The 72,089-nt window shown below is 36.8% G+C and overlaps 1 pseudogene across 1 annotated transcript; it reads left to right on the forward strand.

The window, feature by feature from the left end:
• The first annotated feature begins 7,304 nt into the window (after positions 1–7,304).
• Positions 7,305–34,115, forward strand: LOC149580487 (26S proteasome non-ATPase regulatory subunit 11 homolog; annotated as a pseudogene). The gene is made up of 3 exons (XR_016353780.1): positions 7,305–7,655; positions 32,418–33,245; positions 33,491–34,115. The product of XR_016353780.1 is annotated as a 26S proteasome non-ATPase regulatory subunit 11 homolog (transcript).
• The last annotated feature ends 37,974 nt before the right edge of the window (positions 34,116–72,089 follow it).

Consider the following 72,089-nt stretch of genomic DNA (forward strand, 5'->3'; position numbering starts at 1 on the left):
ATTTGACAATTCAATCATATCTTTACTGTTATATGATATTAGAGATTTTCCTTTATCTCTGCTTTGAGATTCTTTTTCTTTTACTACTAGTAGTATTTTTGTAGCTTTCTTCTAATGTTTGTATTTGATTTCTAATATTGGAGTTATGACTGTTGTTTTTCCTTTCCTTATTTCTTTGTCTTCCAAACCTAAAACTTCTTTCCCTGCTGTAACATGGTTGTTCTTCCCCTAGAATTCCTTTTTGTTCCTAATATTCATCATAGGGAAGGTATCTTTAAGATTCGAGGTTGGTTGACAAGTTTCAAATGTAATTTTCCTTTCATTATTTAGTCTGATTATTTTAGTAGTTTTACCTTCAAATCTATAAAAATTTAGGTTATAAATAGATTTGTTCATTATTACCTTAATAGGTTGGAGTTCAAGAGTTTTATTCTCTAAGTTGATCAAAAATTTAATATTATTACAATATTTATAAAAAGCATCTATTCCTATCAGATTACCAATTGATGAACATATATTCATGAGAATCTATAAATGCATAAGTTCTAAAGGGAGAGATTGAATTGAGACCCAAGTTAGGATGACGAAATTTAACAATTCTTCCATACAATCTGGGATCCATTTCAAGAATTTAATAGCATGACCTTTAAAATAACAAACATAGATAAAGAGGAAATCTTTTTTGATATATTCATCACTACAATGATTGTAAACTAATCTATTCAAATGGTGAGATATACTTACCTAATTTTGATAGAAATCCTTTGACCAATTGATGAGATTGAACATTTCTTGTTTTGGCCCATTCCAAAATGCAAATACACTGACATTCTAGCAATCTTGCCATCAATCTTCAGTGTCTTGATTGCTGATAATTAAAGTTTGTTCCTTAGTCTTAACATTGGGGTGAGGAGTCAATAAGGATAGAACGGGGGACTAAGAAGGAGCCTTGGGAAAAATAATCCTACAGTGAGGGGGGATGTATGTTTTAGGCAAGTTATATGTAGGTTTGAAATTTGACTTATCTAACTTATTGCAATGTTCTATGAGGGAATTTGCATAGGGATCAACTAGAAAACTTGTATCTTGGATATATAGGGGAAATCTCTTACAGGTAGCATATTTGGTGTGATTAAAAAAGAAAAATTGTTTATCAAGACTTTCAATCGAAAAAATGATATTAGGTTTCAATCCTTTCTGTGCAGAATATTTCTTTGAAAAATCTTGATTAGTAATGCTAGATATTTTATTGATGATCTTATGATTGGGATTCTTCTTCTAAACATTTGTGTTTTCCTGAACATTTGTCTCAGTTAGAGCCAAAAAAGAATTTTTAGTCTTCACAACATACCTTAGATTTGCAGACGGAGAGAAAATGATAGTAGGGTTGTTGATGCACAATCTCCTGGACTTATTTGTTACCTCTTTAGTGCTTCGAGGCAATGTCAAAGGAAGATGCCCCAACTGCTTACATATTGGTTTCAATTTAGGGTTTTGAGAATTCACCAAATACCTTGGTTTCACATTGTTGCAGTCTTCTGTACTTTCCATATTTGAACCTATCTCTCTACTATCGGCTTCGATCAAAGCTAAAATATCTGCCCAAAATATTTGATTGCCAACAGGGAAACATGATGTCGAACTATGCTTTCCTTGCCCTGCCATGGCTTAACAATGTACTGATGTTCGCTCAACTTTTGCCTTTTAACAACTTTACATTTTCAATTCATGGTTTTCTACCGTAAATTTTGAGCCAAAAGTCAAAAATTTGTGAGCAATGGGATAATCAGAGTTCAGAAATGGTTGTTGAATGGTGATGCAATTGCACATCCTAACTCAAAGGCAAAGAGGTGCAGAGAAGTCAACTCGCAGGCTGCTTCGTCTGTCAAAAGACATAAAACATGAGAAATATAAAATATTTAATTCTATATTTGAACTCGGCAATAAAAATAGATTGTGATAATTAATATTGATAAGACATTCATTTTTTAGGTGGAAAATAAAAATGATCATTTTTTTGAAAATCTAATCAACTTGTCACAAAAAGATAAAGTTGTAATTAATGCATGATAGAGTTGTTAGAAAATATTTGTATTTTTGTTGACGAAAATTGAATTTTTTTCCTTCCAAAAATAGTATGGTCCAATAGAATGAATGAAAAATGTGATTTATAAAATAATGACAAATTAGAAAAAGATATAAACATTTGAAGTTTCTTTTAATCTTTTCAATTCTGTGAGTTGATTGGTTAATTGAATTGAATGAAAGCAATAGTATCCTACAACTAATAAACTACAATACAACTAATAAACTACAAGCAATAATGTCACATTTAACATACATACTTTAATAGTTTACATAATTTGAATGCAAGTACTGATATTTGGAAACAAAATTGTTTTCTGATTTTCAGTTACAATATTTGACAGATTATTGGAATAAAAATGCTACTATCATTTTCACATACTTGATTTAATAGGTGAAAAGACTACAAATTAAACATACATAATTTGGCAGTTTATATAACTTGATGTGAGTACTGATTTATGAAAACAAATTTATTTTCTCATGTGCAAATTCTACCTCAAAAAATTTAAGCTCCAATATATCTGTGGAATAGCTTCAGGTAACCAAAACTCTGGCATTATGTTCTTATTCTGTTTTGCGCCAGAAATAAACAAATAGTACATAAACAAAATCCAATATCAATGCATACAAGTGAAGATGTATACAATGATAAAAGTAAAATGTACATATAGGAGTTCCAACTACAAGAAGTCAGGCTCACAAAAAATGTATAAGTCAATCTATGCATACAACGTAAGGTAGGATATAACTACTTGTAGTTTTGCGGACCATTGACTAATACCTCCAATGGTATTATGACATGAATTTGACTAATACCTCCAATTGTAGTCTGACATGAAAAAAACCACTGCACTGAAAATTGTTCATTGATGGATAAGATTATCTTGATGTTCAGCTGGAGATATGAGCGATGCTCTGTTTGTTTTCCCTATATGCAAGACTCTTTCTTAGTAACTTTTTCTTCTGTTCGGTTGCATGCTGGTTCGATATGTATCTTAATCTCCTGGTAGATACTTGAAACTGTAGTTATCTAGTGCTATTCAAAACAACTTATTTTCTATATGTACATTTATTATGTCTTATTTGGGAGGGTCTGGTGAGGGTCAATGTAGTTGTGCAAAAATAATTTTTAAATACATTAAAAATATGTTAGAACATGATAAATAAGAGATAAGAGATATTTTCATACAAAGTCAAAGTGTGATATTGGTATCAAAATTCAAGTGTACACACTTTGAATTCTTTTAACAACATCACATTTCAATCATCCTCACCATCGTAAAAAATCGCATGCTTATTAATTTCTAACATGTTATCAATGTTGTGATATTACTATCAGGATTTAACTGTATAGTTTTTGAATCTAACTTTTTACCCATGTTTCATGAGTAGTGATTCACACAAACCCATCCCTTGTGAGAATAAATGAAGCACTCAGACTTCCCGCGAGGTCACCCATCCCAATACTACTCCAGCTTGAGTGTGCTTATAGTTCCCTCCATGGTTAAACCCACTCTGCTTGCAGCCCCATTTGCAAAACCTTCACCAAGTGTTGTACCTTATGAACCATTCATTAGGAAGCCCCTTAGGCTCATCAATTGATAAGTAGGAGCTATTTTCCACAGCAAGTCAAATTGTGATATTGCTATCAGGATTTAACTCTGTAGTTTTTGAGTCAAATTCATTGACTCATGTTTCATGAGTAGTGATTCACACAAATCGATCCCTCATGAGAATAAATGGAACACTTAAATTCTCATGAGGGATGGATTTGTGTGAATCACTACTCATGAAATACGGGTCAATGAGTTTGACTAAAAAACTACATAGTCAAATCCTGATAGCAATATCACAATTTGACTTACTTATCAATGTTATTACTGTGATTTACAATTAACACAATCAGTACACAAAAGGTCAAGGTCAAGTGTGAAGATGACATTGATGATTTGCTGCTGAAGGGAATTAGTCATAGTGGGTATGGGCATGCAAGTGAGGTATCATATGTTCAACGCAGGCATTCCAAATGTGGAGTTCCCCCATGCCATATTGTGAAGAAGATGGAAAAGAAATTCGAGTTTGATACACTGCACAATATTCCTTCTGGTCTCAAGATAGATTCCCTGAGACAGCAACCATTCCTTCTGAAATAAGTATCCATTCATAGGATTCAATCCCTCTTTTGGGGTTGTATGGAGAAGGAAATCAACACTACAGATTCAATGGATCTTCCTGGATCAATTTCAATGTATCAGCTTTACTGTATACTTCACTGCGACAACAAGTAGTGGGAAGACACTTTTTTCTTTCACATGTTGATGAGAAAGGATGACAACCCTCACGGGGATTGTCAATGCCTTCTGCTCTTGGAAAAAGTAAGTTATTGTAGATAAAGAGAGTATCTCTTTGATGAGGAGAGGGCATCAAATAATCTTCAAATCTATTTATCTCATTATCTTTTTATATAAAAGCATTTCCATTACCATTCCTTCGGACTGTCATGACATAAAACAAATCATTTACATTTCTTGCAAATAACAATAGAGAGAAACCTATTCATGTTCACTGTTATAACCTTCTGACAGAGATCAAAAGCCGACATAAGGAAACATAAAGACTTAATAAAAATACATTTCATTTAATGTCAAAGTCAACAAAATATCAATGGCTCTCTGGTTAAAATCAGAGAGCCCAATTTCCTCTCACAACCTATTCCTTATTCCTCTAACCACTCTGTCGATCTCTCTCTGCTATTACAATAATGTCTCTTTTAAAGACAACCTGAAACGGTTACAACCGTTTACCTTCCCATGTTCCTTCATATCCATATTCAGATTTTTATTACAAATTTCATATGATCCCGATTACAATAACATAATAAATCTAGACCATTTCACATTATGGTTCCAATGACTTAATAAATAAATCATTTCAGAAATGAATTTAAACAATATAAAATTAATAGAAGGAGGTGCCCCTGCATCACTCTTGGAGCAAACTGGAGGTCACTAGTTATGTTGCTGATGCTCCTTACATGTAAGTATATAATTCATATTCTTCTTCTTCTACTATTATTGTTATCATCATTATTGTACTCATGACTTGTTTCCTTTTTATTATAATTGCAGAAGTAGATTATTTATAGATCAAGTGAAATATGTGCAGAGAGTTTCTATCGCGGGAGGACATCCTCCTAAAGCTGAAGACACTCTGAATTTAGAAACAAGAAATAAATATTTCTCACCCTTCTCACAATCTACTCTACTAATTCCACTTCTTTGTAAATGCCCTCTTGATCAAGTATGATATAATAAAAATTGCAAGACCTCAATTGATTTCGGGATACGAATTCAGCTTCAATTATATCTTTATTGCTCTATAAATTCTAGAACAGCCAAATTCAACGGGCTCACTAGCATTTTCCCTGCATTTGAGAGCAATGGGAGTTTGGCATAGACACAGGAATATCCATCGAAGTGTATTTTAAAACCTCCATCAGCTTGGAAGGCTTCCACACAGAATTTTGTCCATTATTTGGATGCTTGAGTTCCCTATGTAGGATTGAATTCGTTTATCACATTAAAATTACTGAACTTCATTCTCTGTTTCTTTTGTGCTTTGCAGAGCTCCCCAAGACGTGAAGGTGAATATTGATGGTGTTTAATTGGAAGGAAGATGGACCTTAATTCTAATGATAGCTATGATAAATTGTCTCAAGCTCTTAAAGACATGTTTCACATATGTAATCCTTTTCATGTGATGTGTTGATTATATATGCAATTAGATATTAGATCTGATATTACCTTGCAATGAATGATTGATTTGATATAAGGTTAAAGTTTGATAAGGGTTTGTGGTGATGATATCAAATATGAATTATGATTGATTTGATATAAGGTTAAAGTTTGATAAGGGTTTGTGGTGATGATATCAAATATGAATTATGTTTGAAGTTGCTAAATTTTTTATAGTTCGTGATTTATCACAGTTTCCAACACTTGCGGCCGTCTATCAAAACAAAGAAAAGGTAAATTCCTTTGCATGATGTAATTGGAGAATCACGAACTTTAAACACCAATAAACTAGTGTTTGTTTGGCTACTGGCATTAGCATATGTTGCATTTGTCTTATATCTGGAATTTGTTAATTTGGAATTGGGTTTTAGAAAAATAGTTGGACCCATATGGTTTCCCTGAATTTGATGGGGAAGATATCTTTTCTGCATTTGGTTCTACAAAATTGAAATTGAAATTTGAATGGGAATTGGAATTTTCCAACCCTCTTACCAACCCTCATCTTTTTGCCAGCTCTTTGACCTTTGCTTCATGGCTTCACCGTCGCCCTTGGCCTGCAATGTCGATTATGGTCTCCTGCTCTACCATCTCCACTAGATAATCTTCCCTCCTTGTCTCTACGTTTTGTTTGGGCGTATTCGTTGGTGGATGTTGTGTGTTTTTCAACCCCCACAAGCTCTATGTTTTGGTGGTCCTTAGTTTGTGGCTTCCTTGCCACTATCTTTGTCTTGGGTGCATTCAAGCCGTTTGACATTTATGACTCTGTCCATGCCATGATGTTATTTTTTGTCAGCTTGTCCCTATCCTACTTCATTAATGTCGATAGGCATTCTACAATGGCAAAACGGGTGGAATGTCATGGTGTGAGCGTGTTAATGTTAACTCTCATCTTTCTAGATTAAATTTGACAACCATCTACACATCAAGTTTTTAAATTTTATTATAAATAGATTATACTATTACAAATAATTTAATATACACTAAATAAAATATTTGTTAAAATTATAATTCTTGGAGAATCAATTTTTTTAGAAATTAATACAAAATGATTAAGTTAGTGAAAAAATAAAATAAACAGAAAAAAGAAAATATAATTAGTTTTGGGTGTAGTAAATTAAATTTTAAACATTTTGTAGTGGATATCTATTGACATTTTTTAGATAGATTTATTTAAGATATTATACTAGTTGATAATAGTTCTCACATAGCATTGGGGGAAATAAAATGTATTTACTCAAAATTTTTTGTTAAATAGAAAAAATAAATGAAAATTTGATTTAATTCCAAATCCGATTCTAATACCACCTCTTCAAATAAAATTAACAAATCCTCACATCAAACCAAAATAGAAATTAGAATCTCATATTCCAATTCCCATTTCATCCAATCTGAAGGTTAAATTTTTTTACAATTTGCTCTTACCGCTTCGGTTCAAATCCAAAAAACAAACGGGCCCTAGTCTAACCCCCAATTTTATTCCCCTCTTCATTTACGCTCATCACAACCAGTCGAAGAATTGCGGGAGGGAAATTTTCAATTTCAGACAATTTTACGTCTCTGCCTTGTTCGTTTTTTCTACTGACGCCGTCGCAGCCAATATAAGCCAGTCCAAGAGCTTTTTCCCTTTGAAAATCGTCATTGTTTGGGGAGGTTTTGGCCATGTCAATGTCTGGTGTGGATAATGGCAGAACTCCGGGTACCGTCAACCAGGAGGAAGAGAAAAAATTCATGGATCAGGGCGGTGCTCACTTTAATCTCATTGTCAAGGGACAGGTATGCTTTTTCTGGTGTGAATAACTATCCAAAAAAGCCATAGAAATCATGATTGTTAATGTGGATAATTATAGTGATTTCGTTTGTTTCAAGTTCTTTGAGGGGATCAGTTGCGTGTTTATCTTTAACGAGTTTCCTTTCTTCCCGGAATGGGCTGATTTTTTTTTTAGTTTCGATAAATCCTCGGGTAGGTTGTACCAACTTCAGTACCAGGATCTTAATTCTAGTCGCTTGTCGATTCAGGTGCATAATGTACCGTTATTTTTAAGAAGGCAAATAATTAAAAAGTTTCTTTTTGGTTCTCGCATTCCCTCAAGAAACAATAGTTGAAGCCTTAGGGTTCTGCCTACTTGTGCGCCCTTCATCAAATCGCAAGATTTACTGTTACCCGATATCGTTCTCCGTCTAAAGCCGATCTCCAGCAAATTGGAGAGGTCAGTCATGGCTGTAGTCTGATTAAATATGCAAATGCTACTACTTTCAACGAAAATCTCAACATCATTTTCCCGTTGCTCGCCAAAAATGTTTCTTCAATAGGCTTCGCTTAGCTTGACCAGGTAGACGCATAGATGGTGTCTATGGATTGTCTTAATGTAGAAAAGAATTGTGCAGAATTTGTTAGCGTACATCCAGTCAAACACTCTAAAAATGGGGTTTTCCCTACTGATGAAATAGGTTGCCATGGTTTTACCGATGATCATTTATAGTTTGGCAATGTGCAGGCTGTCACCCAAAGCTGGCCCTACGAATTTGTTCTGGGATCTGCATATTTTTGCACGGGCTTGAAATTAAAGCATAAAATCTGCCATAGATCGATGTGCGTTTGCTTCTGTTGGTATTTTGTGGCGCTCGAAACAGCTTCGATTGTTTGAGTTCCAGTTAAGTAAAAAATGAGAGTTTTACCCCTAGTTTTTAAATCAGTGTTGGAAAATTTGCCTAATAATGTTTATCCACAGTATTAGAAACTTCAAATTACATTTCTTAGGAAGAAGTGCTGAGTTAGACAACCATCTCCCTGCAATAATTTAGTTAGATGATTAACTACAATGTGCTTTTGTTTTGATATGCCAATGTTCTTGTGTGAGAAAACCTCAACTGAAATAACTATACCCTTTTTTCCATTAACTCTGTTTAAAGCTATCCAATCAATACTTAAATGGTTAAAATTTCAGTGTAACACGGGACTCACACCCTCCCCCCAAACTTCAAAGTACCGGTCCCCGCACCGGGTACTTGCATACTCAAGTACCCCACTTCGACCATTCCGCAACCATGCTGCTGCCGGGATGGACAATTGAATTTCTATTTGGATATTACTATTGGGTATGTAATATGTGTAGACACCTAAAAACCTTTAAAAAATAAAGTATTTTTATTTTCTGAAAATTTTTTGATGACATTATCATTTATTAATTAATTAATTTATTTTTATGCCATTAAATCTTTTTATTTTAATTAAAAATATTTAATCAAGGAATCCCTCCCAAAAATATTTAAATCTTATTTAAACATTATTTCTTTATTTATTAATTATTTAATTAATAAATTGATCAAAAAATTCAAAATAAATAAAAAATTTATTTTTTGCCCAAAACTTGGCCAATTTCTTTAAGACCACTAACCTCTTCCAAAATCTTCTAATCCTTTTTTAATTTTGATTAAAGGCTAATCCCATCATTTCCTACCTCTAATCCCAACTCAAAATATTTAATTAAGATTAAATATTAATCCTCATGTTTATTAAAAAAGTTTTAATAAATATCTCCTCAACCCAAACCCTTGAAATAAATAAAATTTTATTTATTTTCTAAAAATCTAATTTATCCTCATCCTAAGAAGTTTTAGACTCTTCTAGAAAGTCTTCATCCTCATCCTAGGAAATTCTAGACTATTCTAGAAAGTCTTTATCCTCATCCAAAGTCTAGACTCTTCTAGAAGATGTCTTTAAACCTAATCCTAATCCCCTCCTAACCTTGTCACATTCCCTAAACATGGGTTAAGACTTACTAACCCAAGCCAAAGTTAACAAATATCTCCTCCTTCACCCACCCTCATTAAATGCCATCCATTTGCCTATCCCTAAGCTAATTCTAAACCATCCTAATCCATCCTCTAATCATATGCACAATCCTAAGCAAGCTTAAAACCTTCCTAAGCAAGCCCAAGTCGAAATTCCTCTCATCTCCTTCAAAATATTTCAATCATAAAACTTTATGAAGCCCACTAGGCCATAAATGACTCTTCCAAGCCCTTTTATTGCTCTTACAAGCCATTATGAGGGTCTTTATGAAGATTTTATCCCTTGAGCCTCTTTTGTTTACTCATCCTTTCCCTTTCCTCCATCCTCTCACCCTGTGACATGTGTCACTCCTTGATTAGCTGTAATGAAGCACAATCCATGTGCTCTCCTCTCATGCAATCTGAGCCCTCCATGAGCTTTTTCTCATCTTTGCATCTTAGCCCTCAATCCCTCAAGCCTTTTGCCTATAAATTGGATCCTTCCCTTTTGCAAAATAACACAATCCATGAAGTAAAGTCATAATGTCATTTTAAGAAGCCATTTTACATCAAAATCATACACTCACACCCAAATTCCAACTCCATTTGAAGCCCTTTTTGAAGCATAACCTTGAGCATACATCCTATCTATTTAGACAAAGCCACTCAACAAGAGAGCTTCTTATTGAGAGAGTCCATTATGGCTCATATTCTCAATTGAGAGCTCATATTAGTCTATCTTGAAGTTTATGAATTTTGTTTAGTTTGTAGAAGCTTTATTTAAATTTGGTTTCTATTAGCATACTAACATTGCTCATATACATTTTGGCACGCCCGGTGGGACCCCGCATGGGTCATCTTCATTAGCTTTTTTAGTCAAGTTTTGTATGTCATTTGCTAATTTTGGCTAATTTTGTTTGTTTTTGTGATTGGTAGGATTGTATAAATTGGTTTTGTAGGTCCACATGAGCATGAAAAAGACAAAGGAACTCATAATCTATCTCATAGTGTTTGCAGATTTTTCAAGCTTAGAGGTGGACAAAGCACTTGAAATTCTTCTTCCTCTTCTTGTCTATATTCTTTTTATTCCATCTACTTTTTCTTCTTCTTCTTGTGGGAGATCTTGGCCTTTTTTTTTTGAAGGAAGCAAAATCATACACATTTTTTTTTAGTGCTTAAAATGAACCCCTAAATCATACTTAAATCCATTAAAAACTAAAAATTTGCAAAAAAAAAAAGCCTTTTAACAAGTGAAACTAAACCAATTCAGTCATTTGCATCCTTGCAACATCAAGGTTTTAGATGCATTCATGCAAAGTTAGGAACACTTCATTTTTGAAAATTTAAAAAGAACTTCAAGTTTCCATTTCAAAAGGTTCAAAATCAACACTAAGTGCACACTAAAATTTAAATCAAACTCAAAGCATCAATCAAGGATAAAATGAACTTCATTTGCAAATATTTTAAAATTCTTTTAAAAACTCGTGAAAACTAAGAGTCCTAAATGGTTGCCAAAAATTGTCCTAAAAGCTTTGTTATTTGTTCCAAACAAATGTCTTGTTGCAAAATCTTGAATGTTTTTTAGGTTTTTCATGCATCAAAACAATTTAGGAATATCATTTTTGGGCTTAAAATATGCAAATTAGAACATAAAATCTTGAATGAAAACCAAAGTCCAAAGAGTCATTTTCACTTTTGAGTCCAAAACAATCTTGAATGATCTAAAGTTAAAACAAAGCACTTTAAAGTTCTTAAAACAACACACAAAATCTCAATCTTGAATGCTCAAAGGAAAAAACTTGAATGTTTAATCACTTGTCTTTTAATGCATGTTGCTAAACACACTCTTGAATGCCATGGATTAAAATCAAATTTTCCTTGAGTGCATGATTAAAACAAGAAATCCAATCTTGAATGCCAAGGATCAATTAACCATTGCAATATCAAACACTTCATTTGGAGCTTCTAAAATTGAACAAAACAAATCTCTTTTCCACATGCAATTTAGGTAAAGTTTGATTTTTGAACATTTAAGAAACTTTGTTAAGTTAAATACAAATTTGCAAAAATCAATTTGAGTAGTTCCTTGGACTCACCTTTTTTCTAATCACCCATCAATTCAACCATTGGTTGCAATCTCAGCGCCATTTATGGGGATGGGTTTACTTGAAAAAGGTGTTAAATGTTCCACAATCTAACTCACTCACTTGGTCTTTGAACGTTTGCTTTAACTTTATCAAAAAATTTAAATGACCAAAACTCTAGATTAAATCGATCACACTTCAAGTTTGAGCACTAAAATTGAACAACTATTGACCTAGAGGGCCTCCAGGCGCGCGCTTGACAAATCGAGTCTCACACATCTTTGCTTTGGGCTTAAAACAAAATCATACCAACTCTTGAATGCTTTAAAGGAAATTAATCAATACTTGACGTGGAGGGCTTCCGGGTGCGCGAGTTTGCTTTTGTTGAACCTAACTCTTCTTCTTGTTTGCATTCTTCGATCGATTTACTTTTGTTGGCGCTTCAAGTTGGAATTGAACATTGTCTCTTAAACATGAGTGCTTGCAAAGTCTAGATTAGCACACATAAGAGTCAGTCGGTAAAAGAACAAGCGTATTTTTTTTTAGCCCAAGGTCATCCAAGTCTTCTCTCCCCTTGTCGTTTTTCGAGGCCATCTTGGGTGCATAAGATTAGGATCTAAAACCTTGTTTCTTTTTAGGCGGCCTGCTTGGGGATTTCATCACCCCTTGGACGACCTCAACTCCAGCGTTCTGGCGGAGTATAAAAATCGGGAGGTGAATCGAAAGACACCTCTCTTAGAATCAAGATTTTTGTCACTCGGGCTAAGCCTCAAGGAACTTTATACCCTTGAGAAGTGAAAGAGGAGAAGTGGGTTACCGCTCCTCTCGGCTGTGTGACATCTTGTTGGTTTCATCTATGGATTTGGGCCTCACCTACCTTTGGGTATATCGATGACTCCCTAGCTAAACCAACTGTCAGCCTTGTAGACAACCATCTAGAGTGTTAATGTGTTTGAAGTGACTGATCGAAACATTTGTAAAACATACACACTCCTCAGCGCAAGTATCACATTCTGAGAATCAAAAACTTCTATCTAGTTGTTCCTATCTATTGCTTGTTTTTTTATTTGTTGAATGAATGTTTGCCAAACTTGGTCAATCCTAGCTTAGGGTACACTTAGCGTAGTCACTGCCTATTCCAGAAGTTGAATAAGTTGAAGCAAAATAACCGAGGTCTCTCAAAGCCAAGCAGATTCAAGAATTGATGTCACAGCAACCCAAACCCAAATAGAAGTTCCACAAAGTTAAACTCAAACCATCTCAGGCATACCAAGAACTTTCAGCCAAGAGAAAGGAACTAACACCAAGTTCTCGAATTGCCAAACTCCACAAAGCAGAGGATAAAACTGCCAACGAAGCACTTCAAGAGGCCTGGTTAGAGCGCACCATCAAATTTAGCCAACATCTAGGAGTTAATCCTGCTTATGCCTTACCAACTAAGCATGATTTCTATGATTAGACACCCTTGTTTCTCCACACCTTCTTGGATAAGCTTCACCTTAGAGTCATCTTTGTAGAAAAGTCAGCCATCTTAAGTTATCCCCTTAAGCATTATTAACTCATCCATCTCATTTAGGACCAAACCATCTAGCCAGCAATCCAAAATCTTCACATCCAAGCCTTCAAAAATTGTTGTCACCTTGCTAAAAGTTTGCCATTCCTAAAATCTTTCAAAACCACCAATCTCACCAAGGTTATCCCTTTGACAAAGCTTTGTCTAGGGTAATCTAGCTTTGCCACTTGTTATCCCTCATCACCTTGAGCTAAAGGTTGGGATCCACAAGTGGTCAATCTCCTGTTCTTCCTAAAGGATCATCAGTCTATCCTTAAGTTGACACAATCACCACCAAACTTGCACATAGGAAAGCAGACCTTTTGTGCTTTGGCAACATATCTTTGAAGTTAGAATCCCCAACCCAATTCTCCTTAGGTTTTGTCATATAGCTTTGCCTCAACCTAGGAAATCATTTGCATAGAAAAGCCTTCCTTCCTTTTGCATCCACCAACATTTGTTGCATCTCATCCCTAGGAGCATTTTTCATGCCACCCGTCACTCGCTTAGCCAAGAAGAAAGAAACAATGGAGCCCTATCATTTGGATTGAACAACCTCACCCCCCTTGAGCACTCAGCCATCCTTCAGCCCAGAGAAAGCTATGCCATCATCTACTGATATTGAAGCTTTCATGAACCAACCAAGAAATGTAGTATTGGTAAACGCCATTATAGACAAGAACAAAGAGACAATCATGGCTAATTTTCGAATGGACAATGTAGGAACCTTTGACTTTGGAAGACCCCCTCCATTATCAGATCCATCTCACCCATTGTTTGGGCAGCTGCCACCACCCATAGGCTCTTATGATCCAAATTATCCTCAATATATGCCAAAAGAAGAGCCTCCAGCCAATCCATATGATCCAACAGACCCAAACATACCATCATCCACCCAAGTTGAAATCTCCATACCGCAAGCCAACCCAACCACCACCACTCCATCCTTGGTTCATACCTCTCCGCTCCAAACCCCCTTTACCCAAAACACCTCACCGTTCACGCCCTTCACTATTGCTGCTGCTGCTCCCCAACCCAGCCTTCCAAATCCACCCATCTCCCAAATCAGCGCTAGCATCTTTGGCCAACCTCAGCAATATACAACAGGGATGCCGCCCATGGGGCCAAGTAATTAACCTTTCATCACCCCCAGCTTGTTCACCACAGCCCAAAGCACAATTCCATCATTTCCACTCAGTCCTTGGAGCTCAATGTCATCAGCCACAAATCCACAAGCTACTACCCTCACTCGACAAAGCTATCAAACTCCACAAGCTACTACCAATGTTCTGCCCAGCTCTCAAGTGACCCAAGCTCCCGCCACCACTCTACCAAGCTTCAAAATCCAGCCACCAAGCTATCAAACCCCATCAATTCCATTTCCTAGCTTTCAATTCCCACCACCTCCACCACCAACTAATCTATTACCTCCTATTACCAACTACTTCTCAATGCCACTTCTAGGAGGTAACCCACCAATTCAGCCAACCACCAATTATTTGCAGGTACCATCCCAAATGGGGGCGTAGCCCACATACCTTGGTCAAACCTCACAAGCCCCCCGATCCTTTCCCCAAGCTTCACTACCATCTTATACCTTACCTCCACAAAGCAATTCATTTATCCCACAGCCAGCTTATGTTCTTCAATCCCAACCTCAAATCCCATATCAACAGCAAGCCTCGCAGCACATGCAGCACTATGCGCCACCTCCCCCTTAACAAACCGTTATCCACCATGCAGCTACCCAAACAATGTACAATCCCTACCAGCCCATACCTCAAAGCCATCCATATTCCATTGCCCCATCTAGCACATACCTAGCTCAGGGCACTCCTACATTGGGGGCACCCCAGCCATCACCCATTAATTCAGAATGGGAAGCCATGAAGACAACTTTGAAGAACATCTAGGAGGGAAATAATCCAAAAACTTTCAAGTTTGAAAATGTGTGCCCTTACCCATTTGATAGAGCCATTACCATGACACCATTCCCCAAGCATTTTGAGACACCCAAATTTGACAAATTTAGAGGAAAAGGAGACCCTGTCACACATATCAAAGAATTTTACATGCACTGCCAAGAAGTCGCATACGATGACATCTTCCTCTTGCGTCTCTTTCCCAAAAGCTTGGCCGGACTAGCTCTTGAATGGTTTTATAGAATCTCCTATGGCACAATTAAAAATTTTGCTGAATTGTCTGAGGCATTTGTAGCCCAATATGCCCATCTTGTTGAAACAGAGCTATCAGTAGTTGATCTTGTCCACACCAAGCAAAAAGGTGGAGGAAGCCTTCCCGAATATCTGCAAAGATGGCAAACCCTTACCACCCGCATATCTTGCACCTTGCCAGAGCGCCATTTGGTGAAAATGTTTATTGATAATGCCCATCCTAGCTTGGCTCACCACATGACCATGAACTGTTTGCAGACCTACAAAGATATCAAAGAGAAAGGAATGATCCTTGAGCAAGGACTCATTAAAGATGGTGTGGTCAAGATTTACAAGGAAGCCAACCAAAATTAATCACATTCCAATGACAAGTCTAGGTATTGGAACAAAAACAAGCATGTTGCAACAGATGGCGTCACTGACACCAGACATGTGAATATTGTTGGTCCTTCTCACAACCAGTCCAACCCACCCTATCAACCAAACAATCAGCAAGCTATCAACTACCAACAGTAGAATAACCAAAGCTATCAAAACCACAATCCAAGACCCAACTTTCAAGGGTCTAGCAATCAAGCTAATGCCATCAATGTAGTTGCAGGACAAAAGCCTAGATTCCAACCTGCTCCTAGAAACTATACACCCCTTGGTGAACCTTTGGATGTGATTTTTGAGAAATTAGTCAAGGAAAACCTCATCAAATTTTCTTCTACCCAGCAAATCAACCCAAGCCAATCCAAAGCTGCATGGTACAAAGACAATGAGTACTGCAAATTTCATAGGGTAAAAGGTCACACTACCCTCAGATGCATGAAACTGAAAGATTATGTGCAGGACCTCATTGATCGGAAAGAAATCACCGTTGGTGCCCAAACCTCTCCCAATGCAGGCTTACAAATCTATCAAAATGCTTTTCCTCCTCACAACAATCAAAATCCTGTAAAAGCACCTATCCAAACTAACAACAACACCAACAACCGTCAGCCAAACCAACAGCATGGGAAGAACAATGGCCACACTTCATCCTATATAGACTATGGTAGCCTTATAGGTTGTATATCCGAGAAAGAGCCTTCTGTCAATGTTATCAATATCCAAGGACCAAACAATGAGTGTGCAGTCACCACTCGAAGAGCCCGATTTAACATCGCAGGCCCACCTGTTTCACCAGCACCATTAGCTCCATCAAAAAGCCAGTACAATATCTTGGAACACCTTGGGAACATGCCAGCCCAAATCTCCATTTTAGACCTTCTTCGCACTAGTCCTGTGTACAAGAACATCCTTGAGAGTGCTCTCATAGAATCCCGTGTCCCTTCTGATATCAATGCTATTGATTTTCGTAATTTTGTTGGACACCTTTCATCCTCATGTGCCCTATCTTTCAAACCCACTGACATACCCATGGTCGAGCCAAATCAAACCCTTCCGCTTCGCATAGCCATCATGGTATCCAATTTTGCCGTGAAAAGAGTAATGATAGATAATGGATCAGCCTTGAATATTTGCACCCTAAAATTTATAAAACAAGCTGGGTATACTGAGGCAAATATCATCAGTGAGGTTATCACCATCAAAGCTTACGACAACTTGGAAAGAACCACATAAAGAACTATTTTGCTGCTAATCAAGGTTGGGCCAGTCATCCAAGAAACACTCTGCCATGTTATTGATCTAAACCTACCATTCAACATCCTCCTCGGTCGCCCATGGATTCATGCCATGAAAGCCGTTCCATCCACTTACCATCAGTGCGTCAAATTTCTGCATCAAGGCACTGAGGTAACCATCCATGCCGATCTAGAACCCTTTGCTTACTGCAATGCGGTTGAAGCTTCATATACAAACCATTGCCCTAGAATTGATATTGGCACAGCCATCGCTAGTTCATCCCACACTTGTAATGACCCAGAAACCATCCTCGCCTCCACCCTATCGACCGTAAAGATCAATAAAAAAGGCTGCGGAGAGTATAGTTTGTCAGATGCATTTGTTGTCGGGGCACTCCCACTTGATCCACATGCCCATGGACGACCGACATATCACAAAGCTAAGGAGATTCCACCTCCTCGATATAAACAGTTTGGCCCAATAACCTTTGTATCCTCGAAAATCCCTCTTCATGAGGAGCTCACTCCAGATATCAACAATTGGTTACATAAGGATGCACCTCAAAGAAATCAAGCACGCCTTGATCACTTCAGCTAGAAGTATCCCCAAGAACATAAGCTCATCACTGACAAATGGAACTATCAAGGTGGTGGTCTAAGACCAAAAGAAAGAGGCATGCAGTGCCCCATCGATGCACACAAGTGGGAATCGAAGTCAGGTCTTGGCTTTGGCATACCCACAACTGGGGGCACCAATACGGATGGTCATGCTTTTTCGAACATTCACCGTGACCTTGTCGAAATCAAAAACATTCCTGAGGAAGTTGAAAAGAGAGCCTACGATGATATCCTAGACCAAATCTCCCTCGGAGGCTCTGTTCTCTAAGAACTATCCATCCACCTCATTGACCTACCACTCGCCCATCCACAACTCATAGATTGGGACCAACCAAGCGTCATACACATTGATGAGTTCACATTAGAGGAAGTGCTTCTGAGATTCATGGGAGCCGAAACTCCTCATAAGCAAACAAAGCCAAATTCTGCCTATATCTACAAGCTAGATCCCAAGGGGTATTTTGGAGAAAATCCCCAACCTAGTTCCGATACACCCAAAACTGGAACTAAGGTGAATTCGAGACTAGCTATGGCAGTGAAGAGAACCCCTTAGCAAGAAAATCCAGAGCCACAAGCAGAACATGAAGATTTAGCATTGCCTCCTCAAGATAATCGACCATAGGTGTCTTCTATTCTAATTGAGGATACTCGAGAAGTCAACATTGGTCCTTCAGATATCCCCAGACTTGTTCACATTGTTGCATCCCTATCACAAGACCAAGCTGATCTCCTCTTTGAGGTCTTAAGAGAGAACATTGACCGATTTGCATAGTCATATCAAAACATGCCAGGGCTTGATCCAAAGCTTGTAGTTCATCATCTTGCAGTCAATCCACAAATCAAGCCCTTCAGACAAAAGCTTAGAAAAATGCACCCCAAGGTGGCATTATTGGTCAACGCTGAGTTAGAAAGAATGTTAGCAGCTAAGGTTATCAGACCTATCGACTATTCAGCGTGGATCTCCAACATGGTCCCCGTCACTAAGCCTTCTGGTGACATCAGAATCTGCACTGATTTCAGAGATCTTAACAAGGCTTGTCCAAAAGATGATTTTCCCTTGCCCAACATAGATATGATTGTAGATCTTACAGCTGGACATGAAATTTTGTCCCTCATGGATGGATTTTCTGGGTATAATCAAATTAAGATTGCACAAGAGGATCAGCATAAGACAACATTCACTAACCCTTGGGGAACCTTTTGCTAAAACATGATGCCTTTTGGCCTAAAGAATGCTGGGGCTACTTATCAAAGAGCTATGACAACCATTTTTCATGATCTCATCCATAGCATTTTGGAGAATTATGTGGATGATATCTTGGTCAAGTCTCATACCTTCATGGATCATCTTGCTGACCTGGAGAAAGTCTTTGATAGGTTAGCCAAATATCATCTCATGCTGAATCCCAAGAAATGTGTCTTTGGGATCACATCTGGCAAGCTTCTAGGCTTAATAGTTTCTAAACGAAGTATAGAGATCGACCCCAAGAAGGTCAAGGCTATCTTAGACATGCCTCCTCCCTAGACACTGCGACAGCTTCGTTCTCTTCAGGGAAAGCTTCAATCTGTTCGACGCTTCATCTCCCAGCTTGCAGATAAGTGTACACCATTTTCACATTTATTGAAGAAGGATGAGAACTTCAAGTGGGATCCTTTATGTCAGCGCAACTTCGACCATATCAAGCAGTATCTCATCAATCCCCCTATCTTGGTTCCACCAGTTCCTGGTCGTCCCCTGATTTTGTACATATCAGCAACACCTACTGCTCTAGGGGCACTTCTAGCACAACTCGATGACTACAGCAGAGAAAGAGCCATCTACTACATCAGTAGAACCCTAGTTGGTTATGAACTCAATTACACTCCTATGGAAAAAGCTTTGTTTGACAGTTTTTTTTTCAACTCAAAAGCTTCGCCATTACATGCTAAGTCATACCATCCAACTAGTCTCCAAGATTGACCCTCTCAAGTATATGCTCTCTAGAACAACACTTACAGGTTGTTTGGCCAAATGGGTTATGCTCCTTAGCGAATTTGACATCCAGTATGTGGATAGAAAGGCAATCAAAGGACAAGCTAGAGCAGATCACCTAGCTAATGCACCTCTAATAGATGCTTATCCGTGGATCACAGAATATGCAGATGAGCATATCTGTCTAATCGAAGAACCCCCATGCAAATTTTATTTTGATGGCTCATACACATCTCATGGATCAGGGGCAGGAATATTGTTGGTCACACCTCAAGGAGATTACATTCCAGAAGCCTTCAAGCTACAATTCCCTAGCACCAACAATATAGCTGAATATGAGGCCCTCATAGCAGGATTAAAGATAGCTGCAGAATGGAACATTGCTGAGCTACAAATCTTTGGCGATTCTTAGCTCATCATCAAGCAAGCCCTAAATGAATATCAAACCAAAGATGCAAAGCTATTACCCTACAAAGAGCTAGTTGATCAGCTAACCTAGCATTTTACAAGGCTTCAGTTTACACAAGTGCCTCGAATACAGAACAAAGCAGCAGATGCTATGGCTACTATAGGCTCGCTCTTGGAAATTCCCCAAGCAGCTACACAGTATGAGTTTTTAGTGGAGCAGCTCCTCACACTCGCCTATGCGAATGAGGATTCAAATCGTGTTTGTATCTTGGTTGGTCCCCAATCCCCTTGGTACCATGAGATTCACGCTTACCTTAACGATGGTATCATATCCCCTCACCTCACATGTACCCAACGCCAGAACCTCATCCGAAAATCATCCTGCTATGTTATCATAGCCAATACCCTATATCGTCGGGGTTATCACGATACTCTCTCTCGATGTTTAGATCAAAACGAGGCCGTGATGGTGTTAAAGGAAGTACACTCTGGACTTTGCGGTGCCCACACGAGTGGTATTGTCCTAGCGCGACAAATCCTTAGAGCAGGCTACTATTGGCCTACCATTGAAGAAGACTCTTGTGACTTTGTCAGAAAGTGTCTCCCATGTCAGCAGCATGCAAATCTTGTGCACGCTCCAGCACAGGATCTATAGCCTATTGCACCACCTTGGCCTTTCGCTTGTTGGGGCCTTGATCTAGTTGGAACTATCACACCCCTCTCATCTGATGGACATAAATGGATAATAACAACTACAGACTATTTCACTAAATGGGTGGAAGCAGTCCCCCTAGTCTCAGCTACAGGAGTTCAGGTCTCCAAGTTCATCTTGTACCACATTGTTTGCCGCTTCGACATCCCATCCACCATCTTCACCAACCACGGAGGTAACTTTGAAAATCTCAACATGGAAGAATTATGCACTTCCCTCCGCATCCATCACCGCTTTTCTAGCCCATATTTCCCACAAGGTAACGGCCAGGCAGAGGCAACTAACAAAACCCTCCTCAAAATCCTAAAGAAAGTTGTCAATGATTCCGGCCGTGATTGGCACCTACAAATAAATCCAGCCCTATGGGCTTATCGAACTTCCTTCCGTACATCCACAGGCACAACTCCATACTCCCTAGTCTATGGTGCCGAAGCGGTACTACCTATAGAGGTTGAACTTCCCTCCTTGCGCATATCTTTGCAAGGGCAAATATCAGATGAAGAATACAGAGTAGCTCGGCTCACCCAGCTAGATCTCTTAGACGAGAAGCGACAACAAGCCTATGATCATCTCACAGTCTATCAAACTCGTCTCAAAAGGAATTTCAACAAGAAGGTGCTTCCATGACACTTTCAGCCAGGTGACATGGTTCTCAAAGAAAACATGAAAGTCCAAGCAGATCGAGAAAAGAAAGGCAAGTTTGAACCTACATGGCTTGGTCCTTATATTGTCATTGCTTCCTTTGGCTCTGGAGCCTATCAGCTATCTACATCGGAAGGAGAACTCTTGAATGATCTTACTAACATCATTCATCTCAAGAAGTTCTATGCTTGAAGATTCTTGGTATACCCAGCTTTTGAAAAATACAAAAAAAAAAAATAGTAAAGAGAAATAAGCGTCCAATGGTAAAAATTTGGCAATTAAAGCGCCTTGGATAGGTACCTTGGTGAAAACTTGGTAATTTAGGCGCCTTGTGTACTAAGACTAATCCATTATCTATCACTATCCTATCCCTCATCCATTCACCCACCATCCCATAAAACACCTGCTTGTTCCTTGGTGTTCCAACCAAATATCCAAAATCTAATGGAGCTTGTAAATACCTCCTGTACAGCTTGTAAAATCTTGTACCTCAGCTTGTAAAATCTTGTACCAAAGCTTGTATTATACCTTGTAAATCTTGTACCATACCTTGTATATCCGAATCTTGTCCAAAGTTTGTACCATATTCCAGCCTGTAAATAATCTTGTATCCTAGCTTGTATACTATCACGTGCACACACAAAACCCCATTTTCACTTAAGCTTTTCGCAAACCATCTACCTATCACCTATTATAGACATCCCATCCTTCACAAACATTTCCATCTCACAAAAACCAAAACATGAACAAACTTGTACATTTGTAACATATCTTGGTCCATCAGCTTGTACATTCTCTTTAGCTTAGTACCATTGTATCTATCTAGCGTTCGTGTCAGTTCGTCCTTGATCAGCATCTTGCACCCATCGCACATCTTGGTTAGCTATTCCAATGCATCCTTTAGTTAGATTTCCTGTCACTAAAGTGTTATCTTTCTTAGTTCATCTTGCCAGATGCATCACTCATCCAAATCCACCAGCTTAGGTGCTCTCCGATAGGTCCTTGCAGGATATAGCTTTCCTCATGTCTAATCTTGGTCCATTAGTACCTCGTCCTACCCATCTCGTTGGCAAACGGTTCTCTTTTGGATTTTCGCTTTCTTTTGATTTGGACTCTTCCCTATTGGGTCTTGAAATATCTTTTTCAAGCAATCTCCTTGTTCCCTCCTCAAGGTTGCCACGATCTTCCATATCATGGTATACTGTGAATGGGGCAATCAGAGCGTAAGGTCTTGATCATGTCTTTTGCTTGTTTTTTTTTCTGGTTGTGGGTTACCCAGTGTCGTTTCCACACTGCTTCCTTTGGGATTCATGTGTGATACTGGGGCAATCCTTGCGTGTTTGTTTTGCGCCAGTTCGTCAGTCCTTTGGACAGTTGGTGATGTTCTTGGTAACCTTGGCAATTAACCAACAGTCCTATAGCAAATCTAGTGCTCAACTACATGGTGGTACTTTCTTTGAAGTATCCCCCCCGCTCAAAAAGCTTCAATGGTTTTCCTTCATTTCCATTATCCCCCATCCATATCCAGCATCCATCTCTCCTACCCCAGCTTATGCATCAGTATCTCTTTGAATCACTCCTCACCTTTAGCTTTAGGGATCCACAATCCTAGTCTTAGGGATCCACCACAATCCTAGTCCTAGGGATCTCCAAAACCTATCTTCCGCCAATCTGACTCTTTGAAATCCTGTTGCATCAGCTTTTTAGTCCCCTCATTCATCTCCCCATCCTGGATTCCTTTTATAGCGCTCCGCTCCTTCATCCTCTGCAATCCCTGAGATCTTAAGCTTGCTTCCTCTTGTGCCTTTGATTCTCCCTTTATCATTCTCCCGTAGTGAGAGTTTGAGCTAACTAAACCTCTTCTCTTAAGCCAATCTGAGTCTTCTTGCTCATCTCGGATTCTTGTACTTTTCAAGAAGTTATTGAGCCTTGCTTTCTCTCTCCGCCGCCTTCTTGAGGGGGCATCTTGCAGTCCATTCTCTCCTCTTCTGCTCTAGCTTTGGGCATCTTATTTTCTTATCTTTGATGCCATGCCACTTGCGGCATCACATCAAAGAGGGGCAAAATGTAGACACCTAAAAATCTTTAGAAAATAAAATATTTTTATTTTCTGAAAAATTTCTGATGACATCATCATTTATTAATTAATTATTTATTTAATTAATTAATTTATTTTTATGCCATTAAATCCCTTTATCTTAATTAAAAATATTTAATTAAGGAATCCCTCCCAAAAATGTTTAAATCTTATTTAAACATTATTTCTTTATTTATTAATTATTTAATTAATAAATTGACCAAAAAACCCAAAATAAATAAAAAAATTATTTTTTGCCCAAAACTTGGTCAATTTCCTTAAGACCACTAACCTCTTCCAAAATCTTTTAATCCTTCTTTAATTTTGATTAAAGGCTAATCCCATCATTTCCTACCTCTAATCCCAACTCAAAATATTTAATTAAGATTAAATATTAATCCTCATGTTTATTAAAAAAGTTTTAATAAATATCTCTTCAACCCAAACCCTTGAAATAAATAAAATTTTATTTATTTCCTGAAAATCTAATTTATCCTCATCCTAAGAAGTTCTAGACTCTTCTAGAAAGTCTTCATCCTCATCCTAGGAAATTCTAGACTATTCTAAAAAGTCTTTATCCTCATCCAAAGTCTAGACTCTTCTAGAAGATGTCTTTAAACCTAATTTTAATCCCCTCCTAACTTTGTCACATTCCCTAAACATGGGTTAAGACTTACTAACCCAAGCCAAAGTTAACAAATATCTCCTCCTTCACCCACCCTCATTAAATGCCATCCACTTGCCTATCCTTAAGCTAATCTTAAACCATCCTAATCCATCCTCTAATCATTTGCACAATCCTAAGCAAGCTTAAAACTTTCCTAATCAAGCCCAAGTCGAAATTCCTTTCATCTCTTTCAAAATATCCCAACCATAAAACTTTATGAAGCCCACTAGGCCATAAATGACTCTTCCAAGCCCTTTTATTGCTCTTACAAGCCATTATGAGGGTTTTTATGAAGATTTTATCCCTTACGCCTCTTTTGTTGACTCATTCTTCCCTTTTCTTCATCCTCTCACCTTGTGACATGTGTCACTCCCTGATTGGCTGTAAGGAAGCACAATCCATGTGCTCTCCTCTCATGCAATCTGAGCCCTCCATGAGCTTTTTTCATCCTTGCATCTTAGCCCTCAATCCCTCAAGCCTCTTGCCTATAAATTGGATCCTTCCCTTTTGCAAAACAACACAATCCATGAAGTAAAGTCATAATGCCATTTTAAGAAGCCATTTTACATCAAAACCATACACTCACACTCAAATTCCAACTCCATTTGAAGCTCTTTTTGAAGCATAAGCTTGAGCATACATCCTATCTATTTAGACAAAGCCACTCAACAAGAGAGTTTCTTATTGAGAGAGTCCATTAATGGCTCATATTCTCAATTGAGAGCTCATCTTAGTCTATCTTGAAGTTTATGAATTTTGTTTAGTTTGTAGAAGCTTTATTTAAATTTGGTTTCTATTAGCATACTAACATTGCTCATATACAATATGTTCCTATGTTGAATGTTCAATGGTTCTAGTTCATGTTGCAAATTTTCTATGTTTAAGTATTTTAATTTTGTATGTTCTACTAAAACATCATTTCATAACAAGCATTTCAAGTTCTATATGTATACTATACAACACCCCTCCTTGCCCCCTCCTCCCCTTGCCGTCATCACTTGGCTGTCTCCCCGCCGTCTTAGAAATGAGGCCCATTTTCCCCCTGTCCTAGAAACTTGTCCCGGCATCTCGCTGTCCTGACGTACCCCAGTACTGGGGTTACATTGGGTTAAATAGTTCATGCATGTGCATCTGCCCAACTAAATCCATATAATAGTATCTGCCTACAATCTCTTCATGCTTTCAAAATCCTCGGTGAAACAAGGCAGATTTTTTTGTAAAAATGTCAAAAATCACTAAAAATTTACATTAGCTATAATGTCCCCACTTTTAGACACTGCTGCTCGTATTAGTATCCCATACACTGTGATAAGTTGGAAGAATATAGGTGCTGGCAGGGATTCTCTAGCTTAAATATGATTTCTGAATCAAAGGGAGATGAAACACAATGTGGGGTAGAGATGATCCATTTGTCTCAGTCCAAAAAACCAAGTAAGCAAGCTCTGTTTAGAGATTATCTTTTCAAAAATTTCTCATTGTTTGAACCATTCTCATTCTTATCCAATCATCTCAGTCTAATAATCCCAGTAAACAAGTTGAGTTGTATCTTATAAAAAACTTCACTATTTGCAAATTTCTCACATAACGAAATGTCAAACATCACAGCATAGAGGAAATAAGACAGTGGAAAAGCATGACAGTGATGCGAGGAAAAGGAAACAAAAACTCAGCAACTTACGTTTGTATTCTATACCAGCAGAAATGGTTACACAAAACAGGAACAGGAATTAGAGGTCGGCCCATAGAGGACAACACATACAAAGTCAATGCTTAGTGTGCTGTTTAAGCTCGGCTGTCTTGGAGGGCTTGTTTACAACTGATTGGGTGAGGTTCTAGGTTCGGTTAGTTTAATGGTTTCAGTAGTGGACACTTTGGTAGGCCCAAAATATACCTTGGAATTTCTTTTGGACAAATAATAGAGGGTAATACCACGAGGCTTTTATATGTTATGGGCAAACACCACTTCGTTGATAACGGCACTAGGATGAATTTTTGAATGTCAAGTGTGTTAACTGTCACAATTTGCCGAATTTGCTGCTCATATTAGTATCCCATACACTGTGATAAGTTGGAAGAATATAGGTGCTGGCAAGGATTCTCTAGCTTAGATATGATTTCTGAACCAAAGGGAGATGAAACACAATGTGGGGTAGAGATGATCCATTCATCTCAGTCTAACAAACCAAGCAAGCTAAGTTTAGAGATTATCTTTTCAAAAACTTCTCACTGTTTGAACCGTTCTCATTCTTATCCAATCATCTCAGTCTAATAATCCCAGTAAACAAATTGAGTTCTATCTTATAAAAACTTCTCACTGCTTGCAAATTCCTCACATAACTAAATCTCAGACATCACAGCGTAGAGGAATCATTTGCAGTCCATTCGGATCTGATTATCTTTTAGATGCTTTAAGTGGATTTTGAACAATTATTTCTCTGGTAGGATGTTTTATGGGCTTTTCACATTCTTTACTAGGGAGGACATTTTCTATGTTTAAAAGTACCTGTTTGTCTTTGTTGTCAAGGGACACCCTTTCCATGTGTGATATGGCTATTGAATACACATACAAGCAGAGATTACGGTAGTTTTTTCCCATTAATTACTGGCAAGGGTGCTGTATACTGTACCGAATTGAAGTGATCTTTCAGTATAACTGTAACATACCAAATTGAAATACTTGCACATAGAAAAATTGCAGCACGAACCAGATTCATTGAATTTTCAACATAGTAAAATAGTACATACCCTATAGTAACTTTCAAAAGCCAAAATTCAAATAGAAGTCCAAATTATCATCAAATAGGATTTATATTATTTCTGTCACTTCTATCAAATGTCAATTATATCATAAAGATAATTACAATGAGTAGCATCATGCATGATATGAATCATGATCAGTATCAAAATGAGGAGAAAACCATGTCAAAATGGCAAAATGTAGTGATGGGCCTTTAATCATTCCCCAATCCAAAGTCCTAATCACTGGAATTACTGGACTCTTGATGCTCAACTTCTGCCAGGGAACACCAATTAAGCCTACATCTGTTTCCACAGCAATCTCATCCTCGCCAATCTGAGGTGGATCCTTTGGCTCTACTTCCCATCATGTTGCTGGGCTCTCTTTGTACATGTGTGTCTTGCGATCTACGATATGCAAGACATTGTGTACAACAACCAACTTCTCCGTTCTCTTAGAGATAAGTTTGTTTCTCTTAACAGAGTGGATGAAGCACACAAGAACACAAGCACCCACGTACCCCTGACGTCCCCAAGCATGCAAGCGGTGCGGCTACGGTATGGCGATGCTTGGGGTGGCGACGGGGGTATTTGGGTATTCTGAGTACCTGTCTTGGGGATGCCCCCACACCCGATACTCATGGGCTTTGGGTCAGGGTCATGTTTCTGGGTCGCACTGCTTTAAACCCAATGCTTTAGTCTTCACATCTATTTGCCTTCAATTATTGATGCACACACATTCCATAGATGCCATAAATTTCACCAATTTGGACCCCACTTCACTCAATTCCATATCTAAATGTTGTGGATGCAAAAGCAGAGATTTCACAACTGTGGGAAAACACTGTGTATTTATGGTTGCTAGGGATGAGAGTTCCTTGAACTCAAACAAGCTTTTAAAAATCAAGAAACTAAAAAATCTTGACATCAATTTCAGATGAAAAAATTACATATTGAAAGCCTGAACATTATCACATCCCAAAGAAGCATGAGCAATGTGAACTTCAGAAATTTATGAAATTGAAGCCAACACTCCTGCAATTAAATGACAGTGTGTAAAGAGAACAAAAACCTGGTGCCTGAGGTTTGCCTCTTTGAGCTTGGATAGTTGAGGGTTTATTTTCCACCGCCTTCATCGGCCCTCGCCACAGTCTCTTCAGCACACTTTGTGGCAGCTATTACTATCATAATCAACAAACAAGTAAATCAGATCTAGTGAACAAATTTATCATTGTATATAGAATACAGAGCATATCAACGAGCTTGCAGAATGGTAGCATAGAGAATTTCAGAAAGCTGCGTGTTTGCTTTAACCTGCGGTAGAATGTGAAGAAAAAGGGGACCAAAATTGGTGCCATTTACACTCCTTTAGGGCAGGGGATGCCAATTCCCTAGTGGATTTTGTGAATTTGAGCTGAATGCAATGGCAGTGCTACTGCACAGTCCTTTCCAGCCATGTCATGGCACAAAAGTAAGAGATGGAGAAACCAATAGGAGAAGCCCTGGTTCTGGTCAGCGGCAACACAAATCATCCGGAATGACAGTAAGAAGAAACCACCCACACCCTGACAATAATGGCATGTCAGTAAAACTTCAGCGACAAGCAATGATGGGTTCCGATGACAGAATAATTTCTTGACATCCAATAATGACGAATTCTGACGATTTTCAATCTATAACAACCCATCTGCTTAATCATTGTAACTATAAATTTAAGGTGACAATTTATTCAACTGTCTTGCAAGTCTTTTGGTCATTTTAGATTGTCGATTATAAAGTGAGCCAAGTTCTTCCAGAAAAGGGTATGCCTTCAACATAAAAGTAAGGCTATGTGGGTGTTAGAAACTAAGAATTTTACACAATTTAAATGGGAGTAATGGGTTTCCTGCTTTAAAATACTTTTGATAGCATTTTGAGATCTGACACATAAGAATAAGGTTCAGAGCCCTAACACAATTAATTGTTCATCTTGTACTTAAAAAATTATGGAACCCTCTTTCTCCAGTTAAGGTTTAGAAATTAGAACTGAAAGTTGTTACTGTAGATATCTTTCATTCCTGGTATGTCACTTTTTTGTTGCCATCTTTGCTATTTCTGGATTTTTTTGCCTGTGTAAATAGATTGAGTGTTTTGCTTTGTATTCTGGGCTGCGGAATTTATTTACATTTCCACTCACTGCTGGCCACAGGCTTCTGATTTCTGTCATTGTCAAACTTTCTACTCCCTTTATTCCTGTGGTGTTAGATTTCTGTGGCTAATATATGTTCATTGCTGTTATGCTATGCTGAGGGGTTTCCAAGTCCTTTAAAATCAACAGCTAGCTCTGAGCATGGATTTATTTAAAACTGCCTCTATATTTCCGTTCTGAATTTGAATTTCTGTGAGGATTCCATTTTGAACATTGACTCATCATTTACATTTGTGCTTATAATTCACTAGTATGGGTGTTTCCCTTTAAGTTATATTTATATCTGTTATTGCTTTGACAAGCTTCTACACATACTGCCATGAGGGTTTCCGCCATTTTTTGGTAAGATTCTTTCTACATTGGGCCTTTCTTGATAGAAAGACGTGGGTTTCCATTTGTGTTGAACAAAAACTTTGGCTTCATCTCTCTGCTATCTTTATGTATTACTCTGTTCTCTAAACAGCTGCTGGCTAAGTCATAGGATTTGTTGGATTTCATCGATGAAGTTCAAATATCAGTGAATTTTCACCCTTGCTGAATTTCATCCAAATGTTATGATATTTAATATAATATTTTGTTTTAAAATATTATTGAGTTATTTAGTTTATTTATTTAGCAATGTCAAACTATTTTGACATTTGTGTGGATATATTACTTATATTTAAAAATAAATATATTGATATAAGGTGAATTTAATGTTGATTTTTTTTTTTGAATTTTTACCCTTGACGGATTTCATCTGAATTTTATGATAGATGAATTAGAATTAGAATTTCAACCTTGTGACTTAGGCTGCAGGTATCCTCTGTATCTTCTTCCTTCTGGATATATACTTCTTCCATACACAAATCCAGGTGCCTTTGATAATATATTAAAATCCATAAAATATGACAGAAGATCAAGAGGGTTTCTCTGGTCTTGCATAATTGATGAGCCACTATGTACTGCTAGATTTAAAGCCTTGTTTGCTCACTATTTTTAAACTACCCTCTGTAACTCTAGGCTCTGTAGTTCTTTATCTCCACCACTGGGTTTTGCATTGCTCAAGCATTGAAGGTTGTATATCACTTTCAATATATTTGTGCATTCCTTGGAGATTCAAGGCAGTTGTTCCACCATTTACTTATTGGTTATTGCGGTGCCATATTGTTTAGTGATGTCCATTGCTTAGGGTTTAATGCATATTTGGGTTCATGACATTTTACTCTGCACACATTCTTATCTGTCTCTTCTTAACTTATTCAACGTGCTTGTCATTAAAAACTATGGTCACACATCTGTTAAGAGCAGAAAAACTGAGTTGAAGAAACCCTGACAGAAGGAACAGAAAGGAAAATGAACTTTTTATTTTTCAGATTGGCATGGAAATAATCTGAAATTCGCATCAGAATCAGAGTCTAAAGGCTTTGTTTCAAAGATATTAGCAGAGAAATTTGCAAGCAAACCAAAGTGATTAAAAATATTTACCTGTCAGACCACACAAAACTGTCCCGCCTTGAGAGATGGATCACCAAAATATGTCTATTATTAACGTGTCGAATGATGGGGTTTCACTTCCAAACTAAAAATGGGCTAAATGATGTGCAATCTTGTGTTTTTAAAAGAGGGAAAGTTGACAATTTGAAATTCTCTTTTTCTCTTTTATCTTTTTAAGTTATCTTCTCGGGCAGTATTCCAAAATGTAAACATAATTCTCTTTCAATTTCAAAAGAAATACTGAACGCATGTATTAAATTAAAACATAATTATATTGTTTATATGGTTCCAAAAATAGGAAATAAAGTGATAGAATTAAGAATAGTCAAATTATTAGTTCAAAGTTATAAAAAATAGGAAAAAACAGTAATTAAGTAACAAGGGCAATGCCAAATTTTGGGGAGGGTGTTTTTAATATATTACCTTTAGGATTGTCTCACCAGCAATAATATATTCAAATTGATGATTTAATAATTGTTTAGCCTTTTTTGGTTTGGAAGTGAAATCCCATTGCATCCGATCTGAATCTGAAAGTTTGACACAACAATAGATATATTTTGGTGATCCATCTCTCAAGGTGGGAGTGATTTTGTGCGGTTTGACAGTTAAATATTTATAATTACTTTGGTTTTGATTGCAAGTTTCTCTGTTAATATCTTTGAAACAAAGCCTTTAGACTCTGATTCTGATGCAAATTCAGATTATTTTTATGCCAATCTGAAAAGTAAAAAGTTCCTTTTCCTTTCTGTCCCTTCTGTTAGGGTTTCTTTGACTCAGGTTTGCTGCACGAGCTGTATTTAGGGTTTCTCTCTGGCTTCTTCCAAAATTTAAAAACTCTTCACACATTTCTTTCTTTGTGCTGCATTTTCCTTAGCTTTTGTAACTATTCCTACTGAATATCGATGAGTATTTGACAAAGGATTTTATGTGTTAAACACTCTTTAGTGTTTGTCTGCCACCACCAAATTTTCATAAACAACTTTCTTTCTTCTGCATTTACCTTGATCTTAAATTGCGCTTCCTAAAGTTTGTATGTGGTTAGCTCTGTTTTTGGGTTTACATCTGCCCCTGCACTGGCATTTAAAAAAATTCCTTAATGGCTTTCATTCTCCTTCATTTCCCTGTGTTCTGGACTTTTTCTTCGAATGGATATCATATAGGATTTAAATTTGTTATCCATCTTTTAGGGTTTGTGTCTGCTAGTCCTCGTTAAGTTTTCTATTAATATCACCCTCTTAATCCATCTCCAGCAAAAAGTTATCGACTTGGGGTTCTTTGGTAATTAGTCATTCTTGTAAATGCTAGTTCTTCAATGAGTTAAATTTCTGCACCTGTGAAGTCCTGATCAGTTTGATATGATGTGAACTGTTTACAGGGTTTATAAATTTCTTCCTACCTTACACCATAAATCTTAATGTTTCAGAGACATTTCCACAGTGTCTTTCTATTTTGCGATGCCTAGGGCATTTCACATCCATGCATTTGTCCTTGCAATGCTCCCATACCAGGGATGTCTGGAGTTTCCCAGAGGATGCATTCCCGTGGAACAAATCGTTTTTGTCCTTAATATACCCTACTGCTTGATTAGCATGTAATTAGTTACAAAAAGAATGCATTCCCGTGGAACAAATCGTTTTTGTCCTTCATATACCCTACTGCTTGATTAGCATGTAATTAGTTACAAAAAGATGGCACTGTTACAGTCTATTATGTTGAAAGTTCTTTTCGGGGTTTATTTCTGTTTGCACCTTTAAATTATATTATAATAAATTCCTTTCTTATTGTTGCATTTTACCTTGTTTACTTCAACATATCATAATATTAGAAAAAATGACGTGTGTGGTACAGGATTTTATTTTTTATCCAAATTTATCCATGGCTTACATTGATGCAAACACGGAGACCTTATCTCATGCCTTAGAGGTCAAGGACACTGAGCCTGCACGGGCAATTTCTCTTCTACATCAGATAATCGGTAATCCCTCATCTACATCGGAGGCTCTTCGAATCAAAGAACAGGCGATTTCCAACCTTTCTGATATTCTCGCCCAGGAGAAGAGGGGTGAAGAACTTAAGAGCCTCCTCACAGTTCTACGACCTTTCTTTTCACAGATTCCAAAGGCCAAAACTGCAAAGATTGTTAGAGGAATACTTGATGCTATTGCAAAAATCCCGGGGACTTCACAACTTCAGATTTCCCTTTGCAGGGAAATGGTTGAATGGACCCGTGCAGAAAAGCGTACATTCTTGAGGCAGAGGGTTGAAGCAAGGCTAGCTGCTTTGTTAATGGAAAATAAAGAGTACCAGGATGCTTTGACCCTCCTTTCTGGTCTTGTAAAGGAGGTCAGGAGGCTGGATGACAAGCTGCTGCTTGTGGATATTGATTTATTGGAAAGCAAGCTTCATTTCTCTTTGAGAAATCTTCCAAAGGCTAAGGCTGCCCTAACGGCAGCACGAACAGCTGCCAATGCTATTTACGTTCCTCCAGCACAACAAGGGACTATTGATCTCCAAAGTGGAATTCTTCATGCTGAAGAGAAGGATTATAAGACGGCTTCTAGTTACTTTTTGAGGCATTTGAGGCATTTAACGTGCTAGAGGATCCTCGTGCGGTGTTCAGTTTGAAGTATATGCTTCTGTCTAAGATCATGGTTAGCCAGGCAGATGATGTTGCAGGTAGAGGAACTATTTTTCAATTTTCTTAAGACCATATTTATGTCTAAAAGATATTGACGAAGTCATTCTTAAGACCATATTTATATGCATAGATTGAGCTGGTATACAAAACATTGGTGAATGCCCTGCCCACCTTATAGATTGAGGCAACCCCTCATTTACTTTTAAAAAATGCTCTTGGATTCTTGTTGAAATATTTTTACATACTATTAATACATTGCCATTGAAATTCCCTCTGGTTGCAGGCCTCATTTCTTCAAAAGCAGGGCTGAACTACATGGGAGTGGAATTGGATGCCATGAAGGCTGTTGCAGACGCACATTCAAAGCGATCCTTGAAGGACTTTGAAGTGGCACTTAGGTCTTATCAAGCACAACTGGAAGAAGACCCCATTATTCATAGGCACCTATCATCTTTATATGACACTCTTCTGGAACAGAACCTCTGTCGCTTAATTGAACCGTACTCTAGGGTTGAAATATCACATGTAACAGAGCTTATTGGATTGCCAATGGATATTGTTGAGTAGAAACTGTCAAAAATGATTTTGGAGAAGAAATTTGCTGGCACTCTTGATCAAGGTGCAGGTTGCTTGATTATCTTCGATGATCCAAAGCCGGATGGCATTTTCTCTGCCACGTTAGAAACAGTTTCAAATGTTAGTAAAGTTGTAGACAATCTCTTTCAAAGGTCAGCAAAAGTTATGGGTTAAGCTAATCAAGTTGTAGTGTAAGTCAAATCTTTGTGACCTATACAATTTTTTGAAAGCGGAGATTATTAGGTGCTACGAGCGGCGGGATAACAATTGCATTCATTAGATGCAAAGTATCATTTATTTGCACCAATTATATTTCAGAATTTTTAGTACTATTCTCCATTCTTAAAGTTTAAGAATTTTATTATATTTAGGAAATAATTAAATGCTATTTATTAATGTTCTTATTGGTTCACAGCAAAAAAGGTAAGGGGAAAAATAATATTTGAAAATATTAATTTGCAAAATTAAAAAATAACATGATCTGTCATTTCTCTTAATGTAACTTGAGAGGACCATCAAAGAACCATAAATGGTGCAATTGTCATCTATTTATTCTCGTTTCCCATTATGTATCTGTATATTCCTAGTTGGATATAACTCAGCGAATTTGATGTGATGTCATTGGTAACATAACTGGAATTTGAATACTAAATTAATGCAGAATTAAAAAAGATAAAAAAGGGCAAGGTTTTAGAAGAATCTAATCTAAAGGGCAATGATGATAATGGATAAAACTTTCATAAATAAATTCCTTAAATTAAGCTTTGCTTCGCCATAAGGGAATAACTACACACAACTTGAGGCAATCCGAAGGTAATTAAGAATTTTCATATTGGAACAGTCTTAGGCCATTACCACAGGCCAGCTCCCTCTTGATGCTGCATTTAAAAAAAAGAAGCAATTATACAGAATTACTCCTAAATTGATGGTGATTAATTGGTGAGTCCACCCCTTTCATTCAATTAGTGATTTAAGTTCATAGACAATAAAAAATAATCAATTACAGCAAGTTTGGACAATTAATGGCCTATGCTTTTAGTTCTTGCAAATGTTTATGCTATAGTGATTGTATGGCCTACCATATGATGAAGCAGCAAAAATATTTGCTCTAAATCCTCTCAACATCAACTCTGCAATTTTTATATGAAAACATGTCACTTCTGGATCTTTTTGATGCAGTGGTAGGGCCCATTTGGCTTCACAGCGCTTTAAAACAAGTTTTATGTTGGATTCAATAATCCAACCTTATTTGCAACCGGGCGTCCAAATATGTGATTTTGGTGAATCTGAAATTAATGATAAAATTTCAAGTCTATAGGGCTTCCAAGTATTTGATTTTGGTGAAATGAAAATTAATGCTAACTTTTCAAGTCTTTTGAATGCTATGTTGAGCTCTTTTTTGATCCATGAATCTTCAAGGTTCACTTGCAATAAGGATTTGAAGGACACAATAATCTAAAGACATCAACAAAGCTTTGATATTATGTTGGATTTATGTAAACTTGAACACAAGCCTATATCTAGCTGACCATAGAAGATTACAAAAGCTATATTATATAGTTAGTGCAAAATGTAATCATCAGCTAAATCCAATATTGAGAATTTGGAAAGATTAATATGAAATTCTTTATATAATGGATTGAAAAAGTTACAATATATAGCCTTAAGATTCTAAATACTATGAAGATGAGAAAAAGACAAAAGAAAAAGAAAAAGAAAACTAGGGATTGCTTAACTAAATTTCCAGTATTCATTTGTCGCTTTATTTAGGTAATAAAAACTGAATTACTTAAGTAAACTTAAATAGCAAGGTGCAATTAAATAATTACACCAACACTTTAACAATTAAAGGAAACATTGTCTTCAAGGGATTTTGAGTGATGTAAATGACTGCAATTGTATTGTAGTATATGGAATTTATTGGTTTAATCTTATTAATTTGTATCCTTTTATCATGCGTAGAATTTATGGACGGACACATGGTTTGATTGATAAGGTCATAAGATTCATTTTGCACTGATGTCTATGGTAAAGAACTTCAAGTTGAATTATTTTTCTTGGAATGATCCTTTTGTGATGGTTTTATGGTTTCATCATGTACATTGCCATAGCTAGTAGTGCATTAATATATTAGATGACTTGTATGAATTAGTAGGTCTTGTTTCTAGAGATGTTGTTATACGTTTATTGTGAAAAAATGAAATTTTTAGTTGTTGATATTCTTGAATCTTGATGTATTAAGTCTTGACTCATGTAATTTCATTGACTTTGTGATGTGTAAAAGGACAAGGTAGACTTCATCTCAACAAGTTATATAAATGATAAAAACACTGTTAGTGAAGGAAGAAGAGGTTATATAGTTGGATATTTGAGAATGTGTAGGACGGTATGGGACATTTTAGAGTTGACCTTAGTAGACGAGGAGTGAAAAAAAAAAGTGTATCTAGTTTCCTATACAAAGTTCCCAATTTTAGACAAGTGGTAGTTAAGTAAATTGTTGGGGAAGTTTTGTCCAAAAGTGAATAGTTTTAGGCCTAAGGATGCTAAGAGTTGGTTTTATAATTTTCCCAAATGCAAAATGATAACTTTGTTACATGATAAACAACTCATAGTGTTCCAATTTCCTCATTCTTTTGATCTCCTTCAGCCTTTGAGCTTTTGTTACTGGTTGTAAAGCAAAAATATACTATTGTATATGACCAAAAGTGAACGATGGGCAAACAATGGGATTAGAAGTGAATTCCAAAGTTCAAAGTTGCAATGGTGAATTTGGCAAGTTTTGGATTGGAAGATGTTTACTTGGAGTTTGCAAGAGATATTAAGGACTGAATACTTTAGAAATAAGTTGTTTGTGTGATCATGGGGCCTAAGATTTATGTTTTTCTATTTTTTCAAAATAAAAGTGGGCTAGCCACTATATATATATTATTGAAAACTTGATTCAAAGACTCAATCGGGAAAGAATCAGGGAAGAAAACCCGATATCATTGTCATTACATATATAGAGTTAGAGGAAATCCTCCTATTACAATTTTGGCTGATAGGAAAACAACATGAGCATCTAAAAAATAAAATAAACTGCCACTCAAAACTATAGTCTTAGACCAATACAAAATAGAGCACCAAATGTGCCTTCGAATAATCGAATGTAAGCTCGTGTCACATAAATAGTGCAACTAACAACCCCTATGACATAAATATAACTTGTACCTTTGAAGTCAGTCCTCTCACCTGCAAGATTTTTTCTTTCAATCAAAGTTTGCACTTCCTCATCAATATTAATGATGCCAGCTAAATGATTCACTTCTTGGTGAAAGCCATCAAAACCTCAATTAACTAAGTAATCGGCTAGACTATTTCCTTCTCAAAGGGTATCTGAGATAAGGACCTCATCAAAAGAGTCTAAGAGGTGCCAAATTTGTTGTAAAATGTAGGCCAATTTCGAATTATGGGAATCTTTTAATACAAGCATTGCCACGGAGTCCCCTTCAACCTGGATGTTGTGAAAACCACCTTGTTTTGCCAAGACTAGCCCAAAAAAAAAGGCCTGTGCTTCTGCCATATTATTTGAACCCAAAGGTAGGGGAGTAGATTTGAGAGCAAGCACTTCACCTTAGTGATCTCAGATATATACTCTAGCTCTTGATTTGTCCGGATTGCTCCAAAATGAACCATCAAAAATCAATTTTACATGCCCGGAGTCAGGGGGGACCCAAAGGACTTTATCTTTGTCTTGAGAAGGGACAACTCTTGTTTGTTGGCACCAACCAATAGGCACATGAATGCCTTTCCACTCACGAATAATACACTCCTAGGAAGACAAGACTAGGTTGCATTTGAGTTTTGAGTGATTAGCATTGACCACTTCTAAGATGGATTTTTCAATGGTAATGAGAACATTTTCAATTGAAGAATGGTTTTGACAGAAGATTTTCTTGTTCTATTCCCACCATAAGGCCCAAACCACTAAAGCTGGGATGTATGCCCACAAGCTAGAAAAGCATGAATTGGAGTAAAGCTCAAGCCAAGATTGAAAGAGGTCCCATAATTTATTTGGGAGGGGGGGTTGAGGTAATGTAATTTTCCAAGAACAAAAAGCCAACATTTCTGGGCAAAAGGACAGTCGAGAAAAAGGTGATCACCATTTTCAATCTCTTGGTTACAAAGAAGGCAATTAAAAGGTTGAGAGATATTGAATTTAGAAAGCATGTTTCAAGGCTATCCAAGAAAAACACCCAGCTTTAGGGAGGGTGACATGATTCTAGTAGAATGAGAAAGCATTGCAAGGTGCATTACTTGATACTTACTGCTGAATAATTTTGTATATTGGAGATGTTTTTAAGGTATTTTGCCTCACTTTATTTGCTGGAAATTTCTCTCAAAATTTTGGTTCTCCCAAGATAAGATTTCACTTCAATCATGCAATTGCTTACACATTTCCTTACAATTTTTGAGGTTAACAAAATTTAGAGAATTCAATCATTCATGTTCTTTATTTAGGTTTATTGTTGATGAAATATCATATGAGATCTCCATCAGAGTTTATAGATCAAGTTTGGTAATAGAGAGAGAGAGAGTCCTTTTGTGGAAGTTGTGATTGATTTGGTAGGTTCATGCCACAAGTTGAGCAAGAAAAGAAGATTTGTTGCCTTTGCAAAGAGACATACAATCTTGTAGTTGGAAAAGATGGTTTAAAGCATGACAAGAGAAGCATAATTCCTTGGTGAAGAAGCAAGGTTCCTCAAAGTAGAAGTTGTTGCTGGAGGCATTGTTGGTGACTAATTCTATCTGCATGTGATTGGATGACTCATGTTTCCAACTCTATGCTAAGTCTATTTCTTTCCATAATTTCTAGATAGGTAGTTGTTTAACTTTAACTTTAATGATGGATGATTACCCACATGCGTAACTCTCTATTGAGAACAACAAATCAACTTAGTCTCATTTCATAGTTATTCACCATGATTTCTTAAATGAAATGGTAGTTAAGATTGTATAAATCATGGATATGAATGCCGATTAAAATTGATCAATGAGAAAGAGATTTTTTGTTTTAGTAGCTTTGTTTACTTTGCTTTTTTGATCTACAATTTGGCTTCATTCTTTTAGTAGATTCTTAATTTATTTTGCAGCTTTAGTTTGCAAAATCTTACATGGTATCAGAGCATAGGTAGCTGCAAGAAGAAGTATTATTTTCATTGCAGGTATTACAAATCAAAGCTTGTTTAGAATGAAATGTTTTCATTAGATTGGGGGTTGTTAATGTGTTTCTTTTTTTAATCACAAACTAAGATAAAGTTCCTTTTTTGGGGGAGATCAATGGCGTCTAGTGTTTATTTTCATCCTTCTATTGTCAAGCAAACCTCAGAGAATTATGTCTTCAAAAAAGGAGATAGATAATCACTGCCTTGAGCAAGATCTTTTACCCTATCTCCTTGGACACATTTATGAGTCCATCGATTATGAACAAAAAATGGCATGGTTTAATAGTAATGATATTGTCTATGGATTAATATATCTTACTATTTCTGAGGATATTTTATATCATATAGAGCACACTGAGTGCCCTTTCATTGCTTAGACCATCATCTGACAATTGTATAAAGACATTGATTCTTCATCTGAAAGTGATGATTCCTTGGATAACTAGGCTTTTGTGGGTGATACTAAGATTTCAATTGCCTCATCTTGTGTGAACACATTCTTTGTGGATGATCAATTTATTGATGACCTTGGTGCTTCTATTGTTTCTTCATAGATTAGAGTTGCTTCATCAAAAGCTTCCAATGTTTCTTTGTAGTAGGATCTTTTGTTTCTTCCAGATTCAGTTCATTGGGATAGATTTCTATTAGACATATCAATTTTGTTTGTAGAATCCCTCATTTCAGATCTAGATGACAACATTGATTTTATTTATCTTCTCTTTGATGAAGGCGACTCTTCTTTAGTTGTTGTGAGGGAGCCTCTTGACCCTCTTCTTCCTTCTCTACATAGTCATTCTTCATAGATTGATATGAGTTGGGATACATTTGCACAATATTTTGAGGAAATCTATTTGCCTTTTGAGGTGAAAAATGTGTCTTTTGATTATGTTCTACAACAATTTCTAAAAGATTATAGCCATTTCAAGATCTATATAGAGACCATGGAGCAGTTGTTAGAGGCATCGTACATCTTGAGATTTCTTCCTACATATTCCTTTTAGGATTGGGGAGACTTCATTCATACATCTTCAGTTATGTTTCTTCCTAAAGGGAAAAATGTTGTAAAAGATAATGGACCACCTTCTGCACATAGTGTCAAGCATCTACCATTCACTACACACCATGGAGGGATCAATCTTCTCTTCCATTTTACTTTCTTGGAGATCTTCTTGGGGTCAAAGGAATTGTAGTACGATAGTTTTAATGCTTTATTAGTAGATAGTCTGAGGGGGGGTTTTAATTCCCACTAGGTTTTTCCTCTTTCCTCTTTGTTTTAATTAAAATATGTGGAGATGGTGTATCCAATAGTTTGAGGAGATCTAAAATTCTAGAAGCTTGGCATCATTTACAAGACATTTCATGTGGAGATGGTGTGTCCAATGGTGTTTCGAAACTAGATGATAGCTGCATAACTATGAGAAAGTCTTACTTCACTATGCCATATTTTCAAAGTATAATTTCTAGATAATGTTTCTTTTAGTTGTCACATTAAGTGGGGGTGTTGGAGTTAATGTTCCAACAATAGTCAATAATAATTGTTGCACATATGGCAAACCTTGTTGAGTTGCTGGAAACACAAGTTTAGTTTAGGTGTGAGTCAAAGAGTTTTAGTTTGAATCCAATTCTTATTGTAGATGTGTTGAGTTAGGTATCCATAAGTTTCAGTTAGTTGTCAAGTTTATTTTTGTGTTGTCAATCATGAAGTAGTTTGTTGTCATTCTAATAAGTAGTCATTTATGAATGTTGTTGAGCCAAGCTATTGTATAAATTTGCATCTACTATTCAGTAAATTAAGCTGGAAGTTCCTTCTTTCTCTATTTTGTTTCTGTTGTTCTATTTTTCCAATACCAATATCACAGTGGTGTAAATTTTTTAATAGGGCATTAATTACAAGCACCCATACAAATAATCTGCCATATATCTGCCAAATAAGGTACCTAGCTTTTTATAATACCAACCAATCTATACAACCCATAAAGTTATTTATATTCCAAAGCTTCTTTACCCTTAAATTCAATACCTTCCAAAGAAGCTTCTCGGCCAAACTGAGCTATTAGTGTCATATGAATTTCTATATATTCTACACTCTGAAAAATACTTTCCAATAAATGTACAATAGCTCCGTTTCTCCTTTAGTATTTTGAAAGTTGCGTTCTTGGGCTAATATACTCCCCACTCATATTCAATAGCAAAATACGAGCTAAAATTGAAACAAACATGCAATCTACCATTGACAATGCTCCTAATTCGATTTTCAGCAGCATCAAAAATCTTTATAAGCTGGTCTTTGGTATTGTTAATTAGATCCTTATCTTTTAGTTGTTCCTTTGTTACATATAGATGTATAGAATAGTCTATCGGCTAATTAAATAATTTGAGGGCCTCATTAAGGCCTTCAATGCTTAAAGCTATTATTTTTATTAAGTATATGAATTTATATTTTACAAATAAATAGCGTTATTTAAATTTTAGATAGATCAAACAATTTTGTTAGGTTTTCTATTTAATAAAACAATTTAAGGGTAAATACCAAACTGTTGGTGTAAATAATTATTCACTATTTACACTTAAGTTTACTTAGGTCAATGCATTATTTTATTATTATGCATTCTTTTATTATTTCTTAGGTGAGACACTTAGGAGTTTGCATACTCTTATGAGTTTTCATGTTGACAACACTGGAGTAAGCAACTCTAATTCAACACATGGTGTCTATAACACTAGAGTTTGCATAATTAATTGAGTTGTCATGTAGACAAAACAAATATTCACACTCTCATTCAAGCATATGGTGTCTACAACATAATTTTACATGCTACACCTTTGTAGGTTTATCCTCTCATCATCACACTTACTCCCCCACACTTGGTGGACACGTGCTTGGTTGTAAGACCTATCAATATGTTGATTCCTGGGTATTGTAGAAGCACTCCAAAAGCCTTTATATATAGGCACTTCTAGTGTATTTGTACATCAGTGAACATTGAATGACAATAAATCAATTTTGGATATTGTTATTCTGATCATACCTTGTTGGTCTACTGTTGTGCATGTGCTTGAGTTCCTTGATCTTGGGTGATTTTTCCCTAAGAAAAATTCTTATTTGGTATCATAGCTATACCAAATTCTTACATGGTATCAGAGCTTGGAGAATTTCTCTTTACATAGCCATTTAAGACCATCTTGTTGCTTCAACACCTCAACTCAGATCTGGAGTATCCCTGTCATTGGGAGCATCTAGAGCCAGAACAGACCTTGCCATTGCGTCCAAAATGTTGATTCAGTGAAAATCGGCTATAAATTCACCTATGCTTGGCCAAAGTCAATTTTGAGGCAATTTTTTTACAAATTGGCACTCGAAGGCTCGATTTACAACTCCGAGCTGATCCTTCTTTAGATCTACAACTTCATTTTTAGATCAGTATTTATTTTTCTCTGCAATTAGATTTTTAGAATTTTTCAAAATTTTGTTTAGCTCATTGAGGTTGTAAAGAAAATTCTTTTTGTAGGAACCAGACGATGAAACCCTGACCCTCACAAGGAATATTCACGGTGCACACAGAATATTCCTGTCCTTTTTCAATGGCATTTTAGTTGCAGACAACATATAAATCTAACATAATTCATTACCAGAATCCGACACTCGACGAGCTTCATAATACCACCGGCTATCACAACCAAACCGACCTTCTAAGCAACTGACAACCACAACGGGCTTATTTGGGTTTATATTCAATTGACATTTGTTTTAAACACCTGTAAGCACTTCCCACTATTAATGTGGGACTAAGTGCTTCCCACTAGTCATTTAATTCTTCCCACCTGTGTGAGTTCTTAGCATCCTAACTCCTTTCCAGCCATCGACAAAGCGTCCTCTAGCACGGGAAAAATAAGACCACTGACTACGAATATTCTCCAACACCTATCAGTCTTTTCGGTAGCATTTAAAACTCTCTGCCATCCATGTGTCTGGATAAAGACCTCGACACATGTCCGCCAACTCACGTGGTGCCCAACAACAGGGTCACGCCTACATGTCAGAAAAACCATACTCCACGTGGACGAAGACACCTTAGCTCCACATGAAAACATGTCAGCAAGCCACCTCAACATACAACAGTGATATGCAAGATCCGTATTTTTCCATGTGTACAGTCTGTATGATCCGCACTACCACATTAGTAGTGACGTCATCAAGGGGCAAAGCTTTCGTTAATGTCAGCATTTTACTTTCTTAAAATTGATGGTCATTTGATCGTCATTCCTAGGAACTTTTGAACTATTGCAATGACCATTTAACTATCAAATTTAACCTCACAGTTTTCTGCCCAGACCCCTCTCTAGATTCAGTTTTGATTTGATAGTCTGACTTTGGGAAGCCATAACTTAGTCATCCAGACTCCAAATCTAGTGCAATCTAAAAAAATTTTTGGGTAGAATTTCCTGAACTTTTTACCAGTGTAGTTCTTTTTTTGTTTTGGTGTACCGATTTGTCAAAAATTGTGTCTTTTGGTGACTATACCTGTTCAATCCTACATTTTGTAACTTGAAATGCTCCGACAGGCTCATCTAGACACATTTTCAGGTTCCATTTTTTTTGAATGTGCTTAATTTTTTGTCTACTTTCTAGATCTACAATCAGATAATAGGGTTGTACAGACAAAAATATCACTTTCAGACTTAGGGCCTTTTCAACATTATATTACTTTGATTACTTTTCAAAATTGTTGCACATCTGAGCTACATTGCTTAGTGACAGATTTGAGTCTCAAAAGGCAGTTGTCACTAGCAAAATCAAAAGCACACTTTGTACATTTTGACAAGTGGCCTCTTGTACACACACTACCTATAAAGCACTAAATACATTAGGGGGGGGGGGGGGGGGGGGGTTGATTATTTTTCTTGCATTTTGGGGGTACATTGATTAGTACATCATGGATGAGGAAGATTTAATTACCTTGACAACACAAAACTATAAGTAGTGGAGTCAATTGGCTCTCACTTATCTTAGTCAGCATAATGCATTGCCATATGCGAAAGGACTTTCCTAAAATGAGGACACTAGTTTCATCTTTTGTCGTGCCCTCTTTCTACATATGGATATGGAGGTTATGGATTCACTTGATGACATGAAGTCAACTGATCCGTATGATATTTGGATCTATCTTTGGGAGATGTATGATGATCCACACATTCCTCCATTCCCAAAAGATCTTTTACCTCCAGTTGTAGTTGCATCCTCTCCAGATGAGATCTCACCTTCTGATGCTCCTGTTGCTACTATTGATCTAGTTCCAGCCATGGATTCTTCTAATTCAATGCATCAGGAACCACCATGTCTTCCTACTTTAGCTTCATGGGATGATTTCCTTCCAGACATTGTAGAGCTATTCATCGAATCTCACATTGAAGATGTGGGAGACATCATCGATGATATTTTTCTTCTCTTTGTTGAGGCAAATACTTCATCCATTGCCATAGTGATAGGTCCAACACAACAGGGTACACCTTGTCTTCCAGCTCCAACATTAGTGGATGACCTCTTGACAGATATTTTAGGTTTGTTCATGGAGTCATACATAGCAAATTCTGGGGACATCTTTGATGGTCTACATCTTCTCTTTGATGAAGTAGAATCTTCTTCAATTTTCATCAGGGCTCACTCTGACCCTCTTGTCCATTCTCTATTTGATCAGTCTTCATAGGTTGATATGATTTTGGATCCTTATGTACACCGATTGTAGGAGGTCTCTTTATCATTTGAGGAGATGGTTGGTTCTTTTGGATAGGTTCTACATCCATCCTTGCTAAATCTACACTTTTTCTTTTCAACCGTATTGGAAGGGGTGACTATCAGTATCAATATAGGGATAGTTGAGCACATTTCAGAGACACCATTCATCATTGGGATTCTTTCTACACATTGGGGAAGCATCTCATTTGTACCTATGATATTATTTCTTCCAAAGGGGAGGAACATTATTCAACAATCATGGATTAGCTTCTGTATTGGAGCAACTATCATTAATCGACACTCTACATTTAAGGAGGGGGGGGACTACCTTGTCTCCTTCTTCTTCTCTTTTATGGGGGGACATTTTCCTCTTATGGGGTTTTGTCCTTCTCATGCTTCTCTTTTGTATATACTTGATGTATGTCATAATGGGGGGGGGGTCTTGATTACTCCATCCATCCATGCATCTTGTTTTTCATCTCTCTTTTTGGGGGAGGGTTTTTCCCATGAGGTTTTCTCTCTTTTCCCACCTTATGAGAGATTGAATTGCATTTTGTACATGGGTACTATGTGCTAGAAAATGTGACCTGTTAGGAGCACAAATCAACAAACAAACATTAGTTAAAATCTTCAAATATGCATCAAAGACTAATTAAAATGAAAGAACATTAACTAACTAATGCTTTCTTGAGTTTTGCAACTCTAAGCAGCCAACAAACCAAATCTTCCAGCTACCTCTATAGCTCAACAAGGGCACCCATGAGAGGCCTTGTTGGTGTGTTAAGACGAGGGGTATGTCTGGTGTGCTCTCCCAAACACAACAAAGTATTGAATCTCTTGAGTGGATGTGCAAATATGAGTGATGATAAAAGATGAACCTAAGCTACATGAGATGAAAAACACCTCAAGAAATGGCTATGGAGAAAGCCATACTTGAAGGTATTCAATGATGATGATATGGAATGTAACCAAGAAAACTAACTAAGTATGCAAGCTACACTAACAAGTAAGTGCAAAGGAAATGCAAATGCAAAAGCAAAAGAAAACTAGCTAAACCATGCAAATGCAAAGCTAAACTAGCTACCAAATGGTTAGTATGCACTTAAAAATCACTATGAAAACTACCATGAAAAACTACTATGAAAGCTCAAATTAACATGCAAACTCAACTACAATGAAAGCTCAAACTATGATGCAAGTTCAAATCTCAAACTAACATGGTAACAATGCAATAATGAGAGATGCAAATGCTTGAGACAAGGCCTCTATTTATAGGCTTGAGGGAGGGCTTGGTGAGGTGGCATCCATGTAGGTGCCACAGAAGGTGACATACAAGCCATGCAAATGGTCAAGAATTCAAAGTTTTCTCACACATGTGTGAAAAAACTTGAGAAGAAGAGTGGGAGACAAGAGTGCAAAGGAGAGTGTGTAGGCATGCCTTCTCACACATGTGTGAGCACACTCTTAGGCTAATGAGGGGGATTAGGAAGGAGATTAAGAATGATTAAGTGAGATTAGAGAAGAAGTAGGCTTAAGAGGATGAAAATGATGGTTATAGGCTAGGCTCTAGGTTAGGATTAAGATTAAATTAAATGAAATTTAATTTAATCCTAGGTTTAGAGGAATTAATAGGATGTGAGGATTAAATAAATAATTTTTATTTTTAAAAAAAAAAGGGGGATGATGAAGGATCATGTGTTAAATTAATTTAAAACATTAAGGCTAGGAGTATTTAAATTAAATTTAAATACTTAGGAGAATGAACTCATTTAATTAAAATAATTTAATTGAATAAGCAAAATAATGTTAGTAATATAATTAATTAATTAATTACAATGTCACAGGCAATATTAATAAATTAATATAGTTTTTAGGGATGATTTTAAGCATCTACATTTTGCCCCTCTTTGATGTGATGTCAGAACGACATCATATCAAAGAAAATAAAACATAGGTTTCCCTAGAGAAGGTTAGAGTCCTATGGTGATGATAGAGGAGGAGGGTGCCCCCTTGCGAAAATTGCGCAAAAAATAAATTTTGATAATTTTCGTGAAAAGGTCTTAAGAAAAGAAGAAAAAGGAGAAAAAGGAGAATAAATGACAACATTTGCATGACTTGTGGATAAATAGGGAACAAACATGGCTTAGGGAAGACATGGGCTCAAACGGGGTCCGTAGAGGGCCTATATAAGCCTCAAAGGGGCCCAAAGAAGGTCATTGTCACACCACAACCAGAGCATCCATAGCAAACATGGACCCCATTGATCGATTGCAGCTTGGTGAGCTCATTCGGTAGTACCAACGAGCAGTGGAGATGGGCCCACTGGTAAGTCATCTGATCCTCTTTGTATTTTGGTAGACTAGGCTAGGTTAGGCACATTTAATATGTCATAAATGCACCAAAAATGAGGTCCAAGTAGAGACGACAGTCTCCACCTTGTCGTCTGCGTAGATGACAAAGCGATGATCTCGACGTCCACGGAGACAATAGGATCCATCTTGTCATCTGCGAAGATGCCAAAAGAGTGAAAAGATGATGCGGAGACAACTGGTTTCATCCTATCATCTTCGTAGATGGAAAATTAGTTTAGGGCTAGTAGAGATGACAGAGCAGAGTTCGTTGTCTCCGTAGATGACAAAAAGTTTGTCTTCTACACTAATCAACATCTGCGTGAATCAACATTTTCGTTGATCAAGGTCTACGAATATCAGTGTCTACATAGATTAGTGGCTCCACCAATTGGAACAAATCATAGGAGGCCAGGGAAAATGCCCCATTCTAGGGACATCATAGGCTAGAAAGATTGACTCTCTGCATGTCTATGCTGCAGGAGGATACGGTGGTGTTTAGGTCGAGGGAGCACTACCCTCTGACCATGGTGATCCAAGAGAGACTCACAGATGTGGATTGGGGACACATGCAACTATGTGGCTTAGAGCACGTTCACGAGTGGCCAGACTTGAGGGCCCACTCAGCGTAGCTATTGGCACTCATAGAGCGATGGCACACATCGATAGGGAGCTTCCATCTGTCGACAAGAGGAGGCTATAGTCACACTCTTGGATGTGTGGTGGATCTTGCCAGTGCCGATCATAGGTGCATACCTAGAGTATGTACTAGAGGGTTCTAATCCATTCTTGAGGGAGTGCTTCAATGGATGGTGATAGCGATTACCAGTCCAGTGATCGTGGTTATCATGGAAAGGAGCTCTAAAGCAGAGGCTATCGAGGTTGGTAGTGTACCTAGCTTCACTGATATGGCAGATGCTGCTAGATCATGCAGGACACGGGTGGCCAATAGGTTGGGCATGGGTGTTAAGCATCCTGCTATAGGAGGAGGGAGAGGTCTACTAGTGGGGACAGACGATCCTAGCTGAGTTATATCACGATTTGCACATTTGTGCATATTGAACCCAACACACTGTAGGACCAAGATTGATGTTACTAATGCTTTGGTCATGGGAGCACATTGAGGTCACACAGCCTATCACTCGGTGAGAGACCAGGCAGCTTGGGGAGCCATTCGCCTATAGATACCGGCCTCCCATCCAGTATACATCAAAAAAGTCTTCGAGGTTTTGGTGCCAGTGCATAGATGAGATTATCATGTTCGAGTGGACTCCATATGATGGGGTAGAGTGGTGGGGGCAGAAACTGGCAGCAAGTGGCGAGGATGACATGGAGGATCAGATGTACCTCCCATACACACAGACTGACTGCTGGATCATTGGTTGATCCATGCATGTGATCATGTGGTACATGCCCTCTCGAGTGTGACGACAGTTTGGCAAGACACAGGACATAGTCCCACACACATTCTTATATCTTGTGGTGTCTTGAGAGTATGGTTGACTGTGAGGGCATGAGACCACTCTTCGAATGGCCCACATATCATGGGTATCGATGCCAACAGTACCATGGGTCCATAGACATGACAGGGGAGATGTAGGCGTCACACTGGCACACTGGCGTATGCACAGTGGTGGGAAGCCCACCAGCGAGTCAGACTCACAGTGCCAAGGGCACCTCCACTAGTAGAGTAGGCACGGGGTGACAGGGATGGTGCAGGGGATGGGGGACAGGCAGTTATGATGCCACCTCTGGCACAGGGTGCACAACATGGACCTCATGGGTGCAGAGCCAGTGTGAGGAGGGGTCGAGGGCCAACACCATACGAGGACCACCATAGATAGGGCCTCAGGCAGAGGTAGAGGCACTACTGTAAGCACCACCACAGGCATAGGTACAGGTACATGTGCCAGCAAGGGGATAGAGATAGGGGCCAGTAGAGGACCCAGATATGGTGAGGATGGAGTGGGATAACCTCTATGCAGAGGTAGCCCAGCTACAAGGGATAGCACAAGTGTAGTAGGCATGAGCAGACAACTTAGAGCAAGTCATGGGTGCCATAGAGGTAGAGCTGCAGGTGCAGAGGGTCAGGGGAGACAATGTATAGGAGGCCTTAGCAGCCCTATAGGCACAGGTGGGTGCCAGGGAGTTTGCAGGGATGGGTATCCATAGAGGGGCGGAGGAGTGGGTAGAGCTGGAGAGACTCCGAGGGGAGGTAGCCGCATTATTGGCTGAGCGGGCCACCCATTAGGCATAGATGGATGAATATCGCAGGCAAAGAGATATAGCTAGATAGATGCTACAGCCTAGGGCAGCCATCTTAGTGATGCAAGATGCCATCGCAGCTAGCCAAGTAGAGGCACAAGCCATACGAGAGGAAACCTATTATAGGTCACTTTATATTGAGGCCATTCCTGTTGATCAGTGATAGCCAAATTTTGAGAGGGGAGCCAACTCAAGGATCTCAGGCGGCAGAGCCAGATCAGAGTAGTCCATAGGACAACAAAGACCTCCTCAAGGGGGGGATACAGGGGGGGCTGGGCCCTCATAGCCAGCGGCTTGATTTTATATAGTGATCAATTTTTTTTTTGATAGATATGTGCAGATGCATCGAGTTTTGATGATGTGTTTGTACTATATGATTCTACATGATTTGTATATGGACTGTACAGACACTAATTTTTTTTGATATATATACATGACATGATTCGATGGCTCTATATGTGTCTAGACTTATGTGATGCATATGATATTTATGATGTGGATTCTAACGTTTGTCATGCAGGATGTGATGCTATGAGATGTTTCCTATGATGTATGCATATGTACATGATGCCTAACATGTGGATGATGCAAGTTTTGCTAGCGATTATGTATGTGTTGCTTTATTTTACATGTATGGATGCACTATATTTATGTGAGATGTGATTATGATGTATATGCCCCTAGATGTGATGACTAAAATGAATGTATGCAACTAATGGAATGAACTAATGCAGTCTAATAGAATGAACTAAAAACACCTAATGAACACTAAATGAATCAAATGAACATTAATGTAATAGAAAATGAATGAATGTAATAATGATAAATTGATGCAACTTAATGAAAATGAACTAATGAATGAATATCTATCAAAACTATCACTCATAGAAACCTAGTAGCATAGCATAGGAGGGGGGAAATAAATAGAACCTTTTCTCAAGCGCGACTCAAATGAAACCCTATACTACATGCATCCTAACTACATGATATCAAGAGATTCTGTTGTGTTTTCATATGGAGAGCACACCTTAAGTTGATTTTGCAAATGAGTTCATTCATTATATGCTATAGAAGCATAAATGACATGACTCTTTTGCATGGACTAGACATAAAAAACCATAGAGACTTTAGGACGATAGGTGTAGTTTGCATAGTCATAATGGATCAAATGTCATATACGCCATGGAGAGGTCTAGGCACACCCAAAAGTCTTTTTAGGGATCTTTGGTGGAAGGTGTGCTAACCTGTTGCCCCCATTACACAACACATTAACATAACCTGAAACTATCACATATGAAATAAAGCCTCAAAAAATAGATCATACCACAAAAAACACGTGTAGTCAATGAGAGCCATTTAGGTATGACCAAAATATGGAAGATCAAGGCGCATCCTAACAAGGCTTCCATTAACACACAAAAATAAAATCAACCAATAAGAGACCTCATGACCAAGTAGTCATTTAGTCCACAGTTCCTGCCAAGAACCTTAGGTCTAGAAGTGAATGTCGCAATGTCGCCTATAGGAAAGATTCATCCTATAATAATGTGTCAAGTCAGATGTCAATGATCATAAAATCGTGTGATTTTGGCAAGGGCTATGAAGTGAACAAACTTCTTGAATCATCAAGCCTCCAATGGTGATTTTATGTAAGTCCAAGTATGGTCACTATTGTGAAAAATCTTAGCGTAATGGGATTGACAATCACTCGACAAAAAAATGCCTCACGGACTAGAGGTCTTTCAAAAGATGGAAGTGAAGCGAAGCCTCACAGACAAGAGGTCTTTTATTGGATGCATGACAAGCAAAAGGATAGATACAAATTTGCACAAATGAAAATGGAAGGGTGGAATGAAGTGAGGTAGAACGAGCCTTATAGACAATGAACCCACCATACTTTTTTTAGGAACTTTTTTTGCTTTTTAGGCTTTTTTCAAGAACCTTTTATGATTTTTTTTGTTTTTCTAATTTTTTTAGATTTTTGTGGGACTATAAACACTATACAGGAACTACAAAGGCTCAAGCATAGAACTGCTTGAGATGCTGGATATTTATAGGATCAGGGAGTGGATCTCCCTCTAGAGTAGCAATCTGATATGCCCCAGAAGCATACTTGGCTATAATAATAAATGGACCTAGCTAATTTCTCTTGAATTTTCCTTTCTTTTTACAATTCTGAAGATTCCTCATATTATGCTATAAAACTAAGTCACCCACTTCAAACTCCCGTGGCTTGACATTCCTGTGATACTAAAGCTAAAGGAGATTTTGATACATGTGGAGGTGGTTTAGGGCATTGAGTCGTCTCTCATCGAGGAGTGCCAACTCTTGCAAGTGAGCAACTTGGTATTCTTCTTTGGATATCAGCTTCTTGAGAGATATTTTGAGGGAAGGGAGCTCAATTTCGATGGGCAAGACAGCTTCAGAACCATAAACAAGGGAAAAGGGGGTGGCTCCTATGGGGGTACAGATGGAGGTGCGATAAGCCTAAAGGGTGGGAGCAATTTGGATGTGCCAATCATGACCAGCTACATCAACGATTTTCTTTAGGATTTTCAAAATGGTTTTATTGGTAGCTTCAGCTTGGCCAATTCCTTAGGGGTAGTATCTAGTGGAAAAATGCTGGGTGATTTCGAATTTCCTACATAGTGTGACAACTTCCTAATTTTTGAAAGGGGTTCCATTATTAGTCATGATATCTTGAGGTATGCTGAAATGATAGATAATGTAGTTCAAGATGAACTTCGAAATCTATTTTTCAGTGATGTAGGTTAATGGAATAGCCTCGACCCACTTTGTGAAGTACTCAGTGGTGGCAATAATATACTTGTGGCTGCTTGAGGAATTTGGGTATACTTGACCAACAAGATTGAATCCCCAACGGGAAAAGGGCCATGGAGTGATGGTGGGCTGAAAGTCTTGGGCAGGAGTGTGTATTAAATCACCTTGTTGCTAACAAGGAACACATCTTTTCACAAAATGATATGCATTTGCTTCCATAGTGGGCCAATAGTAACCTGTCCTAAGAATCTTTTTCGCTAATGTAAGGCCACTAGAGTGGGCACCACAAATCCCTTGGTGAACCTCTTCTAACGCCATTCTAGCTTCATCTAAATTGAGACATTGGAGAAGGGTCCCATCAAAGTGTTTCCAGAAAAGTGTGTCACCTAGGATGGTATATCGGGTGATTTGACAGATGAAAGTTTTGCTTTGGTTTGGGGTGAGGTCTATGGGGATGGTTTTGTGATGTAGATAGGCAAAAATATTGGTTTACCATGGAGACTAAGGACCAACAACTTCACACACCAACTTTGAATCAATTTTCTTATAAGTAGGAGTAAAAATATTCTCAACAAGAAACTCACATTTAGGACTATATTCTGGCATGGCGATCATGGAGGCAATAGTTGCCATAGCATCTGCTACTTTATTATTAGCTCTTGGTATCTACTAAAAAATAATCTCTGTAAAGTGCTACTTAAGATCTTCCACTATCCTATGATAGGGCAAAAATTTTTCATCCTTGGTGTGGTATTCATCTGTGACTTGTTTAATGACCAATTGTGAGTCTCCAAAAACAAGAAGGTTTTTAATGTTCCATCTAATAGCTTGACGCAATCCTATGACTAAGCCTTCATACTCAGCTATATTATTTGTACAGGGGAATGAGATTTTATATGACTTAGGAATGAGATCCCCTTGTGGTGTTACAAACAAAATTTCTACTCCCAATCCCTTTTGTGTAAAGAATCCATCAAAAAAGAGTTTCCATGGTGTACTAGGGGCTACTGGCATGATGTTGTCATCTAGAAAATCTGCTACAATGGGGTGGCCACCTTGAAGGGGAGCTTCAGCAAGCTGATCTGTAATTACTTGTCCCTTAATGGCTTTACGATCCTTATAAACAATGTTGAGCTCACTTAAAATCAAGACCCATTTTGCTGCACGACCTGTGGGGGTGGCTTTCGATAACAAATATTTGAGTGGATCTATTTGGCAATGAGGTATGTAGTATGATTAAGCATATAATGGCGTAGCTTCTGTGTGCAAAAGACTACATCCAAACATACTCTCTCAATGACAGTGTAATTTAACTCATAGCCAACTAGTGTTCGACTGAGGTAATATATAGCTTGCTCATTCCCATTGTCATCTAATTGTGCCAAAAGTGCTCCTAGGGCAACTGAAGTAGTTGAAATGTAAAGGATCAATGGTCGTCCTGCAACTGGAGGGACTAAAACTAAAGGATTAGCCAAATATGTCTTAATTTGTTCAAATGCTTTTTGGCATAGAAAATCCCATTGAAACTTGTTTCCCTTGCGAAGAAAATGCTAAAGAGGGTGGACCTTATCTGCTAGTTGTGACACAAATCTCCTAATAGATTATAACTTTCCTTGAAAACTGCGGAGTTGTTTCAATGTGGTAGGTGGAGGCATATCCATAATGGCTTTCACTTTTGCAGGATCTACCTCAATACCTCTTCTTGACACAATGTAGCCTAATAATTTGCCTGATTTGACCCCAAATACACATTTCTTTGGATTATGGTGCACTTTATATTTCTCCAACCTTTCAAAAATGGTGGTGAGAACATCAATGTGTGACTCACGTGTCTTTGATTTTCCTAGGATGTCATCAACGTAGTCTTCCATTATGACATGTAGAAGATCATGAAATATGGTGGTCATTGTGCGTTGATAAGTGGCACTGCCATTTTTCAAGCCAAAAGGCATGAATTGATAACAAAAGATTCCCCATGGGGTGGTAAATGCCGTTTTATGTTGACCTTCTTCTACAATTTTGATTTGATTATAACCAGAAAAATCATCCATCAAATACAACATCTCATGTCTAGAAGTCAAATCCACTATGATGTCTATGTTAGGAAGTGGAAAATCATCCTTGGGACATGCAAGATTTAAATCTCAAAAATCAAAACAAAAACGGATGCTCCCAGATGCTTTCCCTACAGGAACAATGTTAGAGACCCACTCAGGATAATCAATAGGACAGATGAACTTTGCCTCTAACATTTTTTGCAATTCTACTTTGACTAAAAGTGCTACCTTAGGATGTATCTTGCATAATTTTTGCTTCATTGGTTTAATCTTGGGGTCTACTGTCAAATGATGCACAACCAAATCAGTGTCTAAACAAGGCATGTCTTTGTATGTCCATGCAAAATTGACTTTTCCCCTTTTCATGAATTCAATCATTGCGTTTTTCTCTTCAGGATTCAGGGTAGCAACAATGTAGGTGATTTGTGGATTGTCATTTGTACCCAAATTGATTGGAATTGTGTCTTCATTCAAAATAGATGACTTTTCTAGTGGTAAAGATCTAAATGGCAAGTCAATCTCTCCCTCATCTGGTGCCTCTAAGAGGTTTTCACCAGAACATGCATCCTTTATTTTGTCTTTTCCTTCATCCAAAAGTGCCCTGGAGGAGTTTTCACTAGAGGATGTTTCTTTTATTTTTCCATTTTTATTTTCTTTTTCACTTTTGTGACTAAGAGAGTTGACTTGGCTACCAAAATAGGCTTCCTCATTGTATTGGATCTCATGTTCGTAGTCTTAGAGATTCTTAAGGCCAAAGAGTGCTATCACTGCTTCATCAAACTTACAGATATCGAGAGCTGGTGGTGTATCTTGAAGGTCCCAGTCTATCATGTTGAGTTTAGTGAGAGGTAGGTCGATGGATGAAAGGTCATCTATGGTAATGGAGTGAACATAGTTATCTAGGTCATCCTCAATGTATTGGAAAGACACTTTGAAGAATTCATCCTCTTCAGTCTCAAAATCAGGTTCAACTGTACAATAGTTGTCAGCAAAGGATACTTTAGGTTTAATGGAGCCCAATCCATGTCCTTTAGGATAACTATTAGCTTCTAAGGGTTGTCTCATTCCATCTTATTTAGGTCCAAGGCTGGTACCATGATATCCCATGTTTTTGATAATGGGAGGGGCCTTAACATACTTATCTTTGGGGAACTCCATAGGTTCATCTTTTCTGTCATAATATAGCCAATCTAGGATATTAGATTCCATATGCTCATCACTAAGTGAACCCCAATGTTCAAATGTTGTCTTGTTAATATGCACAGTCTCTTTGTTGGTAGGAGGTGGCAATTGTGAAGGTTTTCCAAAGGAACGAGGGGAGAGTGGTAGTTGTCCAACACACAAGGCATTTTCAAACTTATACTCTTCCATTCCTAAATCAGTAAAAGTAACCTTCTTCTTGTAGTATTGACCTTAGTATTTTCAACCTTCTCCTTTCCCTTGTGGGAATTTGAATCCTCATTAGCTACTTCTGGTACTGTTGTGGAAGGTGGTTCTTTAATGGTGAGGGGCTTAGGTATGACCTTAGCAAACTCATTAATTGGACAAAAATTTGCTGGCGCACCTTCCAATATTTTACAAAATTCAAAAGGGGTAAGATCTCCTAGAATCATGACCTCTCTTCCTTAGTGACGAAACTTTAAGCATTGATGATATGTAGAGGGTACCGCTTTGAGTGTATGTATCCATAGTCTACCAAGCAAGATGTTGTATGGAAAATCCAAGTCTAGGACATGGCATTCGATATTTATGACAGCTGGCCCAAACTTTAGAGGCAACATGATAACCGCTTTTGATTCTCTTTCCCTCTCATAATATGCTTTTATTGTGATCCTTTTATTAACATCTATAAGATCCTCTGGAAGTCCCAAGAAGTGAATCATTTTCAATGTACAAAGGTTCAAACCAGATCCATTGTCTATAAGGACTCTTTTTATTTTATGTTGTTGTATAAGGACTTCAATGTGGAGCAAAATATTATGGTGTGGATTAGAACCTTGGAAGTCTTTGTCTATGAAGACAAGGTGTTTTTGGGTGGCAAGATTTCCAATCATAGTGGTAAATTGGGATGCATTAATATTTTCAGGAACAAAAGTCTCTAAAAGAGCCTTCTCCAAGATCTCTTTATGGATGGGTGATGTGGTAAGAAGCTCAAGAATGGATATTTGTGCAAGAGTTTTACCTAGCTTGGAAAATACATCATAGCGAGAAGCCAGAATTTGTGAAGTGGATGGCATAGTAGACACATGTGGAATTGATGTATTAGCGTTGTTGGGAGTGGCAACTTGCAAAGTGAGTCTTCCCCGTCGAGTGGTTGCATCACAATCGGCTGCTTGTAAGACAAGGGTATTCACATGAGTGTCTACCTCTTCAATGCGACCACACATGGAGTCAAAACCACATATATCATTGGTTTCTATCTTACCACACAAGGAGTCAAATCCTGATATGTGGTTAGTAGAATAGCATAAGGTATTGCATTCAATGTGGAGGCTCGATTCACATTGTTGGTATTGTTGTCATCATTGTTGTGATTGGGAAATGACTTTTGGAATATCTTCAATTTAGCATTTTTAGAAGTTGGACCTCCTTCTACTTCAATATTCATTTTCCCTATACCACTTTGACTTTGGTTGATTTTCATCAAAAGGACGTGTGTTAGGAAATACCATCAAGTTGTGATCCACTAATTTTTGAAAGATGGCCTCCAAAGGTTCATGAAAGTTAGTGAACTTCCTATTTCGATCATAGTCACGATTGTAGTTGGTGTTGCAAATAAAGAATTGTGTTTGATTACGAGATTGCTGATTGCCTTGATTGTCATGATTCAAATTGTTGTTGTTTCGATTACGGTAGTTGTTGTTACCTCCTTGAAGATTTTTGACATCAGTAACACCATCGTGTGTAACACCCTTATTCTTGGACTAGAATTTGGGTTTTCTATTGCTATTTGACTCATTGTGTGAGGATGATGAGTTATAATGCTTAATGGCACCCTTCTCCAAAAGTCCATTTTCAATGTTTTTACCCTTCTTGACTAAAGTGGCAAAGTATTTAGGGCTAGCCATCTTCATGTGGAAGGAAATTTCGGGTATCAAATTCTTGATGAATATATCCACAAGGTGGGAATCCTCAATTTTATAGGGCATACGATTAGCAAGATGTCTCCACCTTTGTAGGAAGTTAGCAAAAGTTTCACCATTTCGTTGCTTTTTGTTGCACAAATCACTCAATGAGGCATGATGTGCAATATTGTAAGAATATTGTGCTATAAACTTGCTTGTCAAATCATTTAAGGAAGTAAAGGAGCCCTTAGGTAAATTCATTAACCATTCTAGTGTAGGGCCCCCAAGACTTCGTGCAAAGAGTCTCTTAAGATAATCATCAATGTAAGCTACTTCTTGGCATAAAATGGAAAATTCCTTGAGATGTGTGACGGGGCATGTCTCTCCCGTATACTTGTCAAATTGAATTTTGGAATTGGGTGGAAATGGTACCATATTGATGGATTTATCGAACAGAAAAGGACAAATTTCCTCAAAAGAGACATCCTTCACCCCTTTGTTGTTCATGTTAAGGACCAAATTTTGCAATTCTTGAAATTGTTGAGCCAAGTCTTGATTAGGTTGCACTTGTGATTGTTGGAAATTCACAAATCCACCTCCTAAATTATAGTGAGTCCCAAATGTAGTGTGAGGGGGTGGAAGTATTCCACTTTGGCCAATGTATTGATATGCAATTGTTGGAATTGGCACAGATATCTTTACCATACCGGTTGGTACTTGTAAATAAGAGGAGTGCATTGGTTGTGTCGGAATTGCCATTGGATGAGTAGGCAGTTGCCCAATGCCTAAGCATCCCACAGTTGAAGTTGTCAAGGTAGATTGTGGAATACTAGCATGGGTGGTAACATTGGGCATGGCACTAATGATTTTTTGAATATGTTTTGCAATCAATTGGAATGTAGATTGTGTGGAAGTGCTAGATGTAGGCATAGCACTAGTTGTCACCGTGGTTTCTTTCCCTTTGCTAGAAGTTGGAGCTGCGTTTGAAGTGGGCAATATGGGAGCACCACCCTTTGTAATTTGTCTAAATAAAGTGCTCTCATCAAAGCTTGGGGGAACATTAACACCATCCTTGACCAAATTTTGGAATATCACAATTTTTTTTGCCCTAATGGATTTTTCCATCATTTCCACATTGTAGGGGTCCACAAGGAATGTCCTAACATCACTAGGTACATTGTTGGGGTCAATAGGATCTTCATCTTGGTATACTTCTTCATCATTACCTTCCAAAGTTGTGTTACGGAAGGGATCTTCTGGTTCTTGCACAGATGTTGAGTTAGGCATACCAAGGTTTGAACTAGAGGGAATTATGCTTCCTAATGAAGTTGTGAGTGGAGGAAATGGATTCTCCATCTCTGATTGCCTCAATGATTCCCACAAATGTGACATGGGATTAAATGTGAACCTTCTTGATCGTGTGTGTACCATGCAATAGTGACCAACCGATGGGTGGAAGATTATGGAGGAAAAAGAAAAATGAGGATGGGAGTTATTAATCTTATGTGATTAAAGGGTCAACTACCCAAGTGTGGAAAAAAGGCCTTGGTTTAGCAAACACAGTTTGATTAGAGGATAATAGTATCTTTCTCCCACCAAAGATAGTCAAGTGATCTTTAGGCAAGTTATGACACCAAGTTGATTACTCACTATTTGGAGACGGACTTGTGATCCCAAATAAGTAAGTGTAATTAAGATAAATGTTTTCTTATAGATAAAAGGTCTAGCGTCACAATTCCAAAAGATGTTTTAAAGGTTCAAGCTCTCTAGAAGAAGATTTGAATGTGGAAGACTAGGAGTTTGGAAAATGGAGGTAGATATAGAAAATGGAAGATATTATGGTCACTTATGTAGTTAACTCAATCTTCGTTCACTAGAAATAAAAACCTTGGGTTCACTCCTGGAAAGGCATATCAATTTCAAAGTTTTCCATTGTATTCAATTCTATCATAACGGTCTTGTCTAGATTCTTCCTTTTGGATGTCTTTCATAGCATATCAGAATTATTTATCACTGTGTGCTAAGTTCTTCCTTTCCTTGTAGATGGGTGGTTTGGACAATTTCACTTTCTTATGTTTGACTTGGTTGACTTTATTTGTCATGGCAGGAATAAAACAAGACCCAAATTTCAAGTACCCAAAAACTTTGCAACAAGACTTAACTAGACTTGACCACTATTGATGTAAGACCTGCTGAAAATAACCATGAGTCAAGAGGACCTCACTTACCACTATTTCACTTAATGAAAGGTTACTTCACAATTTCACTCATCTTAGAACTTGTTTATGTTTGTCTTAGGTTTTGAATGTTTGAACAAGCATGTTAAACACGCCAACAATCCTAATAAGGCTGCCACTAGGATGAAAAAGGCTTATGTAAGGGGTGTCCTCAATATACACAAGGTACATGAAGCCCAAATTTGTAGATAAAAGAAAATACTGCCACATAGTCGGGGGGAGACAGTAACCCAAATCTCCTCCTTCACTTCCCAAAGGTGTAAATTTCTTTGGGGCTTAGCCAAGAGTGACAATATAATGCTTCTAAGAGAGATGTCTTTTGATTCACCTCCCTCTATTTATACTCCTCGAGAACACTAGAGTTGAGGTTGTCCCAAGGGGTGATGAAATCCTCAAGCAGGCCTCCTAAAAAAAAGAAAAACAAAACCACTTATTTCTTGTGGACCCAAGATCACCTGAAGGCATGAGGGGAGAGAATACATAAGTGGTCTTGGGGTTTAAAAGATACTTGTTATTTCCCAATGAAGCTTTAAGTTTTCTATCTACTTGAAGACACTCGTGATTAAAACATGCAAGGTTCTTTCCAACTTGAAATAGTGCCAACATAAATGAAAACGCAAATTCATCAACAAAAAAGTAAAGCGAGTGTGTGAAGATAAAATGCTGAAAATAAAAATGCAAAAAATAAAGTCAATTTACCTTAGGGCATTCAAGAGTGTATGACTTCATTTTAAGCACCAAATCCAAATGTGATCTAGCCTAGGCATGCATGTCCATTTTAAACATAAATTCTAAATGTGATCTAGCCTAGGCATACATGTCCATTTTAAGCCCCAATTCCAAATGTGATCTAGCTTAGGAATACATGTCCATTGTCCCTTAATGCACTCAAGATGGTGTGAATTTTTTTTAATCACCAAAACCAAATGTTTTTTCTATCTTAAACATTCATGCCAATTTTATGCACCAAGTCCAAATGTTTGTTAGCCTAAACATCCATGTCAATTGTAAGCACCAAGTCCAAATGTTGGATAACCTAAACATTTATGCATTCAAATGAAAGTTCTTAATCCATACAAGTTCATTAGCCCTTAAGTTTAAGGGATAAAAATCACTACAAATCTCTTTTAGTGATAAAAATCACTATTGGTTTTTCTTTTTATGTTTTTAAAGTTAATTCTCTGCATTAAAACCGTCAATAAAAACTTGCAAATCAATATGTTAGCAAAAATTATTGTTCAAAATTGTACAATTCTTTCACAAAAAAGAGATGCCAAAATGCAAGCAGAGATGCCAAACTACGAGGACAATGAAATATGAAGATGCTAAATGTGCAAATGCTAAACAATGCAGACGACATAAGGTGCAATTTTCAAGAGACCAAATGACTTGTCAGACGTAGATGAAAATATAAAATGCAGAGACGCTAAAATTTGGAGACGACAAACTAGGATGCACACACAACACGGACATAGAAAGGTGCTCACAGATGATAGAAAAAACTTCATAGATGACATAACAAACTTCACAGACAACAAAATAAACTTCGTAGATGACAAAATAATCTTTGCAAATGACAGAATAATATTCAAAGACAACAGAATAAAAATGCAGACGCTAAAATGGAAATGCAAGTAAGTAGGTTTTCAAGTGCGGTGGAGATGCTCAAGAGTGAAGATGCTTGTTTGCACAGACACTGATGTGCAGAGACGAGAAATGCAGACGTAACTACGGCCTGCAAAAATGACACTGCGAGGTTTTCTACGACTAAATGACGTTTGGTCACAAATTTTTGGAATGAAATTAGGGACGTGTGTCTCATCGGATGTGCCAAAATGTGTCCTAGAAAATGTGACCTATTAGGAGCATGAATCAACAAAAAAACATTAGTTAAAATCCTCCAATATGCATTAAAGACTCATTAAAATGAAAGAACATTAACTAACTAATGCTTGCTTGAGTTTTGCAACTCTAAGAAGCCAACAAACCAAATCTTCCAACCACCTCTATAGCTCAACAAGGGCACCCATGAGAGGCCTTGTTGGTGTGTTAAGATGGGGGGTATGTTTTGTGTGCTCTCCCAAACACAACAAGGTATTGAATCTCTTGAGTGGATGTGCAAATATGAGTGATGATAAAAGATGAACCTAAGCTACATGAGATGAAAAAAACCTCAAGAAATGGCTATGGAGAAATCCATACATGAAGGTATTCAATGATGATGATATGAAATGTAACCAAGCAAACTAACTAAGTATGCAAGCTACACTAACAAGTAAGTGCAAAGGAAATGCAAATGCAAAAGCAAACTAGCTAAACTAGCTACCAAATGGTTAGTATGCACTTAGAAATCACTATGAAATTTACCATGAAAAACTACTATGAAAGCTCAAACTAACATGCAAACTCAACTACAATGAAAGCTCAAACTATGATGCAAGTTCAAATCTCAAACCAACATGGTAACAATGCAATAATGAGAGATGAAAATGCTTGAGACAAAGGCCTCTATTTATAGGCTTGAGGGAGGGCTTGGGGAGTAGGCATCCATGTAGGTGTCACATAAGGTGACATGAAAGCTATGCAAATGGTCAAGAATTCAAAGTTTTCTCACACATGTGTGAGAAAACTTGAGAAGAGTGGGAGACAAGAGTGCAAATGAGAGTGTGTAGGCATGCCTTCTCAGACATGTGTGAGCACTCTCTTAGGCTAATGAGGGGGATTAGGAAGGAGATTAAGAATTTTTAAGTGAGATTAGAGAAGAAGTAGGCTTAAGAGGATGAAAATGATGGTTATAGGCTAGGCTTTAGGTTAGGCTTAAGATTAAATTAAATGAAATTAAATTTAATCCTGGGTTTAGAGGAATTAATAGGATGTGAGGATTAAATAAATATTTTAAAAAATTAAAAAAAATGGGGATGATGGAGGATCATGTGTTAGATTAATTTAACACATTAAGGCTAGCAATATTTAAATTAAATTTAAATACTTAGGAGAATGAACTCATTTAATTAAATAGTAGAATAATGTGAGCAATATAATTAATTAATCAATAATTAATTACAATGTCATGTGCAATATTAATAAATTAATATAATTTTTAGGGACAATTTTAAGCGTCTAAAGGTACCTAACATGGCCTAGTAGCCGGAACCCATCTTGCATTTTCATCCTAGCTTTTGTAAGCTTAAGTGCATTCTCCTAAGTTGTACTTAAGGTGGGGTGTTGGTGTAAATAACTATTCACTATTTACACTTACTTAAGTTTACTTAGGTCAATGCATTATTTTATTATTTCTTAGGTGAGACACTTAGGAGTTTGCGTACTCTTATGAGCTGTCATGTTGACAACACTGGAATAAGTAACTCTAATTCAGCACATAGTGTCTACAACACCGGAGTTTGCATAATTAATTGAGTTGTCATATAGACAACACAGTTAATTGCACTCTCATTCAAGCACATAGTGTCTACAACATAATTTTACGTGCTACACCTTTGTAGGCTTATCCTCTCATCATCACACTTACTCCTATGCTTAATGGAGGATAACCCATACTTGGTGGACATGTGCTTGGTTATAAGACTTATCAGTATAGTGATTCCTAGGCACTCTAGAAGCATTACATAAGCCTTTATATACAGATACTCCTAGTGTATTTTTACATCACAGAACATTGAATGACAATAAATCAATTTTGGATATTGTTATTTTGATCATACCTTGTTGGTCTATTGTTGTGCTTGTGCTTGAGTGCCTTGATCTTGGGTGATTTACTTAGTGCCCCCAAAATGAATATTTTAATTGAATTTGGGCACGTCAATCTGCTAGGGCCCATGTGACTTGTGCAACACCAATTACCTTAATGATATTTGTTTTAAACCTTACACTGCAAAATCATTTGGGTTTGAGAACAAAAGAGTGTTTTGCTTCACCGTAAGGGAATAACTACACATAACTTGATGAAATCTCCCAAAGTAATTAAGAATTTTCATATTGGAACAACCATAGGTTATTATCATAGGCCGACACCCTCTCGATGCTACATATTTCAAAAACAATCATATAGATAATTATTCCTCACCTGGTGCTGATTAATTGGTTAGTCCACCCTTTTAATTTGTGATGTAAGTTCATAGACACCAAATTATCAATTACAATAGTTTGGACGATTAATGGCCTATAATTTTAGTTCTTGCAAATATTTATGCTATACTGATTGTATGGCCTACGATATGATGAATAAGCAAAAATAATTTCTCTAAATACTCTCAACATCAAATCTGTGCAATTTTTATATTAAAAACATGACACTTTTTGGATCTTTTTGATGCAATGGCAGGGCCCATTTGGCTTCACAATGCTTTACAATAAGTTTTATGTTGGATTCAATAATCAAACCTTATTTGCAATTGGGGTTTCAAATATTTGATTTTGGTTAAATGGACATCAATATTAACTTTTCAATCTTATTGAGCTTCCAAATATTTGATTTTGGTGAATTGAAAATCAATGTTAACTTTTCAAGCCTTTTGAATGCCATGTAGAGCTCATTTTTGATCCATGAATCTCCAAGGTTCACTTGCAATAAAGGATTAAACAGAGGTAGCTCCTGACAATATGATATAATTACTCCTATTAAGCTATTATTGAAAAACTTCATTGATGAAAGACAAAATTTATCTAAAGACATCAATAAAACTTTGATATCATGTAATATTTTATGAAAACTCAAACACAAGCCTATATTTAGCTGACCATAGAAGATTAAAAAAGCTATATTATATAGTTAATGCAAAATGAAATCATTAGCTAAATCCAATATTGAGAATTAAAAAATATTAATATGAAATTCTTTATATAATGGATTGAAAAAGTTACAATATATAGCCTTAAGATTCTAAATACTACGAAGGTGAGAAATCTTAACTAGGTAATAAAAACCAAATTACCTCAATAAACTTAAATAGTAAGGTGCAATTAAATAATCACACCAACACTTAAACAATTAAAGAAAACATTGTTTTTAAGGGATTTTGAGTGAAGTAGATGACTGCAATTGAACAGTAGTATATGTAATTTATTGGTTTAATCATATCAAAATGTATCCTTTTAATATGCTTAGAATTTATGAATGAACACACCATTTGATTGATAAGATCATATGATTCATTTTGCACTAATGTCTATGGGAAAGAACATCAAGTTGAATTATTTTTCTTGGAATGATCCTTTTGTGCTGATTTTATGGTTTCATCATGTACATTGCCATATCTAGTACTACATTAATATATTGGATGACTTGTATATTTTAGTAGCTCTTGTTTCTAGAGATGTTGCTATTATACATTTATTGCAAAAAAATGAACTTTTCAGTTGTTGATATTCTTGAACCTTGATGTATTAAGTCTTGATTCATGTAATTTCATTGACTTTTTGATGTGTAAAAGGACTAGGTAGACTTCATGTCAACAATTTGCATAACTGATAAAAAAACTTTTATTGAAGGAAGAAGAGGTTATATAGTTGGATATTTGAGAATGTTTAGGATAGTATGGGACATTTTAGAGTCAACTTTAGTAGATGAGAAGAGTACAAAAAAAGGTATATCTAGTTTCTTAAACAAAGTTCTGAATTTTAGACAAGTGGTAGTTTAGTAATTGTTGGGGAAGCTTTTTGCAAAAAGTGATAGTTTTAGAACTGAGGATACTAAGAGGTGGCTTCATAATTTTCGTAGATGCAAAATGATAATTTTGTTACATGATAAATAACTCATAGTGTTCCAATTTCCTCATTCTTTTAATCTCCTTTAGCCTTTGAGATTTTGTTACTAGTTGTAAATCATAAATATACTATTGCATATGGCCAAAAGTGAGCAATGGACAGGTAACTAGGATTAGAAGTGAATTTTGAAGTTTAAAGTTGCAACAATGAATTTGGCAAGTTTTGGACTAGAGGATGTTTAGGGAGTTTGCAAGAGATATTAGGGATTGAATAGGTTAGATATAAACTTTTTTGTGATCATGGGGCCTAAGATTTATGTTGTTATTGGAGACATTTTAAAGTAATTTGGTCCACTTTATTTGCTGGAGTTTTCTCTAAAATTATTGGTTCTCCAACTATAAAATTATACTTCAATCATGCAATTTCTTACACATTTCCTTAAAATTTTTGAGGTTAACATAGTTTAGAGAATTCAATCATACATGTTCTTTGTTTAAATTTATTGTTGATTAAATGTCATATGAGATCTCCATTAGAGTTTACAGATCAAGTTTGGTAATAGAGAGAGAGTCATTTACTTTTTGGAAGTTGTGATTGATTTGGTAGGTTCATGCTCACAAGTTGAGCAAGAAAATAAAATTTTCTGCCTTTGCAAAGAGACATACAATCCTGTAGTTGGAAAAGAGGACTTAAAGCATGACAAGAGAAGCATAATTCCTTGGTGAAGAAGCAAGGTTCCCCAAAGTAGAAGTTGTTGCTACAGGCATATCATAATAATTTGACACAATATAAGGGATAACAGAGGATCTCATGGAGAAGATGTGGTTGTGGAGAAGCTTGACCATTAGTTTGCCCAATTGGAGGTATATTTTACTATGCTTTTCCTTTGGAACAAAATGTTTCTTTGGCTAGATTGAGATTAAAAAAGCATCCTATAATTTGATTTGAAAGCCTCTCCTATTCAACAACTTCAAGAAAATAAGCTCCTATTTGTTTTTGAAGAGGATTTTGATATGGTTGTCATTGGTGAAAAACCACATAGGCAAACAGATAAAACTAAGATCACTATCAAAACAAACCCCCCCCCCCCCCCCCCCCCCCCCCCCCAACCCCCCCCCCCCCCCCCCCCCCCCACCCCCCCCCCCCCCACCCCCCCCCCCCCACCCCCCCCCCCCCCCCCCCCACCCCCCCCCCATCACAACAAAACATTCATTGGATTTGGACTAATTACAATTGGACGAAAATGTGTCAAGAAATTATTGAAGACAATTTATAGACAAAAGTGAAAAGATTTGAGTGCTGAATTTGAGGAAGAATTAGAAAATGGAAATAATGTTTATCAGGATGACAAAGAAAACAACAAAGGATGGCATCCAAAATCAAAATGGTTTATGGAAGATTCAAGAAAATATGTTATGAAACCCTAATTAGGCTTAGGGAAGTGTTATGGATGATAGAAGATTTAAGAGTGATCAAGAGAGAAGTGTGTAGGTGAATACAAAGTAGAGGATATTATTGTTGCATGTTACTAAGAAGGAAGAGTGAAGAACAAAGGATAAAAAAAATATGAGAGAGAGAGTCCTTTACTTTGTGGAAGTTGTGATTGATTTGGTAGGTTCATGCTCACAAGTTGAGCAAGCAAAGAAGATTTTTGGCCTTTTGCAAAGAGACATAAAATCCTACAGTTGGAAAAGTTCAAAGGAGAGAGAGAGAGAGAGAGAGAGAGAGAGAGAGAGAGAGAGAGAGAGAGAGAGAGAGAGAGAGAGAGAGAGAGAGAGAGAGAGAGAGAGAGAGAGAGAGAGAGAGAGAGAGAGAGAGAGAGAGAGAGAGAGAGAGAGAGAGAGAGAGAGAGAGAGTCCTTTACTTTGTGGAAGTTGTGATTGATTTGGTAGGTCCATGCTCACAAGTTGAGAAAGCAAAGAAGTTTTCCTAACTTTGCAAAGAGACATACAATCCTATAGTTGAAAAAGAGGACTTAAAGCATGACAAGAGAAGCATATTTCCTTGGTGAAAATGCAAGGTTCCCCAAAGTAGAAGTTGTTGCTGCAGACATATCGTAATCATTTGAGACAAAATAATGGATAATTGAGGCTCTCATGGAGAAGATGTGGTTGTGAAGAAGATTGACCATTAGTTGGCCCAATTGGAGGTATATTTTACTATGCTTTCCTTTGGAACAAAAATATTTCTTTTGCTAGATAAAGATTGACCAAGCATCCTATAATCCGATTTGAAAGCCTCTTTTATTTAACAACTTCAAGAATATAAGCTCCTATTTGTTTTTGAAGAAGATTTTGATATGGTTGTCACTGCTGAAAAATCACGTAGGTAAATCATACAAGTAAGCTAAATAAAAAGGAAGAGCTATAGGTGAATAGATAAAGTCTTATAAAGAAACTAAGGTCACTATCAAAATAGAGGAGAGCTATGGGTGCATATGATATGAGCATAGCTATAGGTACAAAGGAAATACTATTAGAATAAAGGAGGGATATCAGTAAATGACATAATAGTTTGACAAATCAAAAGTATTATCGTCACAAAAAAACATTCATTGGATTTGGACTAATGACAATTGGATGGAAATGTGTTGAGAAATTATTCAAAACAACTTATAGACAAAAGTGAAAATATTTGATTGTTGAATTTGAGGAAGAATTAGAAATTGGAAATAAAGTTTATCAGGATGACAAAGAAAACAAAAAAGGATGACATCTAAAGTCAAAATGGTTTATGGAAGATTCAACAAAACATGTTATGAAACCCTAATTAGGTTTAGGAAAGTGTTAAGGATGAGAGAAGATTTAAGAGTGATCAAGAGAGAAGTGTGTGCAAGTGCAAAGCAGAGGATATTATTGTTGCATGTTATTGAGAAGGAAGAGTGAAGAACAAAGGATCACAAAAAAAAAGGATCAGGACAAGATTTGACAAGCTTTAGGTGAAAGTGATTATAGGTTAATCTCTTGTTAATTTATTCCTAATACTTTGGCAACATGATTGTGAAATCCCTTTACCAGGTAGTCTTTAAGCAGACTTAGAAGTTATAATTATTGTACATCCCTTAATAGGGTAAACACTATATTAGTGGGATACAATCTCTTAATAGATTAGTCTCTTAAAAGGCTTTAGATACTTCTAATAGGGTATCGATCACTCCTAATATGATAAAGTCATTCTTACACAAGCTCTTAACTAGAGACATTATTATTGCAACGATGAGTTGTGGGTACCATCCCCACCACAAGTTTTCCCTCTAACTAAGGGTTTTTAGTGAAACCAAAATATTGTGTTATGGTTTTTGTGTGATTATTCAATTTGCAAGCTATAGGTATTAATAGGTAATAGATATTAAGTTATTGCATATCGCTAAACTAATAAAAAATACAAGAAATATTAATAAAAATGAAATACAATCTATTGGTTTAAGGTTAGAAAGTTAAATAAGTGTGAGATTTGTGTGCAACTGATTCACCCTTCCTTAGTACCTTACCTAAATATTCCCAAAAATTGGTATCAAAGCATTAGATCTTTAGAGGAAAGTTTAACAACTTGAGAGTAGATCTAGAATAATGGAAAGTTATAGGTATGAGAATTAGCTAGAGGAAGCTCTAGAACATGCTAATGACTAGATACAAGATCTGAATTTTTTTTTGAAGATCTCATTTGCAAAAAGGAAAGAATTGTTAGAAAAATAATAAATAAACCTTGGTGATCTAGAAAAACTCTCTGAGGGAAGTGTTGATTTTCAGAAAGCTAATGTTGCTATCACATATTTATTTAGAAAAAATAATGAACTACTTGAAGAGACCAATCAAATGAAGAAAGAGTAGGAAGGTCAAGCCTTGAGAATGATAAAAGTATTGGAAAGGATGCTAACTGTTGAGAGTGCCAAAGAAATCCTAGAATCTGAGAAGAGAGATGCTAAAGAAACAATCATAGATAAAGATTCATTCCTGCAGAAACAAAGAAAAGAGAGCCAAGCACAAAATGAAATGTTGGAAGGTATAGGTGATAATAACCTACAACTATAGGCATAAAATCAAAGAGTAAAGAAAGAAAATGAAGAACTGAAGAACAATCTAAAAGTGGAAAAGGAAATCAATGCTAGACTCACAAAGTTTGATCAAAGCATGCACACAATTGATGAGCAATTGAAAAGTTGGAGGAAATTAGGTGATACAACTGGAGTGGGATATATCGGTAATAGCAAACTAAAATTGGTGAATCATCAAAATCTAGAACTAAATAACATGAGTAGACCCCTAAGGAATCTAAAAAAGGTAAGAAATTCTACTGTCTTAAATTGGAAGCACTAAATATTAATGATGGTTTATCATCCATTTAATGCAGAGTCATTATTTATTTGCATTTCTCTCACTTTCTTCCATTTTCTTCTCATTTCTCCTAGGTGAAATTAGGGTAGGACCTAATGGATCCTCCTTGGTGTTCTTTTTTCATGGAATAAAACTTGAGGTAGGATCTAATCACTTGGGTTCTCTGCCTTCCTTTATTTGCTTGAATTATATTTATTGTAGTGAAATGGACTTTTCTCAAAAGTTTCACTTGACTTTCAAAGATCGAGACTTGTTTTGAGACCTTGAGAAAATCCTAAGGGTTTAAAGGCCTAGTTAGTAGGGATGTAGTGCACCCCTACTCAATCAAGGATGCAATGCATCCCTACTAGCCAGGGACATGGTGCATCCTTGCTTGGGACCTATTTTGGGTCTAGTTCTCAGGTCCTGAGTTTAGATTGATATGAGGTGTTAAATGCAAGGTTTAGTCAGCCTAAAAGAGAAATTTTGTTCTAACCCCTTTATAAGCCTATCCAATTTTATCATTTGCATTATCGACTCACAATTTCATCTCACATTTTAAGCACTTAAGCCTTCAAGTCTTCAAGCATTCAAGCAATTTTCAAGTATTACAAGCCATTGGAGAAGAGATCTTTTGCACTGAAGGTGCTTTCAAGGAGCTTCAAGGAGTTCATTTTGGAGATTCATCGTCTAACTTTCATATTTTTTCTACAACCTTTGAATATCTAACTTCCTTCATTGACAATAGTGGAGCTTGTCATCAAGTTAGGGTTCCTACTTGCATTAATCATTCCTTCATTCCTCTTGGTCTATTTAATTGGTAAAGTAAAATCATTGTATTCAATTATAGAGATCCTACTATTGCAAGGTGAATCCACACATTTACTTTACATTTCCAACATTTTAATTATTTCAATTTCAAGGTTAATTCCTAAATCAGGGTTTGACCAAGGAAAACCTGCCATCAACAAAATGAAACCATTTTTATTGTAGGTTATATATGTCAGAAGGAAGAACATTTTGCAGATTTGGATACCCTTTTTAACATACTTCAAAGATCCGAACTGTATTTCATATTTAGAGATTGTTGAGTATAGTCAAATTTCATCCCCAATTGACCTCGCTAACAAATGACCCTACCAAACAACTAAATAATTTCTAAGTTTCAAGATCTCACAATTTCAAGTTTTAAGCTTGAATTGCTCACTAATTAGAGGTGCACAAACATCAAAAAATCAGATCTAAAATTCCTCTTCATTCTTAAGGTGATCTCACTTAATTAATTTCTTTATTTCAACATATTTGATTTATTCATTGTCTACTTAACTAACTACTTAGAAACTCAGGACTTCACTAAATTGATTAATCAACCCCTAGAACATTAGATCTATAACATCTATAAACATAAGTAGATGCATTGGTGACTAAGATATATATATATATATATATATATATATACATACCATTTATTGATCAATATAAAGAGCCATTGAACACTTTATGAGTATATATGGAAATGCCTAATTTATCATTGTTACATTATTTTTATGAAGGTATTGTGTGAACAAAAGTCAAGTGTGCTATTATAATCTTGAAAGTGATTCATATCATAACAGAAAGTTTGAACATATTAGATCGATCAAGCTTGCTAACCCTAGCTGAATAAAACCATTAAAAATTGAAGCTTGTAAAAGGAACTATGGATACAAGTATGAACATGCTAGTATTGATTGAAAGGTCACAAGAAAGTGAACCTGAGTACCAGTTATAATCATTGAAAGCTAGAAAAGTAAATAAATTTGGAGTACTATACTAGATACCATCTTGACTCTTGAGTTTTATTGACTGAAGATATTAGGTTGTATATTCAATGCAAATAGACTGAGATTGGAGATGTAGATATTAATGAAGGCTGCAAGGAATTATGTAATGAGGATGAAATAGTGAAGGAAAAATCTTGACATTTGGAAATGAAATGACTAAATCACATTGTGCTTTTGCTAAACAACTTTAAAGAGGAATTGATCAAATGAGTGCTGATTAAAATTCATGGAAAATGAATTTGGCTAGAAGGAGAAAATACAATTGAAATTACAATCAAGATCATTCACACAGTCATTGGATTATCAACTAATGGAAGAAAATGTGCAAGGAAATTGGATTCCAAAACTAAAATTGTAGGATTAGTGAGATACATGATGAATCGAGAATATTTTTTGTTAGTAGTATTGTAAACAAAGGATTTTTTCAATGGTAATTGGTTATAGGATTTATTAGACAAATAAATTAGACAAAATATTAGGAGGAACACTACAAGTTGCATATGAAATAGTTACACAAGTAAATAGGTATGATCTAGCAAAAATGACAAGGAATCAATTGATAATGAACCTAAGGAAAATCAAGAAGCAAGGTTTGAAATTTGGAGTATTATTGGTATGTATCATTTTCTATGTACAAAATATTTTGTGGGTATTGGTAAAGAAAATTGGGAGTTAGAAAAACCAATTATCAGAAGGTAGAATGTGTGGAAGGTATCAAATAACACCTTGTTTTGTGAAAAAATATAAAGATGATA

Source organism: Cupressus sempervirens, chromosome 1 (genome assembly GCF_028749045.1).
Source record: "Cupressus sempervirens isolate cs-2001-9-10 chromosome 1, ASM2874904v1, whole genome shotgun sequence".
NCBI lineage: Eukaryota > Viridiplantae > Streptophyta > Pinopsida > Cupressales > Cupressaceae > Cupressus > Cupressus sempervirens.